This window comes from Amborella trichopoda, chromosome 1 (genome assembly GCF_054954075.1).
Source record: "Amborella trichopoda isolate Santa Cruz 75 chromosome 1, AtrichopodaSantaCruz75HAP2 v2.0, whole genome shotgun sequence".
Classification (NCBI taxonomy): domain Eukaryota; kingdom Viridiplantae; phylum Streptophyta; class Magnoliopsida; order Amborellales; family Amborellaceae; genus Amborella; species Amborella trichopoda.
The window spans coordinates 46089573-46161661 of NC_142336.1; the positions used below are offsets into that span (position 1 = coordinate 46089573).

The 72089-nt window shown below is 36.4% G+C and overlaps 2 protein-coding genes across 22 annotated transcripts; one reads left to right on the forward strand and one right to left on the reverse strand.

Moving 5' to 3' along the window:
• The first annotated feature begins 7787 nt into the window (after positions 1-7787).
• LOC18442259 (ras-related protein RABA1f) lies at positions 7788-14639 on the forward strand. Its single transcript, XM_011627980.3, has 3 exons — positions 7788-8145; positions 13703-14171; positions 14265-14639. The coding sequence occupies exons 1-2, from the start codon at positions 7928-7930 to the stop codon at positions 14139-14141; spliced, it is 657 nt and encodes a 218-aa protein (XP_011626282.1). The 5' UTR covers positions 7788-7927; the 3' UTR covers positions 14142-14171; positions 14265-14639.
• A 3675-nt stretch (positions 14640-18314) lies between these two features.
• Positions 18315-57566, reverse strand: LOC18442260 (putative E3 ubiquitin-protein ligase ZFP1). Of its 21 annotated transcripts, none has more exons than XM_088868180.1 (11): positions 57465-57566; positions 56761-56875; positions 49885-50017; positions 33213-33326; positions 32983-33111; positions 32080-32164; positions 26176-27062; positions 24837-25231; positions 23950-24051; positions 22557-22724; positions 18315-18679 (listed from the first exon to the last, which is right to left on the reverse strand). In XM_088868180.1, exons 7-11 carry the CDS (start codon positions 27047-27049, stop codon positions 18518-18520), a joined length of 1701 nt encoding a protein of 566 aa, XP_088724306.1. In that variant the 5' UTR covers positions 27050-27062; positions 32080-32164; positions 32983-33111; positions 33213-33326; positions 49885-50017; positions 56761-56875; positions 57465-57566; the 3' UTR covers positions 18315-18517. The 21 variants fall into 21 exon arrangements, with proteins under 21 accessions (XP_088724306.1, XP_088724326.1, XP_088724376.1 ...); XM_088868200.1 differs by adding an exon at positions 30342-30636 and having other exon boundaries at positions 32983-33326; XM_088868250.1 differs by lacking the exon at positions 49885-50017.
• Positions 57567-72089: the final 14523 nt, after the last annotated feature.

A 72089-nucleotide genomic window follows, 5' to 3' on the forward strand; every position in this document is an offset into this window, starting at 1 on the left:
ACTCTGGATCTCCTCCATTGATGGTGAATGCGATCACGATCCTTGACCTTATCTCACAACAAGAAAAGCATCGATAGACCCTACTCAAAATATGAGAGCATAAGATAATATGAGATAGACCCTACTCAAGGGCTAGGGCGTACCAACCCTCTCTATGGCTTGGGCGCAGACCCCTTTTCATTTTATCTTATTTTTATTAACCCTAAAGAGAGAGGATGAGAGAAAAGAGAAAGTAAAGAGAGAGGCATGCTAGGGTAGAAGACTAGAAGTGGGGGAGAGAGAGAGGTAGATCAAGGGTGCCTTAGCCCACCCCCATAAGGAGTATTTATAATAAAAAATTTGGTTTTGGGGGTCTAGGGTCGCTATCACTATGGAGACCAAATCTTGACCATCGATCTTGGAGACCTGTAGCATGAAGAGATCTTCACTTTACATTTATCAGATCAGCCATATAATTAAAAGGAATATGTTAGAACCTCATTCCCTGGTTTTCTTAACCTTATTCCCATCAAATTTTGATTTAAAAAATAGAGTAATATGTGATATGCTTTCAATCAATCCAAATATTTCTTTTTTGAAATTACTATACCTTCTCTTAAACTATTCCATAATTCAAAATAGTTTCTGGAACACTCGTGGAACAAGTCAAAGAGAGTGAGAAAGAGAAGGATGTGGGTTCCATGTGATGGGCATCCATCATTAATGGCTCCCCACACCCCCTAGCAAAATTTATAAATTTATAAATCAATATTTAGAGCCCATTTAATATTTTTAAAATTGCTCTGTATTTATAAAATCTAGATAATTCAATTTTGGTTAGTTTAAAATCTTTTTGCCAAAAGAAAATGTATACAGTACTTTAAATTTTTATTTTAATATTTAAAAATTTAAATAAAACATATTTTAACATATTAAATGGATTCAATGGGAATTGGATCCAATGTGTCAAGGATAACGCAAATATATTGAGGCACTTCATCTTTTTTAGAAAACATGTTCTATTGTCATCTTCTTAAACTGACCTAACATAACTCATGACCTACAACCAATCGCAAGGGATCATGATTAGTCCATCAAATCCAGTCAATAAATGAAAGAAACTCGATCGTAGTCTATAGATTATAGGTTCGTCCTTGAAGAAAAATCCAAGTCATATTTAACATGTTATCTCAAAGGTCCTTCCACACAATATCCAGTTGTGCTGGGAGACATTTCTTCCATTCATGTACAGAACATGCCCTAATAGGCTGCTTTCGGGATGGCTATCTAGTGTATATGCCATGTTATGGAAATGATGAGGATTTTGGCCTTTAGCCTCTCAAGTCAACCACTACATACATGGCTCACACAATCTCCTAGGCATCTCTCAGACCTCATCAAGGGAAGACCTTACAAACCCTGATCGGCTACGCTAAATGCCCAAGGCTAAGGGTTTTTTACATCAACCTGAGCCTAGTCTGTCGCAACTCAGGTGGTTCGCAACATCATAAATGCTACACTTTCCATCCGGACCACAGTCTCACTGGAGCTATCACAGCGCTATATAAAAATGTCATTACATGCTCTTATAATGCCTTTAAATGACCATATAACCCCAATAACTTTTGTTATGGCATTTTACCTTTAAGACATGGTAAGAACTTCTTTAAAACACGATCATCTTTCTTGTTTTCTAGGTGGCTGGAAGGTTCTAATCTTAGGTATCCCTAGATCACCCTTGCCCCTAAGTTGATATCCAACATCTTTTTCATGGTGGTTACCAAATTTTCTTTGAACTTTTTCCTTTGAATTGCCCACTTAGACCTTGAATTTTCAAACTTCACTTTTTGTTTCCTATTCCTCTAATCTTACGCTTGGGTTGACTAAGGTCATTTGGTTTTCTTCGTTAATATGATGATTTTATTTTTTTCTTTTTCTTTTTCATCTTACATAAGACCCCTTAGGCATTAATGCCCTTGAGTAAGGTGCATAAGCAATATGTGAATGTCCCACTTGGCTATTAAAAAGGGTGAGCCAGTGATTATCCTACTCCTTTCCGATAGTCATTTTCAATTGAGACTTCATATTTTTCTTCAAAAGTTAATTCCATATTAGGTTGGCTCTCGATACTTGGATCTCGGTGAGATTCGATTATCCCCATTATGTTTCCAATTTTGGGTGTCATTTCCCGATTGATGGCACTTTAGTGACTAAAGGCCCTGCTTGATATCTTTTTGGGACTAGGCGCAGATGGGCTCTGGCACCCTTGACCTTAGGGGTTTCTATGGCAACCATACATACGTGATCCCTCTCACTTGATCCTTGACTTGTTGGTTATTGGGGTTAAAATGATGAGAACGCGACCGACCATAGGGGTTAACCTGGTTCGGGTCGACTGACCTCAAGGTTTCAGGGATTTGCATGTTTAACTTGCCTTGTCCACACCGACCAAATTTAAAACAAATCCCTATGTCTTGGAGAATTGCGCCTAGTTTAACCCCTTAGTCCAAGGTTCCTAAATGATATTCTTGAGGCCTGCTAGCTTAGAGACCAGGATTGTTAGATAGGGTTCCACATGTATTGAAACTAGACTCACCTGCATAAGTACCATAGGTTGGAAGAGTACCTTTGTGGTGCCTCTCAAGCTACTGACCTAGTGTCTTAGAACCTAGGCTGGCTTGAAGTCATCAGGAGGAATCCAATATTTAGGAAATTCAACAATTTTTTGCTTAATGGGAATGAATTCTCTACAAATAGTACCCTAAGTTCTCCTTGTGTAGAAATTAAAAGAAAGACCTATGTGATCTTTTGTCGGGGAAATACATTTTTAAAAAAATAATAATAATCACCCCTTATAATTTTGGCAACAAGATCACTCACAGATGGTCTTATTACAAAGAATAAAAATTCCAAAAAAATAAATCTCAACTACTTGATGTCTCATACAACCTAATACTGTACTTGAGAATATAAAATAAAGAACTTAACAAATAAAAGAAAAGATGCCGGAGATTACCTCAACCGGGTTTTTTACATCCCTCACCGAGTCGCCACATCCAATGGCCCAGGATCTATGGTCTAGTTTTAATCTCGAACCGGGCTAGCTGATTTCGGCAAAACTAGATAATCACTCCTTAAAAACTCTACTAAAACTTTAATCCTCCAAAATTAACTTAGATCTAGAGAGGAGAGAGAGTACCACCTAACATTCGAAGAGAGCAAAATAGAGAGAGAAAGATGGAGGAGAGAGTGGGGCGTGCCCCTCTAGGGGAGAGAGAGGTTATGGGAGACAGAGAGGTTGTGGGAGAGATTGGGAGGAGCACCCCTATTTATAGTGAATATTTAGGTTTAGGGTTTCTTTAGGGTTTTCCCATAGTTTGTTTTTTTCATGAAATTGAATCTAGAATATTGATCAAGGTGACTTGTGGGGTGAAAGATCTGAACGATCCATTCCATAGATGGGTCATCAATATTACGTAAGGTGCTTGGACCATTATCCCCCTTTTGTTAAACCATTTTTCCATCAATATATTTTAAATAAAATAAATATCATGCATTTTATAAAATTGCACGATCCATGTCACATATTCCATAAGAATATGTCAAATAATATCAATTAGATAAATACTACCAAATATAAATAAGATAAAATCCATATCAATTCAAATTGACTATATCTCTTTAAAACAAACTTGCTACAAAATAGATAAAGCCATGGTCAATATATCCCTTCCAAGATTTGACCACATGCCACAAATCAAACTAACCTTATCTTAAAAGCAAACAAGAGAATCCAAACAGGGTGGGCCATGCCACTCTTTTGTGACACATGTAGGCCCCCACCTACATGCCACATGGTGGGCCCATGTGCACTATAGTCCCCCATGGAATTTTATAAAAAAAATATTATTTTTTAAATTTGAATAAAATAATTTGAAATATATATTTGAATTTTGATAACTTTGTAAGCACAATAACTGTATTTTTATAAGTCCAAAAATCACAAATAAAATATTGAGAGATTCATAAAAATTCAAATAATAAAACTCAAATTATTTCAATAATAAAATGAACATAATTAAATTAATATGATGGAAAAAGGATCCATATGGTTTTAGAAATCTAATATGTAATAATGGGGTACTCCACCTTCAACTGTGGACTACAGACCACACTAGCTTTATCGAACCGACCTAGCGTTTCCCATGACCCACAGTCTATGCAGGGGCTCATTAGTGGGTCACCAAAGTCAGGTCGATGAATCAAGGGGTGCAATCCCAGTCTGTAGATTACAGGTCCTCCCCTAAAGATGAGTCAAGGTCATCACGACCTGATGCGACCACAACTCTATCGCGCATAGGGGTATCTCTCGCACATGCATAAGCTTTACCCAAAGGTGGATATCTAGCTTTTCCGAACGATCTATCAATATGCATGCTGTGTGATGAAACATGGATGAGATCTTGGCCACTGTCTCAGTAGGCCTACCATCACACACAAGGGTCACACAGTCCCTCGGCTCACTCATCTAGGCATATGCTTTGACCTCATCAAGAGCTAACCCAAAACCCTCCTCAGTTAAAACCTTGGGTTTTCCAACCGTATGGCCTAGATCGATAAGCACAATCTGGTATAAGCAAAAGTCATTTGCTTAATATGGTCCTCGAGGGACCACACTCCCACTGAGTTTATGTTTCACTATAAAAGTATTTCAATACACACTCATAAGACCTTTAAAGGCCACATAAACCCAACATAAATGAGCTCTATCTGTCTCCCGTGGTTGTTTCAAAGACGATTTAAGCTTGGGTTAAGTTTTTGGTTCATGGACTATGACTTTGTTAATGTTACTGCCTGATCAACCTCTTGATTTGATGTGGCCAGTGGCTAATCTTTAATGGAATTAGCCTTAACCATTGCCCTCTCATAGCGTGAGGAGTAAGGGCTAGTGCCTTTTGCTGCAAAAGAGTTTGTGTTCAGGTAATGCACCTTTTATGGCCATCCTAATCGTGGATGATTCAGAACTCATGCATTCAACAACTTTTGTTTCCGCTTCTCTGAACCAAGTGGTGAAATCGGTGAATGATTCTCCTAGGTTCTACCTCATAGCAGCTAACTCATCAAGGGTCATAGGCAAGGCTTAACCCCGTGATACTGCGTGATGAAGCATCTAAACTATTTGTTAGGGATCTGATTAAAAAGGTTGTTCTTCACCTCGTCATTCCAGGTCAATGGTTCTCCCAACATAGTGTGTTGGAACATAGCATTGAGCCATAGTGGCTTATCCTTTAGAGATGTTAGGAACAGAAGATAAGTGGTTACATGGCTTTTCGGGTCATCCTTTCTACCGAACTTGTTTTTTAATTCGGAAATGATGAATTCAGTGAGAGACTTTCTACATCCCCTAAAGTAGCCTTGACATAAGATTTTGGAGGCAAAATATCGGGAACTCCCGTCTTAGCCACGGTATCTTGAAAGCTTTTCAAATGCCTTTTAGGTCATCTAACTCGGTTGATTGTGCATTGTGGTTACACCAAACAATCAGTTGCCTGATTGGTTAAAATGGGTTGGTGGCATAGGCAAGATAGACTAGACTAGGTAAATTTGGACGGGTGGGGGTTTGAAAGTGATAACGTTGGGTTGACAATCAAAGTTGGCTTAATCAGGGCTAAGATACATTAGGGAGGGACTCGACCACTGGATAATAAGTCAAGACCTATGGGTCACACCTCGATCTCGGCTCTCGGCCAAAGACTTGGTTTATGGGGCTTAGCCCGATATCGCTCCCTTGAAAAACCGCATGTGTGTGTATACACGTTGTGCGGATAATTGCCACTAGTGAGAGAGATTTTGGTGGCGAGGGAGTCAAACACCTACCTCTCGTAATTGGGTTTGTGGACCGACCCAGGCTCGACTAGCCCTCATAGATCAGCGCGAAAGTCCACTGGCCTTCTCGACACGGTCTGGGTCTCGTTTCATTTCTCTAATCACACTATACTTGATTCTTTCATGCCTTTGATATGAAATTCGAGGTTGATAGCTCTTGATTCATTCCGGTTAATGATGGTTTTGGGGTAATGGGCTTAAGTAGGCTAAGCTTGGATCTTGAATGGGGTGTAAGAGGGTGTAGATAAGAAGAAAAATCAAAGACAAAGAAGAAGAAAAAGAAGGGAGGAAGAGGTTCACTCTTCAATTGATCACTTTCCTAATTTGGATGGTCCTCAAAAAATGGGATTTTGACAACCGGAAAGTGTGCCTTCTTTCGAACCTTAATAGGATACCTTTCCTACCTCCATTTTGAGCAAATAAGTATTCAAAACGAAGCCCTTTGAGTCACGATAGCAACGTACCTAGCCTTAAGATTATAGGAGTCCAAAATCTTGTGATACAGTTGCTGGAGCAACACCATACAATGCTGAATTTTTCTGCAAGTTCATGGTTTTCGGAAACCTTCTCTTTTCTCCCTATTCGTGGGTCCCTATAGTGTGTTCCACTTGTCAAATCGTAGATTTTGATAAAAGGAACAACATACTAGAATTTGGGGTAGATCCTCTTCAAGACCAGAGGGAAATAAGCTTCACAAGTTGCCATGTTTTTGGAAAACACAGTTACTATAAAATAATTATTCAAATAGGTTCAAGTAAATAGTAAAAATCTTGTCATTCATGTAAAGTACGACCTAGAAGTCGGATTAATCTGAAATTCAGTAAGGTGGCTATTCGCGACCTTTTGAATCCATTGGTGGTAGTCCCATAGTCACTAGAGGTTTCTAGAGTAGAGTTATAGCTAAAGTGCATTATAGTCATGTTAGTGACCTGGGCCAAAAATTGATTTTGTACCTGTTTTCTCTATTCATGCCCTAATTGGACAAAACTTTGAGGGCATCCTTGGATTTTCATATGATACTCATATGCTTGATTTGGGGCCAAGATAACCTCTCTATTATGGCTCTTCAAAATAAGGCTTATTTGTACGGGGCTTTTATAGTCTATAAATGTGACTGACACCTATAAGCTTGAATCGCAACCACCTCCACTATTATTCTCATCGAAGAATTCGTGCATCAAAAATACGCACCAACACTTATGGCATAGCCTGAACTGACTGAGTAGGCAGTTGGTAAGTCTAGATTGTTGGCATAGGCTAGACTAGCTAGCGAAGGGGTAAGTTTAGATTGGCAGCATATCCTGGACTAGCTAAGTCGAAGGTTATAGACTTGATCCTGTGGTACAACCAGGTTAGGCTACACCAAAGACTAGTAGGTTTGTGGTGATGGGACATCCAGAGCCAAATGAGTTCTCAGATGGTGTTATTGAGCAAGTGGGGCTAGTTGCATCTGCGTATGATAAGCTTGAGCCGGTTGGACTAACTAAGCTTGTCGTGTCCATTCATTTCAAGGTCAAGATAATCAATGGGAGGATTCTCCTATGTCGGAACATTCTCCATTGTATGATTTTTAAGATGCACCTTTCCTCCTTAGTATAAGGTTGCAACCTTATACAAACTTTTTCCCTCAAATATTGGGTCCTTAAAGTGTTCCTAGATTAGGTATGAGGAGTAATTAACGGTATGCACTCTCGAGAGCATAAAATATTTTGCAATAACACTAAATTACTAAAAGGCCATTGCCACGGCAACCTATACTTAGTATACAGTATGCTCCAGCCGGAACATGCTATCCGCGCTCACAAGCAAATACATCCCCCAAATTCGTCCGATCCACGTGCGAGGAACTTGCACAGTGACAGAGCCAGGAGGCAGAAATAACAGAAATGGGTTTCAAAATCAAGGCCTACTTTCATTGCAAAGAAAAGCAGAGAGAAAATAAAAGATCTCACCTCTCTTCTAGGTTTTCTTTGGTATCCTCTATCCTTTTGATCCACTCTTAAAGAGAGAGAAGGAGAAATTTTAGAGAGAGTAACAGAGAGGAAGAGAGGAAGAGAGAGAAATGGCCTACAGAGCAGACGAGGATTATGATTACCTGTTTAAGGTGGTTTTGATTGGGGATTCAGGCGTGGGTAAATCAAACCTTTTGTCCAGATTCACGAGAAATGAGTTCAGTTTGGAGTCCAAATCGACAATTGGGGTTGAGTTCGCGACAAGAAGCATTCACGTAGACGATAAGGTCGTCAAAGCTCAGATTTGGGACACAGCTGGCCAAGAAAGGTAACTTCTATCAATATTCAATAATCATTTGTTTGTGAGATCAGATTGTGCTTGATCTATTCTTTGTTTTGTTATTGCTTGATATCAGGGGTTTCACTGTGTTTTTTGGCGGAATCAATGAATTATGGCTGAGATCTTGTTCCTGAAACGAATTCTTGGTTTTTTTTTTCTTTTTAAATTTCCCTGTGAAGAAAATCAGTAAAATGCATGCCTGTTGTGTGGTCTTGTATATCGTTTCTGTCTGTTACTTATCTTTGAACCTTTCAGTTTTGGATTTGATGGATTAAAATTCAGATCTATGTAGGTTAGGTTGTAAATGCTGTGATTTTATGATCCGGATTAATATTTTTTTCTGATTTCATCATGGAGAAGTTCATGTAAAGTTGCAACCTTACTTGTAGAAGTAATTTACACCATCCATTTTATTTGTATGGTGTAGATTTGGTGCTATCTTAAAAGGCATGTCACTTTTTGGCACTGTATCAAAAGATATGTCAAATCTACACGGTTCAACTAAAATGGATGGTATAGAACATGCCTAAATACCCACATTTCTTTCAGTATTGGTAGCTATTATAAGCAGATCTCTCCTCTCTTTTTTTGTTTGTGAAATGTAGCATGTTGAGGAACTAGCTTGCGTTGAGGAACTGGCCTACAAGCAATACGCCAAAATTCCTTAGATTTTCACTTCCCATTTTGATTTGACCCCCTTCCCGATAAAATGCTATGCTTGTGCAGTAGGATGAGAACCATCTTATCTATCCCAGCGTTGTTCCATCATCTTATGATCTTTCCAGTTTAAAATCGATTAGTGAGCTTCCTTGTGATTGCTGTATCGAACTTATATACGTTGTCTAGATGAGGTCTTTTACATGAATTCTTTTATATTGTGCCGTATTATCTAAATATGCATCTGGTTTCATGCCTTAGATGGGTCACTAACGAATTATTATATTGTTACTATATTGAAATCTTTTCACCTGTAGGAGGTGCTGATTAAAATCATTTCAAACTATATGGATTTCCTTGTATAAGTTAACCTGAAAATTCCCGTTGATAATTTTTGTTAGATAACTGTCTGTCCATCTTCTTATGTTGGGTAGATGTGAATCTCTCTAATTTCAATAGATGAGTCATCTGTCAACCTGTTAATCCATGCTTCTGTGCAAGTTGTAAAGCTGGGCAGCTTTTCATATCTGCAGATTTTGGTATCGAGTAGAAAACATGTCCTTTCTCTTTTTAACAACCGGGTATAGGGAACAATCAAAAGAAACTTTTGATTATTTTGTGAAAACTTGTTTAAAATGTGATACATGGCTGTTTTACATGATGATGTAGTTTCACTAAGGCTGCAGCCCTACTTATTTTAGTAGGGCTGAAACCATTTGCACCATCCATTTTTTTGGACGGTGGTGCAGATTCGGCACCTAAATCGATGAGAAATCCAAGGCTTTCCTGTGCCTGAGTTTTCTACTCTTAACATTCTCCCTTTTTCTCATTCTCTCTCTATTCTTTTCCTTTTTCTCTCCTCTCTGCATCAAATGATCTCTCTCTCCTCTCTTCCGTTTCGATGGTGGGGCTGTCCAAAATCTTTTGAATGGCCATTGGAGAGCAGATCTAAAACTTGATATGCTATCAAAGTTGTTCACAAAAATTTTGGTGTCTCGCTCATTAGATGGGCTCCATTATTTTTCTTAGACAGAAATTGAGCGCCATCCATGCAAAAAGGAACCTCGTACATTGGAAATGGACTGTGTAGGCTTAGAAGAGTTCCATTAATTGAGTTTATGAAGTAGCAGAAAAAAACTGACATGAAAAGTAAAAGTAAACCAAAGAAAATAGAACTATAAGAAAAGGGATTGTATACAATGAGACCATTTAACTGTTGTATAGGGAGGTCACAATTACTTACAACCATCCGATGTGAAATCTAATAACTTGGGTGTGTCATAAAGTTCGAGAAAATTTCTTTTGAACTTTGAGCTTGGTCAATGAAATAAATGGAGCCACCCAAATTCACTTCCAATGGTCAAGATTAATTGTGACCACCTTGTACCAAAGGTAAATGGTCTCATCATATACTTTCCCATAAGAAAAGGGGTGAAAATCCATGGCAAAAGTCATTGTGAAAAAAACAATTCATCTCCTACATTCCACACCAACCCAAATTTAGAGTAAAAACTGTCAAAACATCACTCAAACGCAACTTTAGACTTCATAGAGAGAGAAACCCACCAAACATCAACTTCACAAGTCTTAGATAGAAACCAACTTTAAAGAGAGAGAGAAACCCACAAGGAAAACACCCCATAGTCTTCCATGTCATCCTAGAGAGAGAGCCCCACCAAAAAACAACTTCAAAAGTCCTAGAGAGAAACCCACAAGAAAAACACCCTATAGTTTTCCATCAAAAGAAGGAGAAAAAGAGAGGGACACACAGGGGGGGGGGGGGGGGGGGGGAGAGGGGGGGAGGGATCCAAAGCTTGATGCAGGAAATTGAGGCGCCCTGAGAAGTCCCCTGCTTGAAAGCACACCCATAAAATCATCAACCCATATCACCACATGGATCACTATCAACTTCAATCTTTTTCAAATACAACGAATCAACTTTCATCTTCTTCAAAAAGAACCCAGTGGCTAGATCAGGTTGACTCTTTGCTAAAGATTGGAGAGAGAGATGACAATAGTTTGAAAGCATAAAGCTTCAAGAGGAAAACTATGCTGAAACCCATATTTACTAAAAATGTCTTCCTACAAGAAATGTCTCTCTCCTTCATAGATGGTTATTTTTTAAGTTATAATGGATTTGATTCCCTGCTGTTTTACTCTAGATCTTCAAAGATTCCCAGAACTTTATCTGCCTTTCTTCTTGTGGATTTTGGTAGATGATGAATGGGAGGTTTTGAAAGATTTGAAGTGGCCAGAGAACCATGGTGTCTTTTCTTTCTATTTTTCTTTTTTTTGGGTGCTGGGAAAGGGTCTGGTTGAGGGTCTGTAGAGAGACAAACCAATCTGGTGGAGTGAGAAGGGAGAGAGGGGTGGATGAGATTTGGTGGGAAAACATAAGAGAAGAAATACCGGGGCTTCCAGTGCCTCAGTTTCCTCACAGATTGTTGAGCCAAAATCCGCAATCAAAATATTCTGGATGATGAAGGGGCTGCAGCCCCACCTATTGTAGTAGGGATGCAGCCCTACGTAAACATTTTCCTCTACATAATGTGGGTGGTTGGGTTTTAATCCACATGTCAGCTGGAAGGCTCACACTGTTGCAAACTTAAGCTTGTGAATTTGATCTTACCTATCAAACAAATGAAATGTGTTGGCATTGTAGATCATGCTATCAGAGTTGAGCACACATCAAAGAGAATGAACTTTGGGCATTCAGCTTTAGAGAGATTTGGTTCTCTTTCAATTTGATAATTAAAAAATACATGAATTGTTTCCACTCGAGATTCAAATGAACCATCATGTTGCATGGTTTCTTGGAGTTCTTGCTGATTAGTCTTGTGACATTGCATATAAAACTTAGAGAATTAGGGTTTCCTGTTTTGGCATGCTTATCTCCATTATGCTAATGGCTAAGAATTAAGTTGCATGACTTCCGGGTATACTATGTTATGAATTTTAGAATTTATGAGAAAAAAAAGTCATGCTCTAGCTGCAATTAAATAAAGGGTGCAGTTGGCATACGGATGCCTCCGTAGGTGTATAGGTACGGTGCCCTTCAAATTTTATCATGGTATATAAATTTGATGTAAAATGTTTTTAGGATTATCTCAAAATCTATTTTTGTATCTAATTATAAAATTTTAAATTTCAAAAAATGGCTAAAATCAAGTAGATCTATAAACATATGAAAATCTTGAAAATGGACGGTGTAGATAATATGTTGTAAAATGCACTATTTCTGAGATTTAAAATCTTTTTATTTTTCATAGTCATACATCTCGATGTCGAGATGATCAATCAAAGGGTTTTTCAACATTAAAACTACTTTTTCGGATGGATTTTTGAGGGGCGTAGTTCTACATTATAAGGTAGCATCCTTGTATAAACTTTTTCCTTAAAGAAAAGGTTCTGCCTTCATAGTACTGTCTCTCGACAAATCCTGTGGAGGTATGGTTAAAGTTATCCACTATCTGATGAGAGTTGGTCACTATCTATCCAGCATACACGATAATATCCAAGGACATGTTTTCGTGCCTTCTGATCTGCCATTGACATGAGTGATTTTTTCCTGTTCTCTTTGACCTGATAGTTTCTTTTTCCCCTATTAATTGTGTTCTTAGATAGTTTCTTTCAGTTACATATGTATTAAGGATTTAATGATGAGTATTTTTCGTTGTTCAAGTATTCAAATCTACAGGGGGATAGAATCATATTGAAGTTTTCATAAATCAAAATCTTTCTATAGTCTGCAATGCATGCCACTAATTTCATTTGAGAAGGAAATCTATTTTTAGTGATCAATCTTGTTGCAGAAGGTTTCTCTTCTTTGATTAAAAGAATAAGTACTGCCCTGAATGTATTCTATAGTTCTGGGACATGTGGCTACCCTCCTTGTGAACTTTGATTTCCATCGGAATCCTAGCCAAGCTATGACCTAGGCTTGCTAGTCCTACAGTAGGTATTCTCCAGCATGATAATTTTATGATTGTTGATATTAAGTCAAGGTTTTAAAGCTTTCTCAGTTATCAAGATGCATTTCCTTCTTGTATCAGTTAGAATGTACATCAACATACCCCGTTAAAATAGTCAGAACATATGTCAAACCAAATGAAATTTTTTATGCATTTACAATTCTTTGAACTGCTGAAATAATTAAAAAATGGTGGTTGCATGCAGTTCTATGAAGGTCGACTATCCTTGGGTCATATGACAAATTGGTGACAATGGGCAGTTTTCTATATTTACCCAAAAAAACCGTCACTTTTCTATGTCTCTTTATAGAGTTTGCTTCAGAACACTATGAATAATAGAATGGTAAATTTGGAATAACTTGCTGTTTGATTGATCTGACATTCACACAATTAAATATAAATATTTGATAACATTGAACATTAAAAAAGTATTAGCAATAACAAAGAACTATAGACAGTGACCATTCTTCAGCAAATCATGTGGAGAAGCTGACTCTTGTCCAGACAAGGCAGTCATATCTCATTCACCTTGCATGAGAGCATAGCCTAGAAAGATCGTACTACTCTGTTATATTTACCTTGTGAGTTTGTTGAAGTCTTCATGGTTAATTTGCAATTGCATATCTAGGGGTGCCATATTGGTGATTCATATTTAATTACAACAAGCTGTAGCATGAAGTTTTTCAAGGAGTGAATGAGGTCCTTGAAGTATATATATTGATTAAATATCATCCTTCCAAGCAAAGAATTGAAAGGTCCCCTCTTTTCAAATCTTACTTTGAGATTACCAATCAATAAATAAAATGGAATCCCATGATCCTAAAGTTTTAACTGCCCCATGGTGTGACTTTCTTGCACGATCAATCAAATGACAGTCTCAATAATTATCGTCATAATCATATTTTTTGGGATGGCAGATACCGTGCAATCACGAGCGCCTATTACCGTGGAGCAGTAGGCGCGCTTCTTGTGTATGACGTGACACGCCACGTGACATTCGAGAACGTGGAGCGGTGGCTAAAGGAGCTTCGCGACCACACCGACTCCAACATTGTCATAATGCTTGTTGGCAACAAAGCTGACCTCCGCCACCTAAGGGCCGTCTCCACTGAAGATGCCAAGGCCTTTGCAGAGAGAGAGAACAATTTCTTCATGGAGACCTCTGCCCTCGAATCAATGAATGTTGAGAATGCATTCACTGAAGTCCTCACCCAAATATACCGAGTCGTTAGCCGAAAAGCCCTTGACATAGGTGAAGACCCAGCCGCTGCCCCTCCCTCTAAAGGTCAGACTATCAATGTGGGTTCCAAGGATGATGTTTCAGCGGTCAAGAAGGTTGGCTGTTGCTCTGCCTAGAGGAGAGATACAGAGATTGATGCCTACAATGTGAGTTGAGCGTGAGGTAACTTAATTTTGATGCCACTCTTTCTTTTTATTCTTCTGACTCTTCTTTTGTCTTCTGTGTTCGCTTCCTGCCAGGGTATATAGAGAGAGAGAGAAATCGAGTAGAAGGTATTTGTACGGCATTTTTTTGGTGCCCCACCATGTGAATGCATGCTTAATTTTTTTTCTCTGGCGAGCGTGTTACGCTCTCCCTGCATGGAGGTTTTCAACCGAGCAGGTGGGGTAGTTAGAGACAAGAAGAAGAGGAGAAGAAAGGTGTTGTAAAAGTTTTTTGGTTGTTTTGTGTGTCACGATTTAGAATTGGTTTTAACAGACTCTTAGAGTAGATATTATTTGATTTGGTTCATTGACCCCCAAAGGATTTATGGTTTATTGATTTGGTCGAATTGGATTCTGATACATTCATCAGCTTCTTTTAATTCTATCAAAGTGAAGATTGTTTCCGTGGTCTGAACTTTTGCCTACTAAAATCTTACATATGGTCACTAGATACAGTAAATGTGTTTCGAACTGAACTAAATTGTCATTAATGCAAATAGTGTTTGAAAACACAGACCGATGGGTTGAACTGGTGACTCATGCGCTCCTATCCGATCCAATGAGCTGGCTCAGTCGACTCGAGCATCCAGAAATGAAAGAGAAAATATAATAGAACTGATGACAAATCCGAAGTAAGCCAAAAAAAATGATGATAAAAAACGTAATACCAAGAAAAACCAGAAAACCTCAACTCGGCCATTTTGGGGCTGGAATTGAATATACCTGTATTTTTCAAATCCAGCCAAAAAAATGGTGGATCAAGGTGGCATATCTACCCAAAATTGACAATAAACAACCTTTAGCCCAAAATTGACAATAAAAACTTTTTTCTTGAACGAACAGAAGGCCTTCTTTTATAGAAACTTGGGTTTTAAAGCTAATCTGTTATTTTTGGGTTGGGTTGGATGTTAAGACATCTGGCTCATGTTATTTTTGGGTTCGCCTTTGTTTTGTTTGAAAGAATTTGAGAGGAAGAAGGGTACACCCTTGCCGTGCCCAGTGTACATCATGTGGCTTGATTTGCAGTTTTATACAAGGACTCCACTATGGTCAGTGAATAAATGTCCATGACATAAAGGACGGATTTTCCAGTGCCGTCTTCTTCCAAAAATCACCTCAAAAAGATTTTGGATCAAAAATTTGTGGGGCTGATAATCTCAACCACCACAGTCATGGTCATGAATATTAAAAGGTATAGGTTTAAACTTGTAGAAATAAATTATGGGATTTTAGACAAGGGTGTGGTTTCTATAGAACCTAGGCTCTAAACAATCAAATTAGAGTGTACCTTCAAATAGTGTCAAAAAATGTGGTTTCAATACTATAAATTTTGTGATAGCTTTAAAATATATTTTTCATCTTTATTTATAAAGTTTAAAGCTTCAAAACTAATGTAGATAACCAGATCTATAAAAACTTGAAAATCTTGAAAATTGACAGTCCAAAAAAGCGTTATAAAATATGCTATTTTCAAAACTTGAAATCCATTTTTTTCTCATGTTCGTGCATCTTGATGTCGAAATTATCAATTTGAGGATATTTCAGCATCAAAACATCTTCTAGTGAAATTTTTGAGGGAGGCTCTTGATTGATTGTTTAGAGCCTTGGCTTTATATAAACTTTTCCCTTTAGACAATGAGACTATTTACTTTTCATACAAGGTGGTCACAATTACTTATCCGATATGAAATTTGATAGCTTGGATGTGTCACAAAGTTTGAAAAAATTTCTTTTGAAGTTTGAGCTTGGTCGATGAAATAATTGCAGACATCCAATTTCATATTCAGTATCGAAAATCTTTATGATAGCTTGAAAATATATTTTGATATCTAATTATAAAATCTAAAGCTCCAAAAATAGTGTAAGATCAATCAGAGCTATGAACACTTGAAAATCATAAAAATTGATAGTCTAGACAATACATTACAATATGCACTATTTCCAAGACTAGAAGTATTTTCTTCTTTTAACATCCATATATCTCAAGGTCAAGATGATCGGATTTTGAGGGTTTTTCTGCATCAAAACGACTTCTTCTAGTGAATTTTGAGCTGCACCTTAGTTTGATTGTTTAGTGCCTCAGCCTTGTATAAACTTTTTCCTTTAAGTAAATAAAATTGGGTAAACTTTCCATGTTTATCCATTACACATTTCGCCAAGAGTAATGTTGTTGTCCCCCATGGCCACCCCACCGGTGCTGGCGTTGGCGGCTTTCCAATCTCCATCTTTGTGGGGCGGTTAGTTCAAATTGCGCAATCTTCTCAGGGGTTTGCTAGAGTGCCATTCCGTTGTTTAGTTGGCCTTCGAATTTCTGCCATGGTGAAAACAAGGTGTAGCTAGTGCTTTACATTACATCCTTCATCCAATGTTGATGGGAGGGATCAACACTTTTGAGGTGCCTCACTGATGATGAATGGTGTAGCATCTGCTTCACCATACTGAATCTCTTTATAATTTTGTTATTTCCTTGTCAAACAATTTAAGAGTATCGCCGAACCCACCCATTTAAGACAACCGAATGATTCTGTCTTACAAACACAACACATTAGAATGGTTAATGCGACAACCAAAATCCCTGATTTAAGACAATCCGATACTTTCTAACTCGAATCTTCTGTGATCCGAAAAGCATTAAAATCAAATCCATACGAAAACATGGATGGCAGAGTGGTCAAAAGCTAGAATCCGTGTGAAACGAGCTACAGGGAAAGTTTAGCATACATGGGTCCAGTATGATATACCATAAATATCGTGCCATCGGCCATCAGTTGTCATCAGTGGACAGCAATGGTGGACTATGGTTCTGGTGATTTGGAACTACTACAGAGTAACATGCACATGACATGGAGATCAGGAACCTTGACAGCTTTAAAGACCAAAAAATGTTCTGACATTAATTCGATCTTGGTCCTCAAGCATTGTATGTATTGATCAACTTATTTTCCTTTTGCTTAATTTTAGATTGATTTATGGGAGATCGGAGAAGGCCTTGTAGAAAGCATAAAATACTCAATTAAAATACATTGAGACTTCAATTTCATAATTTCATTTGTGAGTTATGCATGAACCGAATGGCCTTTCTCACCAGTTTTAAGACTCTCCACAACGAATAAAGCATTGGAGTTCGTAGCAAGGCTGGAGCCCCGCTTGGGTCTTTTTAAGGGTCCAGACCCAGTCTGCGCAAGGCTAGGCCTAATAGATCAAGAAAAATAACGGAAACACAGGAATGGGCCGGTCCGGCCATGGTGGCTCAGCCAGGGCCCAACCCTCAGGGCAGGTCATATTCTGTTGCCCATGCCCTAATTTTTCAAGGCCAGGGCCTCCCTAGACCACCCAGCCCAGTCCCACCCTACACTGGAGTGGGTCATACATGAACTAAATTCCTTCTTCAACAGTTTTCCTTCTACAAATTGATAATGCTGATAAAACAAGTAATAGACCTTGTACCCTCTTGGGGAGCACAATGAAAACGGGTCGAAAAAATGTTAAGTCAGCTTGTGGGGGCTCTGAGGGAAGAAGGTCGAGTTCCAGGGAAAAAACATGTAAGATTTCTGGGAAAGTAAGTACGTGAGAGGCACAACGACGATTATGAGACACTTGCATGCCTGGAAAGTTCTTTCAAAACCTTCCGAGAAATGATAAAAGCAGACTGAATTAATATTAGCTTTGGTTAAAGGAAAACAAAAAGAGTTTTTTTTCTTTTTAAACAAAAGTCGCACCATTCTAGAAATCTTCTAAGAAAAAACTGAGCTCCTTTGAAGAAAAGTCGTCCAAATATAACTATGTTAACTAGGGAAGAACTAAAACAATTGGCAGAGGGATATCAACCATCAACTTGCAATATTAGTAGTAATCTAGTCACGCACACTGCTGCATTCGAGGAAACCACTGAATAACAGACAGAATCATCAAATATTGATACCCATATACATACAAGCATACAAACAGTCACACAAACAGACATGTTGACGCACACTTTATTTTTTAACCAATTTGCTTCGTTACTGCAGTTTCTAAATGTAAAATCTCGAAGGGGCTTTATATTTTAAAAACTCTTTTTTAGTGTTCTTTAAACAAAAAATCAGCTGCCAAAAGAATTCCAGACATTGAAAAATGAGATTATAACTCTATACACAGTTGAAATTCCAACAGTTACCCTCTGCAATTTCTGAGGGTGTGAATAATAAACAAATGATGACCACAGTCTATATGTACAAAGCTAACACAATCTACTGCATCCAGCATAGAGAGATTTATTGGAAACGAAATCTAGTAAAGAGTGCTTCGCCTCACACGACCAGCTTATCCTTGGCTGGTGCATCACCATCCATGGCATGGGATTTGCAGATGGGGCAGACATTTTTTAGCATTAGCCAGTGTTTGATACAGTCCGCATGATAATCGTGGCCACACTCTAGTGTCCCCACCTCATCCTTTTCCCTGTACTCTTCCTGTCAGACCAAATCAACACATAATATCAAGTCAAAGAATCATGCATTTCATGTTTTCTTTAACAAACACACACCACGTAGGTGTACATGCACATTACATATATTTAGGAAAAAATTCTACAAGCCAATGGGCTTATAGCTACAGTATCCAAAATGCATAGCTAGATGAATGTTTTTGGGCTGAAACATTGCAAATCAACTTTTATTTGAAAAATAAACAATCTCTTAAAAAAATGAATTCGAGTTCTCGAAGGCCTCGATCCACCAAACTAATGGACAGCCAGCGTACACCAAAAATATCAAACTCATTATGCCCTTCTTTTTGAGATTAACATGTGTGCAAAATTTGTGGTCCAACAGACCAACACTTTGAACTCCTAGGCTATAACATAAGCCCGTAGGCATGTTAATACATACATACATACACACATACATATATATAGGGAGTTATTTCATGTGACTGTCTTATAGTAATACCATAAAACACACCTTCAAAAAACACGTTTGGAGTACTTTTTTACTCCAATTTTCATATATACACTCAATTCACTATGATAAAAAATTTGAAAACGCACCATAGGAATTACATTTTTTAACCCAATGAACACAGGTCATCCATTTGATGAGATGATTAGATCTAGGCCATGGAGGGAGTCTCTTTTAATTCCAATTTTTGTAGATGGCCTCGTCAATATTAGATGAACAATTCCAAAAAACAAAAAATTGATTTTAAGTTCTTAATGTCCACCAAATGGACAATCTAGATTCATTGTTGAAGAGTGACTCATTTCGACCTTTTCTAAGGTGCAAATTCAATTTTGTTTCTTTTTCGTATTGATTGTTGGGGTGAAAGAGTACCAAGTGCTTAGAAGAGGTTTCTTTATAATATAATATAATGATAACATATATCTATATATATATATATATATATATATATACCATCATCATCATGTTGGGGTTTTGTGGCCATTTAAAGGCATTATGGAAGCATGTATTGAAAATATATAATGAATTATTGATTCTAGTGGGAGTGTAGTCCAACTTGGACTGTAGGCCATTGATAATGCCTTAGCAGTGTTGGCAAAATCGAACCGGAACGGTAACCGGACATGGGCCTGGAAGCGGTTTAACTGGCCTAACCAGTAAACCGGCCAGTTAAACCGGCCGATTCAACCACTCTAACCGGGTAAGTCCTGAGCAGTCAAAAAAGCATTGAAAAAAATAAAAATATATAAAAAAAATCTACTAAAATATGAAAAGCATATAAAGAATCATTAAAGCAAAACACATTCAAATGAATTTGAAAATTAATGAAAAAAATGGATTTTAATTAAATGGATTTTAACCCATTTTATATTTTCCAAGGGCAATTTTTAAAATTTTCTAAAAAAGATGGGAAAATATAAAAGTGAGTATTAATGACCAAAACCATTTTTAATTGTTACCATAATGTAAAGAATATTTAAAATGCATTACAAATCAAAAATCCTTATTTTTAAGAATTTATATACATTTTTTTGAATTTTTTTTTTAAAAAGACCGGTTGATCACCCTAACCACCCAAAACCGGAACCGGCCACTGGCCGGTTCCGTTCTAATCGGGCGGTTAGCGGTTAGATCCTGACGATTTCGCAAACAATGTGCCTTAGACTCACATGAGTATTTACTAGCTATGACTCAATGTAAAGTCCAGAACCCGTAGTCCTGGGCATTGTGTAAGCAAAACCGATAAGGGTTTTGATGTGAGGTTATCCCTAGATGAGGTCGGAGATGTGCCCAGGACAGCTGACCAGGGAACATGGATTTGACCCTTGTGTATGATGGATGGCCTGAGAGGACAAGGGCCTGAATCCCTATCATTATCATCACATGGCATGTATACTAGATAGCCGTCTGGGAAGCGACCCTCATGGATGAGGGTGTGTGACATGCACATGTGCGAAAGAGATGACTCCCTACAACACTGGACTATGTTGGAAGGACCCATGGAGCATACTGCTGAAATGGGCCCTGGACTTGTCCTCAGGGAGAAACCTGTAATCTGTAGCCTAGGATCGTATCTTCCCACTTATTAGCTGACTTTGATGGTCCAATCATGAACCCTTACAATAGGTTATAGGTCATGGGATCGGTTGAGTCAGTTTGAAAAGGTGCAGTGAGATGCAGTCTCTAAAAATGATGGAGTCCTTAGTTGTCAAAATCCTAACTCTATAGATCCAAATCCCATCAAACTTTCTTATATACGTTTTAATTATTTTTTTGACAGTTAAAATGAATTTTTAGACCTCTCTAAGTATTTTATTTTATTGAAATATATTTTTAAATAGAGAAAAATCAATTTTCTACATTTATTTTAATCAAAAACAAAAATAAAATATTTAGAGGTTTTATTTATTATCTGAAAATTATGTTTAAGGTATGGGGGTCCCATTGGGTTCAATGGGCCCACCATATTATGGGGGTAGTGAGGCCCACAAGGCCACCCACCTCCTCCATACCTTCCTAAATTGAAAGATGGCAATTATGCCATATGTTGACTTGATAGTTTAGGAAACTTTTTTTTTTTTAGAGATTTTGATTGATTTCAAATAAGAAGCTGTAAAAAAATAATTGTGATTGATTTCAAAATAGGAAGCTGTAAAAAATTAATTGTGATTGATTTCAAAATAAGATGGTGCAAGAAATTGATTGTGATTGATTTCAAATTAGAAATGTGTAAGAAGTTAATTTTGGTTGATTGATTACTTTCTCTACACAAAATATTTGATCATGATGGCTGATTTAGGAAATGAATGGTTGTGATCTCTTCACCCCATAGGTCTCCAAGATCAAATGTCAAGATTAAACCTCATGATGATGGCAAAACCCTAACCGCAGAAACCCTAGCCTCTTGTCTATAAATACTAGCTATGGGGTTTTTATTTCAAATCTCTCTCTCTCTCTCTCTCTCTCTCTCTCTCTCTCTCTCTCTCTCTCTCTAAGCAACCAAAGAGGGCACACCCCACTCAAGCCTTCTTTCTCTTCTTCTCTCATCCAAATTAGGGTTTAGGAAAGGGTTAACCCTAAGGGGTGGCACATCCAAGCCACATAAGCCTTGCCCTAGGTCCTTACCTCATGCTCATGTGTTGAGCCTTGGTCAAGGAATTCCCATGTGATGCTCTGCAAGGGTTTTGCCTAGGCTTCCCTAATTGTGAGGTGTGTTCTTGAACCAAGATCACGTGTGCCATCGGTGGAGGAGAACCGGTTTGGGGTGTACGAAGTCCTTGGGGGTAACTTGAGACAACATAAGCAGTATTTCACATTTCATGTTTCTATTGCTTCCTTATGTAGTTTTCAGTTCTACATGATGAATGTATTTAATGGCATGCAAGTGAGAGGTCTTGGCTATTTCATTAAGTCCAAGTTGTATTTTGGACACTTGTAAGTGATCCGGGTGGCAATACGTATAAAAGAGTAGAAAAATTTTAATCGGTATTAACTTGCCCGATCACCTAGTCCACCTTTCATATCATAGCTTTTTCCCAATTATTTCGGGTCGGCTACACGAATCCTGGTCTGCCAGTCTATTCTATTAAATGTCATACCCTCAATAAGGCCATAAGTCCCCATATCCTTTTGGGCTACTTCCAACCACATCCTTTTGGGCTTACCCCTTGCCCTTTCAATCCTTCCACTTAAACTAACTCACACCTTCTAACAAGTGTTGTACTAGGTCGGCATCATACATGGCCAGCCCACCGAAATCTACTCTCTCTCATCTTATCGCTGATTGGTGTCACACCTAAATCATTGAAACCATAAAGAGAATTTAATAAGGCAAAGCAAACTTGTTTGATGCACTAAACTAACACTAGTAGGTTGAAGAACAAAGGCATGCCTGGCATATAATGCAAGTTTCATACTCCTGGGCTACTGTTTCAGGCTTGTGTGCAGTAAAAACTTGTGTGAAGGAATTGAAGATTCTCATCTTCAAACACTTAGAAATGGATTCTTCCGATAACCCAGTGTTCACATCTCCAATACGCTCTTCAAGGGCAAGCAGTTCCTGCATTACATAATAAGAAAATCAAAAGGGCATCTTGCAAGAAACACATCCAAACAAAAGAAAAAACAGACTACAAAAATCTCCCAAGTGAATGTGCTTAAAACGCCACCTATATTGCAATGAACAGAGTACTAAACTTTGTTAAAAGTGTCAGTCTTTTTGAAAGGCTTCCAAAACAATGTTCCTGCTTTCATAATATGATAAAATTGATAACAATGGTCATTTTCAAGCTAAAGAAAAGAAATATATATATATATATATATATATATATATATATAGGGAAATGGGGAAATGCTATCATGTCACCATGCCATTATAATATGGGATTGTTTACAAAAAGACCATTTATCTTTTGTACATGGAGATCACAATCATTTCCACTCATTCGATGTCAAATGGGATGGCTTGGGATGAGTTATAAAATCCGAGAATTTGGTTTTTGGAACTCTGTGTTCATTCAATGACACTCTTACAACCACTCATTTTGAAATTTAAGGGACAAGAATGATTGTGACCTCCAAGTACAAAAGATAAATGGTCTCTTTGTAGACAATCCCTTATGATATAATGAAACCACACTCTTAGAAAACAATGTTTGTGGTATTTGTATAAACCAAAATTTTGCACACACATTCTCTTCATCTCAATAATCAATCTAAAAAAAAATTAATTTACACCCTATAAATGTCCAAAATGAGTCCCCTCCAACAATGAATCTAGACCATCCATTAGGTGATTTTCAAGATCTAGGCCTTAATGAATTCAAAATCAATTTGTTCTTTTTTAATGTTGTTAATCTAATGATAATAAAGTTATCTAAAAAATTTTGAAAGAAAAGAGGCCCTTTTAAAGCCTAGATTTAAGTATCTCACCAAAATGGACGGCTTATGTTAACTAGGTTAAAATACAATTCTACGTTGTGTTTTCAAATTTTTCGTTTTTTGTGATTGTTTATTATAATCAAAAGAATGTATATTTTAAATTTTGGGTCAAACAATAGGCCCTAACATAGTTTTCGAAGATCGTTTATATAGGGAATGTCTATAAAGAGACTATTTACCTTTTATACAATGTCACAACTATTCGCACTCATTAGATGTCAAATTGGATAGCTTTGGGTGAATCAAGAAGTCTGAGAATTTTATGTTTGGAACTTTGTGTCTAATCAATTACACTTTTACAACCACCCATTTTGAATTCTAAGTGAGGCTGCTAAATTTATTACCTCATAAGACATGTCATCAATATCCAATCTCATATCCCTATGCTGATCATTCAAGCTTCCCAAGCCGCCATAGAATGCAGAGCGATCCACCATCATAACATCCTGTGTGCCCCAAATGAACCAAATATTATCAAATCTTACACTGAAGACCATAGTCACATGTTTTCTCTCAGCAATTACTCAGAAGGTGAAGAACTCAGACCCATCCAAGTTAGCAATAAAAAGAAACAACTACTGGTAGAAACTCAAGAACTACCTATTCAAAATATCACAAAAGAATAAAAAATATGATTAGAATCTATTTTAATCCCAAGAAACCATATAACACATGGATAAGTTAAACAAAATTTAGTCGAGATTACCAAGTTTTTTTCCGTAAAGGAAACTCAATGCCCCAATACATACTTTACTTATATAACATTAACAGACGTATCTTGTCATTTTATGCATTTCTTTGAATTTGCTAAAAGTGGCATGCACTTAGCAGTTAAAATTGGCAAAACTTCAAAAATAGAAATCGGAAAGATTTCTGCAAAGAGAGCACGAAATCCCTAAAAATAGGATACAAAACCATAAAAAGCTAAGCTCTTAAATGTAGCATTCAATTCCCAAAACACACCAAGATAATCTCAGTATTTCCAAGTAAATAGAATTTTACCCATTTCGGAATTTACTCATGAGAAGTAAGCAGGTTTTACAATAACTGTAAAACTTGCCGAGTCTTGTGACATCTCTCAAGATAGATGCATCCGTTTTTCTACAAACACTAATATCAAAGGAACAAAAAAGGACAGAAGGCTCACCGGCAGCTACTAAAGAAAGAATGTGAAAATGGGGAAAAATGCTCAGCTACTCATTTTAAAGAACGAGAGAAAAAAGAGCCTCACCTCAGAGATCATCCTTGCACGTCCATCAGCATGAGGCAGTTGCAATGGTCTCTGAAAAGACAAGGTAGCAAGAGGTCTAGCCAACCTCTCAGTGAACGATCTAGTATATCTCCATCCATCCCGATAAGAGTTTGAAAGGTGTGGATGAAATTGGATATGGTGGTTGTTTGGGTTCATAGTATGCGTATTGGCTGGTGCAAAGAAGCTGTTATGGCCTCCTCTCATGGCCTGCAAAGGTGGAGGTTGGTGATGGTGGAGATGGGGGTTCAATGGTGGAGAATGGCAGAAGTTTCCAATAGGCATGGCCTCACCACCTGCCATCTCTGTTGGACCAGCACTTGGGATGCTTCTTCCTGCCACAAACCAGTTGGGTTCCTGATTCAGGTTTCTGCTTTCTGCACACAAATTTTAGTTTCTAAGCGTTAGAAATGGATAGGGATTTTGATGTAGGCAAGGGGCAAAGTGAGTGCAGGATTGCCACCTGAACTTCCCTTGTTTTGCTTTTTTTGGTGGGATTTTGTGGGAGGGTAGGCATGTGTACGTGTGTGTGATAGAGAAAGAGAGAGAGAGCAATGGGTGGCCGAATAACCACTTGTGCTATATTTTTAGCTTTTATTTTTTCCTAAGCAGAAGGGATAAGAATCAGCAGTTCCTACCTCTCCATGTTCCGGAATTGAGTCTAACTACCAAGGTGGAATAATTAAATTTGAAGAGTTGGTTCTATTTTTTATGTTTCTTCAATCTCCAAAACCTCCAGAAAAAGCATCTTGGGCAAATGCACAAATGCATGCATATTGAAATCTTATATGCAAAGGAAAACCAAAAGCTTTCCTCCAAAATAAAGGTTTGCTTGATAGGGTAATAGAATACTACGTTACAAACAGCCAGTCCTCGACATCTCCTAGCAAACTCAATGCATTTTTCAAAAGCCAGGTCATGTTTACAGTTTCCAATGGGCGGAATATTTTTAACAGAAATATTTTCTAGAAGAAAAGCTAGTGAACCATCACTGTGAGGTCTAACAACACTTCAAACCAGTAGAATTTCAACCTTGTAACCTCAAACAGGCTCACCTGAAGAAACATAGGTGATTTTGAAAGCAACATTGTGTTGGTTTTTAGAAGAAAAGATAGTGTACCATGGCTGTAAGGTCTAAGAAAACTTCAAACAAGCAGAATTTCAACCTTGCAACCTCAATAGGCTCGCCTGGAGAAACAACAGTAATTTTGAAAGCAACACTGTTTTGGGTTTTAGAAGAAAAGATAATGTACTATAGCTGTAAGATCTAACAAATCTTTAAAGAAGCAGAATTGCAATCTTTTAGCCTCAATTGACTCACCTGAAGAAACAGAGCCCCAGATTCTCCTGTGCAAACCAGGTAGCACTGGTAAATTACTCCAACTAGAACCTGTTCCATCACCACTCCTCAGGGGCTCCACCCAAGGGTCGCTCCCAGAAGAGACAGAATGACCATAACTTCCTTGGAAACGATCAGAAGTCAAAGCTGTCTCAGGATAAAGATTGATGCCAGTAGATCTGCTCCTGACGCTTCTCTCCGATCCTTCTACGATAGAAAGGGCAGCACTTCCCCTGTAATCAAGAGACATACCCGTTCTAGACCCTAATGCTTCTTCCCATTGTCTCATTCCATTTACAGTGCCAGATGAAGAGCTTGAAGCACCATGATGCATGCCTGAGTTGCTGCTACTCCCTTCACAAACAAATGAGCCCATTGGCCCGGGATAAGAGTAGTCACCACCCATGCCTTCTACACTCTTTCTTTTGCATGACCCTCTTCCATTGTCCATAAAATTATCTGCTCTATTGAACTCCTCTGCCCCAATTCCAGTAGTGTTCCTGTGATTCAAAGCATGATTTGGTGGAATTGGACAGAAGGGCCCAGCAGCTGAATGAATTATGTATGGATTGTAGGGCAATTCAGAAGGAGCAATTCCCAAATTTGGAGGAGTAATAGGGTGATGGTATTCGTTTTGATTAAAATAACTGCTTGGGTGTCTTTGTGGATTGCTCAAATCAATGTTTCCCGGAGCTGATATTCCTGGATGGTTGCTAGAGCTTGGAATATCCATAAGTGCACCCAAGAAAATGCAGGGTTCAGGGCGCAGATTGCTCTGTCCTGGTTCCATTTCTACATCAAACATTTGAGCCGAGCACAGCACATTTCTTTGTCCTGCATTCATTGGATGTTGCATTGCTCAAGAGTACCTATTGAGAAAGAAAAAACCAGCGTTTACTCTCTAGAAAATACAAACTACATAACAAAAGAGAATAAATATCACAAGCGAAAAAATGGAAGCTCCATTGTGTTACCAAAGAGAAAAACCAACTTGCTATTGCAAAGAAAGATCATATTATCAAAAAATCCACTTTCAAAAGAAAAGCTAGCACATATACAAACAATATTTACTAGCCTTATCATATTGCCCTTTACAAAAAAAAAGAAAAACAAAAGGGATAATATATGAATCATTCCCAATGTTCATGGCTCTAGTTGACACTAGGAAATGGCTCTAGTTGACACTAGGAAAACCAAGGTAAAGTACCTTTATTTTATAATGTAAGTAAGATTCTTCAACAGAAAGGTTGCAACGTCTATGATAAATCCTTCTTAGAATAAGATTCAAAATGGTAGTGCTTTTTTATTTAAGAGGAATCAGTGTGATGCCTAGACAACACACTTAACTTAATTATTTGGAGTTGCTAAAACTGAAAGGCTTTGTAAGACGCAAAAAGTAATGTATACATTGTTTGCTTATCTGTTATTGCCTAGTCAACATCTAATGGAACTTTCTTTGTGAATAGTTAAAACAATAAGCAAACTACCCTAAATGTCACCTGAACTACCAACAATAACAAAGAAGCACTCCAAGACCCCGAGCAGTACATCCTATATTTCCTATTAATTCAAAATTTCCATTCTGGAGTGCAATACATCTCCAGATTCTGTCAGAAATAATCTTTTCCGATTTTGATGAATCAACACCTATTCCACCCTTGCACATGATGAGTGCATCGAAATGAGCGTCCGTCTTAAATTTCATATATTATTTTTATTGCAGAGACAGGCAAACTTGCTGGGTATGGATCAGTTACTATATGATTACCGACGAGTGGAATAAAGCGGGAACAATATGCTGACCTACTTGGGCAGGATTAGGGCCGGAGTGATGTTTGCCAGACCTGATACGTAAGCTAAAAGCATCAGTCCCGATCTGGGAGAATCCAACATCCAACACACAAAACGTGTGCTGTTCTGACAAGACATGCATACAGACATGGGACATCCATGTCAACATGTGTCTAGAAATTTGTGGTTTACAGATGCCGAGATATAGCGTGTCTGCCATGGGGACACGTGATTCCACAAATTGGACAAAGAAAACATGCATGATTGTTTTGTACGACACGTGTGTCCACATAATTGGGTGCATGTGTCTGTGATTTGGGATTTAGATTCACATGCTTTAGTTTAACCAAATTTTATTATTAAAGTCCCAAAAAATTTTATATATAAATATATATAGACACGTATAGGTAGGTGAGTTGCATTCTTTGAATCCAAGTCAGATACAGATACTGGTATGCATGTGTAACATAGGCCCAAAGCCAGCCCAGAGCTTAAAGTATTTGAACCCAAGTCTGGAATGTAAGGTATAAGATTCAACCCAATACAACCCCAGCCTGATGACTGTAAATGCATAGGGTTTCTTCAAGGAAGGGAATGGTACTATGAATGCAGAGTAGAGCTAACCTATGCAAAAGAAATTCTCATTATTTGCTTACAAAACATTTCCATCCTATAAGTCTACCTTCTTTGGTAAATTCCAGAATAAGAAACTTCTTATTTATCTTCCAATGGAATAGGAAAATTTCCTAAACAGTAGGGGACATCTCCAATACTTCTCAAATTTTAATTACCCTCCTATTAAAAGAAATCATAGCATTTTCCTTACCACTAGTTAAGGAGTTATTCAACCATAATTTGATTTCTGCAATAGGAAGGGAACTCCCGAATCACCATCTTATTAAAATAGGGAACTTCCCTTTTAGTAACAAACACAGCACTCTGTGATCTCATAAACATTTTAAACCCATGGACGTATTCACAAAAGCCAACCACTACTTTAAAACTTCAATTTAAACAATTTACATTTCTTTAAATGAGTTCAGCATATTCATTGATACAAAACTCCTCTCACAAGTCACAATGAAGATGCACATATAAATGTAGGTGTAGGAACAGATAGGCTGAGCCACCAAGTCAGGCCCTAGCAACCTAGCCCAGACAGTGCAATGGACCTCAACATGCAGTCCAAACCCAAACACTCGCAGGCCCTGCCTACTGGGCCTGCTGGGCAATCCTAGACCACTTTCAGCCATAGAGATGGACAAACATTTTATATTAAGAAAATAAAAACTAGACCAGTCATGTACACCTCGAAAAAATTAACTCATATAACTTACGCCAATTCAAACCCCATACGATATCTCTTCAGGATTGACCAACTACTACCTATTTCAAGATCAAACGAACTCTCTGTGCCCCACAAGTTATTGGGAGGGATAAATGTAGTAATAACAGGCCGATCCATTACATAAGCAACATCTTAACTCATATCTGGACGAAGTAACTCTGGTCTTTGAATTTAACTATAAAATAAGTATAATTACAAGAACATAATCTTACTTTGGAAACTGAAGTTGTAAAACTAAAAATAAACAAGAAAAACCAAAGGTGGAAGATCACATGCGAATATTTCTATACACCTCAGCTGACCTATGGGTTGTCCTTGAGACATACCTGACAAGAGAAAAACCAAAGGTGGAAGATCACCTGAGAAGAGAAAAACCAAAGGTGGAAGATCACATGAGAATCAAGTGTCCTATGGGTTGTCCTTGAGACAAACCTGAGAAGAGAATGCTTCTAACAATTGACAACATGGCCTCCAAGAGAGTAGGCACCATCAAGACCTCTAAAGCATTCAAACTTATATAAGTCTCTTCTCAGGCGAAAATCAGTTCTAGATGATGGTATATAAGTCTCTAGTCAGGCAAAAATCAGTTTCAGATGATGGATCTTGAACATTTAAATACTTTATAGGTCTTGATGATGTTGTCTACTCTCTTAGAGGCCATGTTGTCAATTGTTAGAAGTGTTCTCTTCTCAGGTATGTCTCAAGGACAACTGATAGGAAAGTTGATTCTCTGCTTGAGGTGTATGGAAATATTCGCACGTGATCTTCCACCTTTGGTTTTTCTTGTTTATTTTTAGTTTTACAACTTCAGTTTCCAAAGTAAGATTAAGTTCTTGTAATTATGTTTATTTTTTAGTTAACTTTAAAGACCAGCATCAAATGTCACAAGAACTCTAGTTGGATCATGGTTGCAACACTGCATGAACTAAAATTTTGAATCCAGCAAGATAACTTGTTATGACACAATAAATGGGGGATTAGAGTCAACACTTTTAGGAGATGTAAGCACCTCATACACATCCCTCAGAAGAAGTGTATTCCATATATAGATCTGGAATGATGGCAAAGATTGTGCAGCAGAGAACTATAAACCAAAAGGCAAAACCATCCTCTTTTCCCACTGGAAGAAAGTTTTCATAGTCAATACCACGATCGATAAAACCTTGAGTAATCAACAAGCTTTATGCTAGACAATGGATATACATATATATCCATTCCCAAATCCCAATATTCCAACGAATGGACCAAATGCCACATGTCAGTCACTTTGGTCCAGAATATGGTAATACCTCTTGCATGACCTCCTGCCAAAATTGGAGAATTACCCATTGTTTGAAATTGGCTCAGCAAATATAAGGAAGCTAAAAGAGTACATTAATTTGGTAAGAGATTCTTAAAAATGATATTTGCACGGAGAAATATATAGATAGATCAAAAAACTCTTTGGAGCAGCTTAATCCATCAATGATTTGATTTAGATGAGGATGCAAGCGAGTTTAAGCATGGATAAATGATAGTGCAACACAACACACTTTCTTCTTTGTATTGGTGATACCTGACACCTACCCGTGTAAAGTTATGGTCAAGTTTTCTGCTAATGCTAACAGAATAAAAGATGGCACGCCTGGAGGATGATTGGATAGACCAATAACATATTATGTTCACAATAAAGGTAAAAAATCCATTGGTTGAAGGGAAAAAAAAAAGGACGAAGAGTCTAAAAATCAGAAAAACTTGGGAGAAATTCCAAAAAAGCCCATCAGTAGAGTCCTTTCAAGGAAGAAAAAAAAATTTAATATGGCACATGATAAGACATGAATACAGTGCGCAGGGGATCATAATTATCAATTTGTCATCATATGAATGATGTGTCAAAACAAAACCATTATCTAATTCATGAAGAGGAAACACAACAATGCATACAAAATATAGCCAAATTGTTATTTTTAACAAGTGACTAGAATCATATTGTTGGTGATATACTCTTTCCATAACACTTTGTAGAATAATGACAAGATCTTCAATGTATGATGCTTCACTTTCAATGAGAGATTAAATGTTGACAACATGAAACCTACCTCCAAATCTGAATGTCTGCATGTAGGAACTTTTACTTTATCTAGGATAGAGTTTGACTATATGCACAAATGTTTAAAAACCAGTAAACGACATATTTAATCAGAATTGAAAAAAGAAAAAAAAAATCTTTTGATGCATTCAATTATTTATAGAAAAAACCATGTTTTAGATACCAAGCATGCCAACACGCATGCATCATAATGGAACAAAGCAGATATTCGTAACTTTTGAGGATAGAAAGTTCTTTTCTTCAGGAAAAACAAGTACCTAAATAACTGAGGTTAATGTTGTCAGTTTATAATATATGGGGTGCCATTTTATCGATAGAGACAGGCTGGCTAATATGAGGAAGGTGAGGGGAAGATTGGGTCTATGCCTATTGCGCTTCCTTAATGGGTATTGCTTCAGTAACAAATCATCCTTAAGGGCTGAGGGCTCTCTTCAGTGACATTCTTTGCTAATGAATAGTTTACAATATAAGAGAGATTTGTAGCTCGTGCAATTAATACCATCCAAAATATTTTCGATTTGGAGGTGAGCAAAAGAAGAAATACCAAGATAGCGACGGTTGAATTCCATAAAATCAACAGTTCCAAAATCTAATATTGGATAGCTTTTAAATAAATTTAAGTGCATTTCCAGATAAAAAAGAAGGAAAAAACACATACCAGAGGGGGTGCCACCATGAAAAACCAGATAAAAGAGATGCAGCACCTTATATCTTTTTACAATCAACTTTCCGGTCACAAAATCCTGCACAAGAAAATCACATTAAGGGAAGGTAAATCCATTTCTTTGGAATAAGTTTTTCTTGGAGATGAGGTTCGTAGCTAGTTTAGTAACACAAGATTCCAGGTAAGTCAAACAAGAAGTAACAGAAGAAACCAATCAATGGTAAGCAACTATTTTGTCTTGTCAGTAATCGGTAAGAGCACCTTGATAAATATGAATGTCCTTCATAAGTATAAGGAAGATAAATCCAAGACTGGCTACATGGAAATAAGGGTGTTCTCAATGGATAAGCAATCTAGAGCAGGCTGTCCACTACCAAGAAAAAGCTTTTAATAATAAGATCTCTTGGCCACTTCATATGTTGGTCGATGTTGACAAATTTGAAGGGAAAAATTTTTGGAGGCTAGGCCAACATGGTATTTTTTTCATGGATATAACAACGTGATGTTAACTAAGGTTCCTAGGTCACTTGTGCCAATTAGCAATATATATGTATATTACTTAACAATACTAGCATTAAATCTCAAGTAATTTCATACATTGGAAAACAGTAATTTCATACATTGGAAAACACAGAATGAGGAATGAAAGACAGGAAGCATTCAGCGGTAACTACAGCAAGAACTGAAACGTCAAATGTTTCATTGGCTTTCAGGAAACCAAGAGCGCCATGTATGACTATTGACAGTACCTATTCCCATAATACTTTTGCAGAGGCATCAACATGGAATCAATGGATGGCATTTAACTAACATGTAAATGGAACCATGTAATCAAAAAGGGCATTTCACCATGTGAGCAAATGGAACTATTTTGATTGTAGAACTGCAGAAACTTACCAGGGACTCCTTTGAAAAAAGCTGACAACATCATACCTCTTGGAGCTGAATAAAATACTCAAGCAAATTGATCACCTTGAGATAAGTAATGTCAAGAAGATTCAAGAACATGATTTATTTGGTGACCTTCTGCAGAAACTTTGAAAGGTAAACTCAGAACAGACCCCATATCAATCAATATGATTGAATATGTCAGGATCATAAAATTCCTACTATCCACAAGTGCTTACTTTGAAAAGTAAGCATGTTCAGTTTCACTCTCAGCTACCGCATCATCGATATGGCCATAAAATTCTTTTTCAACACGACACTTTTCCAAACGAAAAGACCAGCATGCAAAATGCCTGCAACCAGACATGAGGAAAATGGCTTCTGATCACCCCACCAACCATAGAAAACAACAAATGATTTGGTGACAACTTTATTGCTCCTAAAAGATAGGATCTACGTTCTAAGAAGTGTTATTTCTCAATCTTCAAACTCCAAGTCTAATTACCTACTCAAAAAGGGGAAAAAAAAAGACTTCAAGTCTCTAGTAAGGTCCTATTCTAATATGAAAAATGTCATTTTCTTGGAAAGTTAGAAATAGAAAATACGGCAAAGCCACTTTCTGAAAAGTTAGAAAATAGAGCAAAGCAACCTGATCCATTCTAAAGTGTATATATATACATATATGTATATATATATATATATATATATATATATATATATATATATATATGGGAATCCCTAAAGTGCACCCACTAGCTTTCTTCTACAATAAACGCTCAAGGGCCCAGATTTGGCCTGTTTGATGGTCATGATTGTATTTCGTATTTGTATTTTAATATTTTTTCTACAAATCTAAATTAGTTGAAATTTGGAGAGTCCACTCTTCTCATTAAGGTGCATCTAAGAAAAATATTTGAAAAACAATTTACAAAAAACAAATTTTTCAGGGGTATTTTGGTCAATTTGTGAATTATTTTTTAATATTTTTATTAGGAGCGCCTATTTTTCAAGAGTATAAGCAGAAATTTCAACTAATTTGGATTTATGAAAAATTAAAATTAAAATTCTAATATGAAACACGATTTGTGACCATCGAATTGGCCCAGATTCAATCTGAGCTATAGGGATTATACAATTGCATCAGCCATGGGCTGACAGAATCTTTTTCTTAAATAAGGACAGAGGTAATTTCAGACATTATAATCATGTTTAGGACTATAATGGCCATTTTGACACTTTGATAAATCTAAAATAAGGAGCATACCACTGTGGCCATTTCAAAATTTAAGGCTTAACTTGAGCCTTTCAAGGAAAAAGTAAGAAGGGGAACATGGTTCATTACTGAAGATTCAGTGAGACCCTGCTTGATTTTATGGAAAAAAAAAAAGGTATCGAAACACAGTGTAGTCATTTCTAACATTCACGAGTGACCTCATTAATAGTTGACAAAAAAAACCATGAAGACATATCAGTGAAAATGAAGATTAAATGAATTTTTTTATTGTTGTGGGTAAGGCTTTAAGAATAAAAGCCTGTCCAAAGTGGAAACTAGGAAATCCAGTATTAGTTTGCTAGTGTCATGATTTCAGGTTGATGTGTTCATAAATCAACCACGACCTGACCTCCCCAGACCCACTTACAGCACCCAGTCAAGTGGCTCCAAGAAATCAGTCATCTGGAAATAAAATTTGAACATATAATAACCCTTTACATCTACAAGTATAAATGTCAGATACAGAAAGAATCACAATGAAACATCTAAAGTCCAACTTTTACAACACTCATCTAATATCATGACCCTCAAAAGGATATGAAAAAAGGCTTGATTATATGACCCTGAAGAAAGCTCCAGAGAAAGAAACAGTACTACATTATCACATCACAACATGAGGTGCGATAAGAAGAGACCACGATCGGAGAATAATCCATTAATGAAATCTCCAGTGTCAACATAGGCATACTATCCAAGACTTTTCATAAAGGGCAGTAAGGTTAGTGATATAACTAAAGCCAACTAGAGAATTGATTAATGCTAAAGTCTGAATTGCCTTATTCAACAGAATTTGCATGAAGAAGAAATTAAAATCAACTCAACAAATTAAATTACTCCAAGATATTTTCCAAAACCTCAGGGACATAAAAAGTGAACTACAATACAAGAAAATAATATTTGATATACAGTATGAATCAAAAAAAATTGTGTCAATTTCCAAAATAATAGATTATTCAAAAAATGACTGAGAAAGATGATTTCTATAAGAATAAGATAAGAACAATATTCACCTTCATACTTATATCTCAAGTATAATCATGCATGTCAAAGTTACCTAGAAATGATCGTTCCACAACATAGCAGAACATGCAAGACTTGCAAGTCAGATTTCCACCAGTGAAATAAATCATGTGTGAATTGTTACACGTGCATTGAAATGATTATGCCAGTTGTACAAGTCCCTTATCGCAAGATTTGAAACCCACGGAGTTAGAGAAGTCATGAATGATAAAAAGCTTGGCATGGAGAGAAAGAGCGAGAGTACAAGGGAGAGAGAGAGAGAGAGAAGTGTGTGATAAATAAGAGGGGGTGGCACGCCAAACCCTAATCTAGGGTTTTATTGTTTGGAGAGAGGTACGCCCAGCCTAAGATGCCCTAATTTGATCCTAAGGGGTTCCTACAAACCCTAGTTACGTTTTAATGCTCTCTGTAACCCTAATTTAAGAGGTATAGCATATGAAAGCTTCACGCCTCTAAAACTCCGGCAAGATCAATGGGATAAAAAGTGCATCATGGGATACGAAATTGGGTGCGGGGCGCACCAAGTCTTATGGGGTATCCCTAGGCACAATCAAGTAAGTCTTCCCGGCTACTTTTATTTTTTAGTCATATTTCCATTTTACTGTGATTTTTAGGGAACATATTTTGTACTTAAATTGATAGTAGAAGGTTGAATTTTGTTCATGGATTGTGTTTATTTGTTTTGGCAATAAAAGGAAAGATCTTAGGTTGCATTTAGAGTTTTATTTCTGTTTACAGCTGTGTATTGTGGCACTTGTAACTGGAATTCAGTTTCATTAATAAAGAAAAGAAGATTTTTTTTAAATTATTATTATTATCTTGAATTCCTCACAGCCACTCCTTTCAATTCGTGCACATTTCGAGTGGCTTGTGGAATTCAAGATCGATAAGGATATGACGCTACCTAATGGCCATCGAAAGAGATGAAAATTTGCAATTTTTGCAGCCCATGCCATAGAGTCAAAGAAATGGTTAGTATAATAAAAAACGGCACAATGACCAGAACATTTGAAGAAGCATACTATGATAATTATTATACTAGCAAATCCATAAGCCAGAAGATCCATGGATGAATCCGATTGAGGATTTTTGGGCCATGGAAGGATAGGAACAAACATATTATTCAGGAACTACTAATCCACAATGCCAATAAGTGGGTACACCATCAAAAGAATAATCATTAGGACACTTGAAAGATTCATTGTGAAGAATATCCACTAATAAATTTTAAAGATTTGAGGTTGTTTTGATTTTAAAGATTTTTGGCGAAAAACCAAGCTTTGTGCTAGAGTGATTCCAAGAGAAACAGTTTCCTAATTAATAATTCTAATGCTTAACACGTGTTCTCAAATTGTACATCGTGTTTGAACATGTACAATTTGTCTTTTAGAAAATGATGCCGTTCAATTGTGAATCTTTTGGTAAAGATATCAACAATTTGATTATTTGTCCTAATGTGTTCTATTTGAATCAGTGTTGTTAAATTCACTTCACGTCAGCTGAAGAGGCCAAAGCCTTCGGATTTTAGGCCTAGACCACAGCAAAGCGAAGCCTCGTGCTGCCGCTTCGGTCAAATTCAGGCCGCTTTGGTCAAATTCGGGTAGATTCGACCGAAGTTTTGGCCTCTTCGGCCCAAGCAAGGAAATATCTATATAAAAATATTTTTTGACTTTTTTGAAATTTTATTTTCGATTTTTTCATTACTTTTGGTGTTGTCGCTTCGATTAGATTAGGGCGTGCTTTAGGCAAATTCGGCCAAAGCTTCGACCTCTTCACCCAAGCAAAAAAATATATGTTTAAAAGTATTTTTTTATTTTTTTTGAAATTTTTATGTTAAATTTTTCATTATTTTTTGTATATTTTTATATATAAATCTCTAATTTATTTATATTAAATTAAAAAATATCTGAAGTCTTCTCCCGAATTGGCCGCAGCACCGAATTGCTTCATTTTTCTCACCAAATCGAAGAAGACCGCGAGGCAAATCTGACAACATTGATTTGAATTGCCTCTTCTTCTATCTTCTCGAGCACAAAATGATAATTGATGTCGATGTATTTAGTTGGATCATGAAATATAGGATTAGCTGCGATAGCTAGTGCACTTCGATTATCACAAAACTTTGTTGAGCATTGTACCTTATGCCCGAGTGATATAATCATGTTTAGTATCCAAGAAATATCTGCTACAACACTAGCTAATGCTCTGCATTTAATCTTCTTTGCTCGATCTTGCCACAAATTATTGCTTCTTGCTCCTCTAGAATACCAAGGGGCTGTTTGGATTCCTGGAAAAATATTTCCAATTTCCGTCGTTTCGATAAAAAAATCTCGAGCAGAAATTCTTTTTCAACCAAAATTGTTTTTCTTCCCATTATCATCATCAAAACCTTTCCCCAACTAATTGGGATCGGCCACACAAACCATGGTTTGTCATTCTGCTCCATTAAGGATCATACCTTCAATGAGGCCATAAGTCCCCATATCTTTTCTCATTACGCCCAACCATGTCCTTTTGAGCTTACCCCTGGCCTTTTCTAGCCTTCCACTTGAACTAACATGCACCTCCAAATAGGTGTCGTACTGGATCTGCGTTGCACATGGCCAGCCCACCTAAGTCTACTTTCTCTTATCTTATCGTTTATTAGTGCCACGCCTAAATTCTCCCGAATGTATTCATTTCAAAGTATTCATTTCAAATTCTATTTCTTCTTGTCTTCCCACTCATCCATCTCAACATCATCATAATACATTCATCCTATGGATATGTTGCTTCTTGACCGCCCAACATTCTTCCTCATAAAGCAAAGTTGGTCTCATAGTTGTCCTATAGAACTTGCCCTTTAGCTTCATTGGTATGCGGCGATCACATAAAACACCAAATGCACATCTGCACTTCGCCTATCCAGCTCTAATTTTATGTGCGACATCTTCCTCAATATCTCTATTTCTTTGATTATCGACTCAAGATATCAAAAGTGCATTCTTTTGGTATTTCTTGACCGTCAATCTTAACTACTTCCTCGTCTCTACTCCTATTATTACTAAACTGACATTCCATATACTCTGCCTTAGTCCAGCTAATTTAAAACCTTTAGATTCTAGAGCATTCCTCCAAAGTTCTAACTTTGTGTTGACATCGTTTTGGGTCTCTTCGATCAAAACTATGTCATCCGCGAACAACATACACCACGGTATCTCATCTTGTAGGTGCTTAGTTAAGTTGTCCATAACTAAGACAAAGAAGTATGGGATCAATGTTGATCTCTGATGTAGACCTACTATCACTGAAAATTCACTCGTCTCTCCACTAATTGTCCACACACTAGTTAGCACTCCCTTATACATATCTCTCACAACCTATGAAGAAACATATAAAGGTAGAAAAATTAATTACCTCGCCAAATTTCCTTATGGAACCGAAAAAAAAAAGTTTTAAAATGAGCATATAGCTCATTAAGGCCCGAACAGAAAAGGGCAATCTCTTTCCCGCCTTTTATTTCCCAGGTTTTCCCTACCCATCTCCAGCTCTTCTCATTCACAAAAATCATTACATCTTTCTTTCTCACATCTCACTCTCTCCCCATTCATAGACATCTCTTTCTACTTCCATATTGCTCTAACCATTTCCTTTTGTCTCTATCATAGTTTGTTCTCTAAGGATTCCTTGCATTGAGTTCAGGTTGCATCTGGATGCTATCCAAACAGCAAAGAACACATTCTACAGGAAATATTTTTCGCATGAAGAGTATTTCTTGGGAAATAGATTTTCCAGACAATTTTTTCCAAGGAACCAAATGGGGTCCAAATTTCTTCCTAAATAAACATAATATCACCAAAAAAGGCATGCATCCTCTAATTAAAATCTAAGGGGTTTTCACAGATAAAATTTTGATAGTCATTTGTAAGGCCTCAATATCCATCGGTCAACAGGGCAATGTACACAGGCAGACCTTCAAATGTTTTGACTTGCTGCAATATCCCTATTACAATCTTCGTTTCTCCCCAATTTGTCACTCACATTACAATGTTGCCCTTCTTGTATATGCGTAGAACCAGCCTGCTCATCTTTGTTGCATCTTCAATAAACAATCAGCTCCTTGGGAGAACATCAGCTTGTTGCTTAGATGGAGGTTCCTCATCACAAAGATATTCAAAATCTTCTCCAGGGTGATGACGAACATCCTCATCAACAATGTTTGGCTAACAAGTGTCATTGGGAGTGCATCCAAGTAGAACAACTTCATTTCGCATTATGGAATTCATTTTGCATTATGGAATCCTGTTTATTATCTCAAACTATGCTCTTGCTTGAATCATTTTCTTCTTTTTGTAAAATGGTTTTAGGTGCATTGCACATCCTCATTTCATCAAAAGGCAGCATTTCTTAAAATTAGAAACTATAACAATGACAGCCTTTCTAACCATCTCTATATCCGACAAAAATCCACACTTCCAATTTAGGTGAAAATTTCTTCCTTTGACCATAAATCTCTATGAAAATAAGTGTGACATCCAAAAGATCGAAGAAATGAATAATTAGAATGCTTCCCATAAATTATATCAAGGAGTTTGGCCATTCAAAGCATTAGTGGAAATTCCATTTATAACATAAACAGTCATGTGAAAAGCTTCAGCCCATAGGTATTTTGTAACCCCACTCATGAACATCTAGGAAAGGGCAACCTCTCCAATGTGGCGGTGCTTTCATTCAACTCCCTATTTGTTATAGAGTATGTGGAGATGAAATTTGTTGCTCTATCCCATTATTCTTTAAGTATTTCTTAAAGGAAAAAGTTTATATAAGGTTGCAACCTTATACGTAGAACTATGGATGCACCTCAAAAATCCATCGGAAAAGGTAGTTTTAATGTTGAAAACCCTTTGATTGATCATCTCGACATCGAGATGTATGACCAAGAAAAATAAAAATATTTTAAGTATCAAAAATAGTGCATTTCACAACATATTATCTACACTGTCCATTTTCGAGATTTTCATATGTTTATAGATCTACTTGATTTTAACCATTTTTTAAACTTAAAATTTTATAATTAGATATAAAAATAGATTTTGAGATAATCCTAAAAACATTTTGCATCAAAATTATATACCGTGATAAAATTTGAAGGTGCACCATACCTCTACAGCTACAGATGCATCCGTATGCTAACTGCACCCTTTCTTAAATGCATGAGATGAGAACCCAACTATCCCATTATATCAAAAGAGCAAATTTGGTTTATGAAAATGGTTCTAAAAAAAAAAAATTAACTGCTTAAACATTTCAAATAGTAGAGAACTTTTCTTAAAAATATAAACCCAAGTATACCGAGAAAAATCATCCACAAAGATCACATTGTGTTTGATATGAGAAGAAGAAGCCATTGGTTTAGGTCTCCACACATAAGAATGAATTAATTCAAGAGGCAAAGAAACTCTTTTATTAGATTTTGCAAAGGAATTTGGGAATGTTTACCTGACTGAAAAGCATAACAAAAGGAGAAATTATGACTCTTAGATGACAGAATTAAATCCTCTTTACATAGCCTAGTAAGTCACTCATAACTGCAATGACCTAAGACGGTGATGCTCATTGAATTCTCGCTTATTTTGAATGAAGAGACTAACAATGGGAGCTTCCTCAATTCATCATTCAAGACATATGGATGCCCTTGTTGGATCCCCTCAGCAAATGTTATCCTGGACAACGGATCCTATAAAAATATCAGGGATAGTGTAAAAATAAAGTTTGACTTATTTTCTTGAGTCAATTTGAGAAATAGAAATGAGACTAGGCTTGATTTTAAGGGCTAAAAACACATTATTCAAAAGAACGGGACCTTTGGAATAGTTTACAAGAACATTTTCAACATGTGTGATAAGGAGTAAGGAACCATCTCCAGTTATTGCAGAACCACTACCGAATAAAGGTCAAGAGGGCAGAACTTACTAGGATAACCTGTAACACGATTAGCTGCCCACTATCAACAATCCATGCTTGGCCATTCAATAAAGACAATGTCTTGGCTTCCATTTAAGTGTTTAGGGCAGCAAATTGTTTTTATTTTAACTCTGTCACTTCTGATTATGGTGATATTAATAGTCCACTGCGGCATATTTTGGGAACCATAAATTTGACATGCCATCCCATTATACGTTGGATTTGCATTTTGAGGATAGTAATTACATATGGGAAGAAGGCCACACCCTTGGTTAGGTGGAAATGAACAGAATCTGCCAGCTCTTGCATGGCCCCTACGGCCACGAACTCATCCACATCCACCATTAAATGTTGTAAGGTTGCTGGCCTTGACCAATACATCATGAGAATCTTTATTTTGGGTGATTTTCAATGTGGGTTGGCTATGGAAGAGGGACTCATGTTGAAGTAGTGATGGGCACAGCTATGAAAAATGTGGCAAATGGAGGCTTAGCAGTGACTAAGGTGATGAACATTCTGTATTCATCCCACATGCCAACAAGGACATAGATTACTTTCTCTTTATCACTGACAAGTCGTTGGACATGGCAAACTGATCATAAAGCTCTTTAATTATGTCATAACATTCGGTGATCATCATCTTTTATTGCTTCCATTGCGGAAGTGCAAGCTTCAAGTACATCACACGTACCTTTAACTCTTGTGGGAAGAATTCAATAAAAAGCCTGCCATAATTCAGCAGCTGTGAGCATTCCAACAACTTCTACAAGGATTTCTTCCGAGAAAATTGCACGGATCCATCCAACTTATTCTTCATGTCCGAGGTTTGTGAAGGAGACTTCCTTCGTCTTATCAATCTCACTTTTGTTAATTGAGAAGGAGGTTTAAAGAACCATCTAAATGGCTCATTGGCACGAATGAATGGTCCAATGGTATCCTTTCAAGTTAAGAAATTGGATGAAGTCAACCTTTTAGTAACCAAAGAAAATGGTTTACAAGGACACTTTTTGTTGGGCTATAAGTTGAGAAGAAAGAGAAAAATGTTGCTAGAATACAAGCTGGGGGATGCCCTCTAGAAAGAAAAGTAAGCACGTGGTGCCCTAGGAGAAGAAAACTAGGCAAATGATGCCTTAGAGAGAGTATCGAAAGGGCTTCGAAGAGGAAGAAAAGGAAATATTTTGATATTTTGGTGCAATGTTTTGATAGAGTATAAGAATATGTATGAAAAAGACTATGAAACCCCAAAAGAGAAGAGAAATAGGGTTTAAAGAAGAAAATTAGAGAGAGAGAGCGGGAAAAAATGAGTAGAGAGAAAATTAGAGTTTTGAGAGAAAAGAACTACGGTTTTGAAAAGGAAATTAGCAAAATGCAATAAATAAGTGTCAAAGAGAAAATTAGGATTTTAAGAAAGTAAGGAACAAAAAGATATTGCACGTTGTGTTAGGTTTTGTGAGAAGGGTGGCTGCTATTTTCTTAGAGAGTGAAGAAAATAGAAAGTGAAGAAAATGGTTGTTGTTTGCTAAAAAGAAGATTGAAGAAGACGCCATGGGAAGATCCTTGAAGAGTTATGAAGATCTAGGTTTTTCAAACCAGCTCTAATACTATTATAGAAAACCTTGGCATGAAGAGAGAGAGAGAGAGAGAGAGAGAGAGAACAAGGAGAGAGAGAGAAGTGTGTGAAAACCCCTTAGACTTTAACTAGGGGGTACATGCCTCTTTCATTGAATATAAATATTTTATTTTACAAGTATGCGCAGGACTACTCTTGACTATAATAATTTTGAGATCATGATGCAAAACAGAATATAAAATGACTTCAGCATACATTCAGTGCATATTCTTAATAAAAGATAAGGGTCAAAAGTTGAATCATACATCAGGTATGATACTAAAAGACGTTATGGTTGCACAATTATAAGCAACCAAGTTTCTACAGGGGAGATACATCTGGATACACCTTAGTAAAGTTATGAAATTCCTCTGACAAACTACAATTAATTTCTCATTGTCGTATATTCCTTATTGGTAAAACACACTGAAATATAAACATGAAAATCCTATTACCACTAAGTGTGGTAGGAAACTGTCAGTTATGAATGAATAGCCAAAATTTCCTTGAAAGAAGTTAATTGTGCCCGCAGTCTCTATGTCATAAACAGTAAAACTTCAAGGGCATGGATAGTTCAAAAGGAAAAGGGAGATCATCCAATTGAATCCATCTGCAGAGTCCATCTACAATCACTGGCATCAAGTTGGCAAAGTGCCCTCTAAACATTCAGAAGATTCCATTGCCCATGTTAGTTGAATTTATTTGGCACTCCTCAAGAACTCGCAATAGAAGAGAAAGCAATCGAGTTCATGGTCAAATCATCAAAGTCACGACCCTGTAATCCCCAACCGTGACAAGAACCAGTAAGGCAGACAAAAGGAGCAATCAGAAGCCCATATAGCAATTTTCCTAGATCACCAGAAGGTAGTGATCCTTAGATTCCTTCCCAAGAAAATACTCTTTAAGAACTCCTTTAAAGGTTTAGCCATCCACTAGTGTTTGATAAGGAAGATTAAGATGCCCATCATGGCATGCAAGCTACAATTTTTGACAAACAAAGAATTTATTTATGTAAAAAGAAAAATGCAGAGGTTTCAAAAGACAGGAACATAATAAGCTACTGAAGCGAGGAGCACTTTACTCTTCAAGCTTAACAGTTTGAAATAGAAAATCCTTGGACCTTGAACTAAATTTTAATTAAGAATTTTTCATATATCTCCTAAAAAACCTCAAGATAAACAGCAGTGATCTGAAACTGGGACTTCTACCTCGAATGCATTGAGCATGAAATATGACCATGAACAAGAAAGAAATATACAGGTCAAGTTCAAATTACCACAGGAAAGGGCCACAGCCATATCAAAAGTGCAAATCCACTAAGACAACTTTATTTTTCTTTTTTCTTCTTTTTTTTTGGTTTTCTTGCTCCACAGCCAAAGGAGATTTTCAACCGACCAATAAGCATTCGATATAAGCATTTTGCAAATCAAGTTGTCATGATATCCTTCACCTTGAAGATAAGACAGATTTTACACCATCATAATCTCATATGAAGTGACATAGGCATGCACCTAGAGACCTTCTTATAATTTCCATATGCAAATTAAAAATATACATCTAGTTAGGTAGGGTTTCCATCTGCGAAGCTATACAATCAGAATGATTGTGGCAAACTTCAGACATAAACCTATTTTTTATTTTGTTAACAGTTGTTGATAGTGTACATCTAGTTGCGCAAAGTGCAGACTAAGATTGAAACTCAGTCATCATCAACATCACCATCATCAGAGCATTATCCCAACTTTTTGGGGTCAGCTACATGAATCATGTTCTGTCATTCTGCTCTATCAAGGGTCATTACCCCCAGCAAGACCATAAGTCACCTATTTTTTCTCACTACTTCCATCTATGTCCTTTTAGGCCTTCTCATTGCCCTTCTAGAGCCTTCCACTTGAACCAAATCACACCTCCTAACCAGTATTGTAATAGTTCTACGCTGCACATGGCCCGCCCACCTAAGTTTACTTTCCCTCATCTTATCGCTTATTGAAGCCACACCTAAGTTATGTCGAATGTATCCATTTGAAATTCTATCCTTTCTTGTCTCGCTACCCATCCATCTCAACATCTCATCTCAGCTACAGTCATCCAATTGGTATGTTGTTTCTTGACCGCCCAACATTCTATTCTATAAAGCAAAGCAGGTCTCACAGTCGTCTTATAGAACTTCCTCTTCAGTTTTATTGGTATGCGGCAATCACAAAAACTCCAGATGCACATCTCCGCTTCACCCACCCAGCCCTAATTCTATATTCGACATCTTCCTCAATCTCTCTATTTTTATGGATTATCGACCCGTGATATTGAAAATGCTCTCTTTTAGGCATTTCTTGGCCATCAACCTTAATTACTTCCTTGCATCTACTCCAATTATTACTAAATTTGCATTCCAGATATTATCTTAGTCCAGTTAATTTAAAATTTTTAGATTCTATAGCATCCCTCCAAAGTTCTAACTTTACATTGACGCTATATCATCCATGAACAATATACACCACGGTACCTCATCTTGAAGGTGTCTAATTAACTCGTCCATAATTAAAACAAAGAGATATGGGCTCAACACTGACCCCTGATGTAGACCTATTATCATTGAAATCTCACTTGTCTCTCCCCTAGTTGTCCGCACATTAGTTAGTGTTCCGTCGTACATATCTCTCACCTTGTCAATATAACATTTGGAGATTCCTTTCTTTTCCAACACCCACCAAATTAAATTTCTAGGTACCTTATCGTAAGCTTTTTCTAAATCAATAAGGCTCATATAGAGGTCTTTTCTCTTCTCCCATAACTTCTCAATCAGTTGCCCAAGTAGTAAATGGCCTCAATTATTGAACTCTTTTGCATAAAACCAAATTCATGGTTTGATACACTCGTTTCATGCCTCAATCATGACTCAATCACTCTCTCCCACAGCTTCATAGTGCAGCTCATAAGTTTGATCCGTCAATAGTTTGCACAATTTTATATGTCTCATTTGTTTATGTAAATAGGTACCAAAGTACTTTTCCTCCATTTGTCTAGCACTTTCTTTGTTCCAACACCTTGTTAAACGGCTTGGTCAGCCAGCATATGTAAATCTCCCCTATGCACTTCCAAACCTCTATCAATACACCATCCGATCCTAAAGTCTTTCCTATATTCATCGTCTACGAAACTTCTTTCACTTTAAATATCCTAATACTCCGAATGTACCTATGACCTCCGCCCTCGTTTATGGCAAACGTTCCTCCTAGCGTTGCGTTCCCATTGTGTTCATCATTTAACAATTCTTTAAAATAAACTCTCCACCTTTCATTGACTCTGTCATCCTTCACCAAGACCCTTTGATCCTCACTCTTAACACATTTAATATGGTCTAGATCCCTATACTTCCTGTCTCTTATATTTGCAACTTCGAAGACATCTTTTTCACCTTCTCTTGTTCTTAATTTATTATATAGATTATTATATGCCTTTGAGTTTAGCCATACTATTTTCTTAGCATTTTTATATTCTTCTATGCTTTGATCATTTCTATTACATTGCCAAGTTTTATAACATGATCACTTTTCGCTAATGGCTTCCTGAACATCATCACTCCAACACCAAGTTTCATTCTCGATATGTCTGTCCCTCTGGTTTCTCTTAAAACTTTTTTTTTTTTTCCACTTAATACAATTACCATCTCATTCCACATAACACTATCTTAGTGTTCAGAGTTCCATTTTACTTCTTTTACCGATTTATCCCTAAATAAGTCTATTTTTTCCTTTTTTAAATTCCACCACCTAGTCTTGGACAACTATTAGTTTCACTCCTCTTCCACCTCTTTATGCAAACATCCATAACCACAACCCTGTATCGTGTGGTCAAACTCTCTCTTGGGAACTTTACAGTCTTTACATAACAGTAAATCTACCTTCTTAACTAGGAAGAAATCTATCTGACTTTTATATGATCCACTTTTATAAGCTATAAAATGTCCATCTAACTTTTTAAAGTAGGTGTTTACTATTGCTAGGTCATAAGCCATAGCAAAATCTATCATAGTGTCACTCATCTCAGTTCTTTCTCTGAAACTCTATCTCCCATGTACCCCTTCATATCCCCTACTATCCTTCCCTACATAACCAGTTAAGTCCCCTCCTAAAAAAGTCCTCTCTCTATATGATATATCTTAGATTAGTCCATTCATGTCCTCCCAAAATTGTCTTTTAATTTTGTCCTCTAGTCCTACCTATGGCACATAAGCACTAATTATATTAATTATCTCCTCTCCTAATACAAGTTTAATTAATAGGAACATATTGCCTATTCTCTTGACATTAACTACTTTATACCAAAGTTTATACCCATCAATTTTCTTAGTTTTTTCCCCTCTCCACTTAGTTTACTGTAAGCAAGCTATGTCTACACTCCTTCATCTCATTGTAGCCACCATGTCCATACTCTTAGCTGTTAGTGTTCCCACATTATGTTGTTAAACGAAGCCTTTTCTCTTGAACTAGCTTCTTTATCCGCACGCGTCCAAAAGATCGCAAGAACACTTGCTTAATTTCACCACAACTAGGCAGTACAGTGGCGTGTCACTTATAAGAAATGCCCCAGCTAACACTTGCCCATTTCTTACTATACCTAGATACCAATACAACGCATCACTTACGGGGAACATCCTAGCATTAGTAAATAATGTAGATTCAAGATTCATGAAAAGTTGCGGCAAAGGTTTACGCTGGCTGCCTACCTAACACAACTCTCCTCCTTTACCTGAGCTTGGGACCAGCATGGCACTTGCACATAACTATCATTATCTTACGAAGCTCATTATCCTAAGAAAATAGAAAGATTTCTCCAAGAGAAATGTCATAGTCCACTGAATAGGGAACTTAGACATAAGTATCAAGATACAGAGCACCATAATATATGAAAACAGTAAACACGAACCAGTACAGCTAAAACCTAGAAAACTTGGTCATTTCCTTCTATAATAGAAAGTCTTCTTGTTCTCAACTGCCAAAACAATTATTTCTTTTCTCCTGGTGGCGCAAAAGCCATATTAAGGGCATGTTTGATAACTAGGATTTATTGGTTTGGAAACAATGTTTTCATTTTCTACAACAATTTCGTGTTTGTTAATTTGAAGTACTACAGTAATTACTATCATTGGAACTTCCCTTAACCTCAAATAAGGATACCGCTAGTTCCAACCCCCAACATGGAAGATAAAATTTTGGAAACAACCCGTGAATGTTGACAGGCAAGGCTGAATAAGGCCCTGATAAAAATCTCAAATCACTTTCACCCACCCTCTTTTCCCACGCTGTGCTCTCTTTCACCTACCTCTCTTTGCCATCGCCATTGAGAACCAAAGCTCAAACTAGGGCATCGATTGTCAGGTGTGGATCTCTCTCTCTCTCTCTCTCTCTCTCTCTCTCAGCTCCCCTCTTGATTAAAGCCCCACTCTCTATTTCGCTCTTTTCTTGATTAAAGGCCCCTCTCTCTCCCTCTATTTCAGCACTTTATTTGAATTAAAATAGGATTTTTCCTTTTTTCTTGCCAGTTTTCTCTTTAAATAAATTCCATCTGATCTCTCCTTTTTCTTTATTTTTTATTGTTTGGAATTTTAATTTCCTATAGACTGTGAAAGTAGCGATTCTTTCTATGTATTAGATGCAAATAACTGTTGAATTTTGGGTCTTCTATATATTTTGGATTGCAGCCATACTTTGACAATGATTCCTGAGAATATATAGGGTTTAATTCTTTGCATTAGGTTGAATTGATTTTAGGAACTATCGTCTGTTATTTTTGTTGTTTGTCCCCAAATTTGGTGCATCAGAATGGGGAAGTAACTAAACTATGTTGGTTTTTCACTTTGATGATGCTTTATTAGAGTAACCTAGAGGGAGAATCTCTAAAGGCCAAAATCACATTGATGCTTTAATGTGTTGCTGCTAAGCTAAATCACAGTGTTGTACATTTGCAGAAGAGAAATAATGGCCAACAGGATATAGATTTGGGGCTATGGGTGTTAGTCTCTTCGTGATACCTACCTTCATGCAACCAATTCAACTAATCCTTTTTCTTTTTTGGTGGGTAAGACGGGTTTGATCCTACAACCACAAGGCTGCAGCAAAAGCGAGAGCCATGGGTTTGAACCCACCTGCTCAAGTAGTCTAACGGGCCCCTTTGCGCTCTTTAATTAGTGACTGCTCTCTTTCTACTCCTTACTCTTGTCCGACATTAGAAGCTAGCTCCTTTCCAAAAGAAAAGAAAATTAATCCTAGCAACTGTTCATTCCTAAACGAGAGAATGACCCAATAAGACACTTATCAAGAAAATTGAGATGTAAATAATATCATTTGTAAATTATGCGTTTGATGATGATGAAAACATAGAAACATAACCACAAACAAAAGAAAAAAAAGTAGCGCTCAGCCTAATTATTTCTTCACATCAAAATGTTTCTTTTGTGTGCTTGCAAAATTGAATGATTAAATATATGTCCAGTGATTGTTTATGAATTTTATTGGACCCACTTAAGTATGGCCTTCTTGAGCTTTTTTTCTATAGGAATGGAATCTCAACAATTTTCCACGCCTCAACCTTCATCTGACACCACAAAAGTAGAAGCTAGGAGAAACACCCAATGGACTCCAACAAAGGAGAAGTCCTTTATTGGAATCATGTTAGAAGAATTAAAAAATAATGAGGGTGTCAAAGGGGGTTTCAAAGAGCCACATGGATCAGAATGGTTGAAAAAATGAAAGCCAAGCATGGTGATTTATTTGATAAAGAGAGAGTAAGGAGTAAGCAAAAAAATCTTCGGACTTTGTATTGGGATGTCAATAAGCTCATTGAGGTCTCTGGATTTGGATGGGACAAAACGAGATGTTTGGTGACCGCTGAGACAAGCGTTTGGGATGACTTCATAACAGTAAGACAATAACCTTATTCCCTTTCTATCTCAATTTTTTATTAGTCAGGTTATCTAGTAAAATAGTATGTTTGCTAATGACAACTGCATACTCATGCATGTGCAAGGAAATAAATGGGCTTAAGAAGTATCATAACAAATCCTTACCAGATATTGATAGTCGTGGACAGATATTTGGTGGAACAATCGCAGAGGGGAGAGATAGTGTGTCTGGGGTGGAACTGTTCGACCTTCAGTGCCAGTTAGCACTGGCCCACCAGTTGATGCAAACGATTCTTCACTGCAAGGTGAAATTGACGAGGAGGGTGAGGAGTCTTCTAAGAGGTCTCAATCCCAAACTCCCAATTCACGATCAAAGAAGAAGAAGAGCTCCCCATGTGAAGTAATTGCAGAAGCTATGGCAATAGTGGCAGAAAGCATGAGGAACTATGCAAACACCCAAGCTAAAGCATCCACAGCTCTTAAAAAGAAGTGCATGGAACTTGTGAGTGACCTATGTCTGAATGGGGAGATAGGAAAGGATGAAATCATAAAGGCTTCCCAACTATTCCAGAATAGTGCTAAGGCTGAAATGTTTATGATTCTGGAACCTGAATACCGGACCCAGTATTTGTGGGCAGAGTTGGAGGTTGAGAGAGGTGGTTGATTAGTACTTTTCTCTTTTTTGTAGACTGCAGATAGTTCATAAATCTTGTTTTATGAATACTAGACCCTGTATTTGAGGGCAGAGTTGGAGGTTGAGGAGTGGTTGATTAGTTGGAAAACAAATTGCTTTTGGGTTGCACTTTTCTCTTTTTGTAGACCGCAGATAGTTTATGAATCTTGTTTTATAAATGTTGATGGGTTTTATGATCTCCAACTTCTTGGGATTCATATGCGTGTATGGCTTCATTTGGTGTTATTATTACTTCTGAGTAATGTTTTCGATATTTGATGTGGATTTCAATAGGGTTCGCATTTGGGTTCTATAAGTGCCTTTCAGTGTTCGCAAAATCAAACCGGAACGGTTAACCGGACATTGGCCCGGAAGCGATTTAACCCGCCTAACCGATAAACCGGCCGATTCAACCGCTCTAACCGGGCAAGTTCCGAACGATAAAAAAAATGTTGAAAGCCATAAAAAAGATACAAAAAAAATCTACTAAAATATAAAAAGCATATAAAGAATGTGATTAAAACAAAACACACTCCAATGAAGTTGAAAATTAATAAAAAAAATGGATTTTAACGAATCGATTTGTGCCTAGAGGTATTTTGAAATTTTTTTTGAAAAAGATGGGAAAATATAAAAGTGAGTATCAATGACCAATTTTTTTTTTAATATTTACTATAATGTAAAGAATATTAAAATAGTGTTAAAAAATTTGACTTGACCAACTCTTTTTTTAAAAGAAAATGAAGAAAAAATCAAGTTATATATAATATAGGCGCTTTTTTTTATCAACTTAGTAGTAAATGGCGTATTGGTTAGTGGGGTCTGATAATAAAGGACTTCTTTAAGAGAGGATTCTAGTTCGATTCCATTGGGCAAGTAATTTTTTGAACCAATGAAATGAATTCTTTTTTGGAAAAAGTTTATATAAGGTTGCAACTTTAAAATGTAGAATTACATATGCACCTCAAAAATCCATCGGAAAAAGTTGTTTTAATGTTGAAAAACCCTCTAACTGATCATCTCAACATCGAAATGCATGAATATGAAAAAAAAAAAGATTTTGAGTCTCAAAAACAGTGCATCGTGCAACACATTATCTAGACCGTCCAATTTCAAGATTTTCATATATTTATAGATCTACTTGATTTTAATCATTTTTTTAGTTTAAAATTTTATAATTAGATATAAAAATAGATTTTTAAATAATCCTAATAATTTTTTACACCAAAATTGCACGTTATGATAAAATTTGGAGGTACGCCTTAATTGGATTGTTTAAAGTTGCAAACTTATAGAAACCACAACCTTCTTTTTTTGAACCAACGAAATGAATTCTTAAAAGAGAATTCACGCCGGCGACGGGATTCGAACCATGATTCATATACAACTTAACCATCAAAGCTAACCAATAAACCATTCTAATGTATTTGAAATAAATTTGAAGTAGTATTTCATTTAAAGCTTAAAATATCGGTTGATCACCAAAACAGCCCAAAACTGGAACCAGTCAGTGGCCGGTTCCGATCTAACCGGCCAGTTAGTGGTTAGATCGGCCGGTTTTGCGAACACTGGTGCCTTTGATTGAAATAGAAATTAAGTATAGATCCCATTGAGCACAACACTTTCAACATGATGTTATATGCTGCAATTGTTATGTGTTGTGTGGCATATTGGTACCACAATACTTATATGCAAAGGAAGTAAGTCCATACTATAGAACAAACAAGGGCTAAGTATGTTGAGTACTTAACGAAATCGCATAAGCGCAACTGTTTTGATTTACTTCGCATGGAGACACACACTTTTCTTAGGCTATGTGAACTATTGAGATCGAGATCCCTACTGGAAAATACAAGGCATTTAATGGTTGAGGAACAAGTAGCAATATTTCTTAACACTATTACTCATGATGTGCGCAATAGGGTCATTCAAAATCACTTTCAGCATTCGGGCCAGACTATTAGTTTCTATTTCAACAGGGTTTTGAATGCAATTATTGAATTGGCACCACTATTCCTACAACCTCCCAGCAGCGAAACACCTACCCACATCAGGGATGATGAAAAGTTCGACCCATATTTTAAGGTAACTATTCTTCATTCAATTTAGATTGCATATGCGATTTGAATTCGAACTGGGCGATAATTGGACATGGCATTTCAACAGGATTGTGTTTTGGCAATAGATGGAACCCACATCCCAACACGGGTCATAGCCATATGCATATACGCTTTCGCAATAGGAAGGGTGGATTATCTCAAAATATTATGGCTGCAGTGGGCTTCGACATGCGATTCCACTACATACTAGCAGGATGGGAAGGATCTGCTTCGGATTCAAAGGTCTTATACAATGCAATTGGTAGAGAGTCTAACCGATTAACATTATCTAAAGGTAACATCATTTGATATTTCATATACCTTATTACTTGCTTGATGAATAGTAGTGCTTTTCACTGACTTGCTCAAACAAATTGATTCAGGGAAATATTACCTCGTGGATGGAGGCTACCCAACAATGCGAGGTTTCAGTGCACCTTATCATGGCATAAGATATCACTTGAAGGACTTTGGGACAGGTTATCAGGCTCCTCAAGATGAGATGGAATTATTCAATCTTCGGCATTCATCATTGAGGAATGTCGTTGAGAGGACGTTTGCGATATGGAAAGCACGATTTCCTATTATAAGGAACCAAATGCAATATCCCTACAAATCACAAGTCTCTATAGTCATTGCAACTGGTATTATGATAATGAGCGTAGCTAACAGGGGTGTGAGTTGCGATTTCAAGAAAGAGTGTTTAGAGAGCATGCAAACAAGGGGGATAATGCAGTATAGCTTTTACCCAAGATTCTCAGGATCAAAGTGAAAGTGTCAAATCGCGAGATGCAATTGCAGCACAAATGTGGCATAACTATCCACATAGATTGCTATGTTGAAGTTTTGTTTGCCTTTGCTTCTTGGTTATATAACTATTCAGTATTCCGTAATAGGTCTCCCTTATTAGGCTTCTTCTTTACTACCCTCTCACATTCTCTCTTTTCCACTCTGTCGTGGATTATTGTTTTCTTTTGATTTTATATTTCGATCAATATTTGAAGAACTTATATATGGTGGATTTCTAAATTTATATGGGAGTAGTGAATTTTATGTGATTGTGTCAATGTAGGTAGATACGTGGCTACCGTCGTCATGCATTACTAAACGTTATTTTTGCTTGTGTTGGGGATTAAATATCTAATTTTCTTTATTTTCAAATAAAGAGAAAAACTTGCACTAATATGATATGGTCATGATAATAATAAATAAATAAATAAAGAAGAAGAAAGATTCCAAATAAAATAAATTATATAATTTAAATAACAAATTTAAACTTTTTAGCTTTATTTTTCATGATCTAAACTACACCTTTTTTTAACACATGGTGGATGCTAGTTGATTTTAAGATCTCTGCCACTTTAAACAAATATCATTATGCTATGAAGAAATCTTTAATGAACGGTTAGAACTGGCTCATTTCAGGTCTCCCAGTTTTCCAATTCCCATGATCAATCAAACACAGGTTCCCAGACTTCCTAGAATTCCAAGCAGGTTATCAAACACAGTCTTTATTGTTTCCAGACAACACAATATCCAACTTCAGGATTCCAGAAAACCCAATTTCCAGAGAATTTTCAATTTCCAGTTATCAAACATGCCCTAATTCTTTGTCAGCCCTGGATACCCCCATATTCCAAAAATATGAGCTCCTAATACCAAATGTATCTTCAAGAAACCTCAACATGAAGACAGAAGAACAGATCCATTTATGTCACTCATTTAGCATTAGTGCAAATAATGACAATTGAGAGAATTGAGCCATTTGAAGGTACATGGGGAATCACATGGCATCAATTTCAACAAAAAATGTGGCTTAAAGACCAATTAATGAATTACGTGCTGAACAAAGTACATTGATATCATTCACTTCCCATCTAGCCTGACATTAGAAGAAATCAAGTAACTCCTTCAACAAACCCCACCAACATTTGTCAATAGCTATATAGTATGATGACTGGAAAAAGAATCAAAATTTTGAAGCACTTGCATTGAACAGCTTAGATTAAATATTCCATCTATTAATAGAGAAGAAAAAGCCGGAAGGCAAGAGAACAATGGCATTGTAACTGCATAATTCATGCAAAAACATGACTAACTCTGTTTTCTGACACATGATAAGAATATGAACAACCAATATAATGGCTGGTCATCAGATGAAGGTTATAATAGAAGTTAATTTTTCACTAGTAATTGGGTTGAGGGAAGCCTTCCCCTCCCCCCCCAAAACAAAAACAAACAAATAATGGCCATTTTAAGGATCGAAATTATGAGGGATTCCAAGATATTACTAACAGAAACAAATAATGGCATAAAATGACAGAGATGACTCATACAGAACCACTGGGGGAACCAGAGATATGTATGAAGATCCACAAAACCATCTTTATGTAAAACAAAATGTTTATACTTCCATGCATATCTATCGGACAAAATGAAGTAATATCTATAGTAACAAAGTCATCAAATTCAGACTTCTTCAAGTAAAACAAAAAACTATCCCCTATGACTTGCTGGAATCAAAATTGACTTCAGAAGACAGAACGCTAAAACAGCAGTGATAAGACAAATATATATATAAGCAGTATACAATTGTGCTCTCATATGCAGGTATTAGTAGTAGTTGAAAATATTGAGTCAAAAATAAGATAAGCACAATCCACCCTCAAATATAACACAGTAGCACAAAAAGAATATGAGGCAATTGAAAAGAATGCTAACTTCTGGATCATATAGAAGAAATTCAAATACGATTCAATCTACTCCCATACCCAACTTCAACACTTATATATTGCAGAAAACTATGGGAAGCATGGTGAACTAAGACCTCATTTTTATTGAAGCATAGTTAACTACAATTAGGAAAAAAAAAGAGTTGAGACATAATTTGTTAATTAATGTTAATTAAATGCATCAAAGATTGATAGATCAATATAGATTGCTAAAAAGTATAACCAACATGAATTTTCGCAGTTATGTGACTTCCCCAGATTTCCACAGAAATATAGTCTCAGAGTCTTTTGGAATTGATCTAGATAACACCATGTTCTGGCTCCGCTACCCTGACCACCTACGGCCAATTCGTTAGCTAAGGATATTTTTCTCTTTCCATTTGGAACCTGGATAAGGATAAATCGTGTTCCTGATTATCCTAAGGATTCTCTGTTAAATAGTTCACAAAAGCACTTGATAAGACCCTCGAATGTCTCCGGAACAAAAGATGCCATAAGATACACTCAAAGACATTTTCATTCATATATAAAGTGACAAACACATACAACACAACTAGAGACCACAAAATGAAAGAAGAAATTCATACTTCTTGTATTTTCTCATCCCCATTATATCCTTCACAAGAAACATTCAGACTTCTGCTCACGGCTCACCAAAATTGAATCCAGTGATATAACACATTATCAACCACAAGAGACAAACACATTCATAAGAGGTCATACTACAATATCTACCCACACGCCACAGCCAATATCCAAATGTTCCTTAAAGAAATCCCACCGAATGCATTTCTTGAATATAATAAAATCTAACTCGTGCTTATTTTCACAAATAATTCAACATCGAATGCAATATGTAGACTAAAAACAATGTGTAAGGGCATAGAGAAAAAATATTTGTGGCAAAAAATGTGTCGTAACTCTAACAAAACTGGATTTATACTGGCGAATGTTAACCTATCAATCACTATATTCACCTAATTTGGAAAGAGACTGAAACTCAACATACAAAAGACTGGACAACTGATCCTTAATTCTAATTAATTGAGACTTTGGATACACAGAGACAATTGGGCATACACGATCATGACAAGATTACAATTTTCAATGCAAGACAATGTACAATGTTCAATGCAAAACAGCATTTTCCCATATAATTCGTAGGGCTGAGACAAGTGAATAAGGTAGAATAGGCAAATTCCATTGAAATTGCCCAGAAAACAAACATTGTTACACCACTATTCCCAAAGGGAAAGCAAGAAGGCCCAAAATTACAACGCCCTATGTAATTACTTACTAAAGTGTAAGTACCTCATAAACAAAGACAAGAAAAACAGCCCACTAAACTGTAAATAAAAGCCTCAACTGACAGCAGATATCTTTCTATGACACCAAAATAACCAGTCTTATTATGTGCCCATGACAATAGAGAAAAAAACTAGGAATAGTGAGGTTATAAACTTCAAATAGGAGATTCACGGGAGATCCACACCAAATAAGTACGAAGAAGTAAAGTACGAAAAAAACAAGGCATTACCTTTCTATTAATAAGCATCGATAATGTGGTCTCTAGTTGTAGAAGAGGCGGATGCTGACAAAATTGAAGGATAACCAATAATGAAACACTCGCTCTCTCACAAACTCACGGTAATCTGGAAAAAGCAAATCATTAGGGCCTCCTATGAAGCCACAGCCTCGAATTCCCTCAAAAACAAAGCCGAGGATTTTCCTTTTACAGGGTTAGTGTTTATTTGCAAGAATTTTCTGGAAAAACTCCATAATCCTAGCCAGAATAAGACCTAGAATTTATCATGCAAGAAATCCTCTAAACTTTTTTATCCTTCAGATTAAGAGAACATAACAAACAACTATCAAGGGCAACAAGCAACTGATTAAAATTGAACATCGTCCATAGAATCTAGAGAAAAGTAAAGCAAAATGATTCAAATTATAGATAATCAGAGAACAAACAAAGTCTAGCCCCAAAATCCGATTTTGATCAGAAAATTCACAACCGATCCCAAAGCCACTCATTCTCAAATGCGAAATTTACCATCATTTGCTAAATTAAATCAATAATACATGGGCATCAATGGTCTATAAATCAAACAAATTTCTCAGAGAAAACGAACATAAACCAGGAATTTCTACGACTAACTATTCCTTCCTGAGCACAGGATTTTCAACATCCGATCAAAATAACAAAAGAAGAGCCAGAAATTAGATGATCAAGAGACTCACCTGTGAAAAAAATCAAAACCTGGTTCGATTCCAATCCACTAGATCAAAATCACCGAAAAGTGGAGAAATACCATGTCAATATACATATATATAAACAAAACCTTGTTAAGAAAGGGAGGAATTGCGTATAACAGAGGAATGCGTACAACTGTGTATATACGTAGGAGAGAAAGACAAAAACCGTAATTAAAAATAGGATGAGTACTTGTACACATGTAACGAAACTACCCAAAAATCAAAAAGAAGTTTTTACACGGCCTAGGCTTTATAAAAACAAAATAAATACTCACCTCAAATCAGGAAAGCACTTTCAGGCATACGAAGTGTCTACGGTAGCTCTAAAATCAATTTCTCCATTACCGACTTTAAAATTTAAAATTCAAAAAATTTACAGATATTGCTGATCTTTGAACATTTATATTTAGGATGAAATAGATATTCTAGATAATTTATTATTATTCTATTTTTAGATTTGAAATCCCATTATTTTTTTTTAATTATGATGTTAAAGCCCAGATGATCGATGTAAAAAGTTTTCTTATACTTGAATTGCAATTTTCGTTAAATTATGAGATAAAGCTTTATTTATTTTGATAGGGCTGCAGCCCTATCAAATCATTGTCTAGGATAAAACCCGCTCTTAAAAAAAATTAGTAATAAAGAACTGCGCTAATTTGCCCTCCAACTTTAAGCCGTTCACTTAATTGTTTTATATTTTTGTCACCCAAAACAAGGGTGGAATTACCAACTTCCACTCTTGACAGTGCATGTTGTATAAGGCGTTGGGTGCAATATTAAAAACATGAGTGGCCGCATGACATGAAAATCTCTGACGAAATGGAAGGTGGAGCCCATTAGCAGCTCTATTTTTGGTTTCTCCACCTACTCGTATTGATTCTTCCACCCTACACAGTGGTGGCAATACTAAACGCACGAATGAACTGACGGCCGAAGCGTTGGATGGAAGTTCTTAAAAGTGTGGAACAAAATGCGCTGCCAAATTGAATTATCCAATCATAGGCCAAGGCTTGCCAGCGTGGACCAATGGGATTTGGGCATGTAAGGGAAAAGCGTGTCCACATGAAAGAATAATATAGTTTATTTATTGAAAAAAGTTTATATAAAGATGCCACCTTAAAATGTGGAATTACGAATGCACTTCAAAAATTCATTGAAAAAGCTAGTTTTTATGTTGAAAAACCCTTTGATTGGTCATCTCAACATCGAGAGGTATAACCATGAAAAATAAAAAGATTTTAAGTTTCAAAAAATAGTGCATTTTACAACATACTATCCACGCCATCTATTTTCAAGATTTTCATAAGTTTATATATCTACTTGATTTTAACCATTTTTTAAATTTAAAATTTTATAATTAGATATAAAAATAGATTTTGAGATAATCCTAATAACATTTTACATCAAAATTATATACTATAATAAAATTTGAAGGTACACCTTACCTCTACAGTTACGGATGCATCTGTATGCCAACTACACCCTTATTTATTGGATGAGGTTTTGTAAGGGAAAAAGTTTAGTGAAAATATCTTATTATCTCTTATTTTTAACTTTTATATCTCATGAGACTCAAGAATTGAAAATATTACTTGTAAGCAAAAGGACTTCATCTTTTTTATCTTTTAACCCCCTAAACCCTTTTGACCATGTATTATTAACTTCAGCAACTTATGAAACGACTCTATCTCTCTCTCTCTAAAACTTCACCTCTCTCTCACATCATTGTCTCGCTCTCAAAACTCCATCTCTCTCTAAAACCGAAACTCCATCTCTTTCTCACACACACATCATTGTCTCTCTCTCAAAACTTTATATTTCTCCTTAAAACTCAAACTCCATCTCTCTCTAAAACTCTCTCTCTCTAAAACCCAAACTCCATCTCTCTTTAAAACTCTATCTCTCTCTCATACATAAGGTGTGCTCATGTTCGAGCTCAAGTTAAGCCCCTTGGCTGGTAAACTCACTGAGAAGCAAAGAGAGAGACAGATGGAGTTAGAGAAAGGGAGATGGAGTTTAAATAGGGTACCATTTTAGTGTTTGTTTGGATAAAAAATGTATGGTCAAAGGGGTCCAGGGGGTTGTAAGATGTAAAAGATGGGGACATTTTGTTTATAAGTAATATTTTCAATTATTGAGTCTATGAGATATGAAAGTTAAAAATAAGGAATAAAGAGATATTTTCCCAAAAGTTTATACAAAGCCTATGCTCTAACACAATCAAATTAGAGCTTACTTTAAAAACTTCACTATAAAAGGTTGTTTTAGTGCCCAAATATCCTCAAATTGATCATCTCGACATCAAATTGCATTGACATAAGAAAAATAATAAGTTCAAATTGAAAATAGTGCATCTTGTAACGCATTTTTTTACCGTTAATTATCAAGATTTTCAAGTTTACATAGATTTGCTTGATGTACACTATTTTTTGAGCTATAAATTTTATAATTAAAAATGAAAATATTTTTTAAGTCTATCATGACGATTTTTAGTATCGAAACCACATTTCTCAATACTATTTGAAGGTGCAATTTACTTTGATTGTTTAGAGCCTAGGCTCTATAAGGTCTAGGCTCTATGAAAACAAATTGAAGTCTCACCTCAAATCCTCGTCCTGAGAGCGCTTTTGGCATCGGATTACGAAAATCTCCATTATGGCACTAAAATCAATTTATAATACCGACAATGAGATTCGAAACTTAAAAAGGGTACAAATCTTATGGATTTATAAATACTTATTTTTAAGGCGAAATAGATAATCTAAATAATTTATTACAACATATATTATTTTTAGAGCTTGAAATCATTTTTTTATTTTCACCCCAAGATGATTGATGTGAAGGTTTTCTAATACTTGAATTACAATTCTCGATGAGTTATAGAGTAAATTTGGTAATAGTTTGGGAGAGGGTAAATTTGTTGATGGGTTCCAAGCCTCCAACCTATAAAATATTTAGGGCTATAACCCCACGGAAATAAGTCTCACTTTCCAGTCTGACATAAGAAAACCTTCAAATCGATCATCTCCTTCACTATTGTGGTCGTGGAAAAAACAAATTATAGCCCTAAAAGTAGTGTGTATTGTAAGGTATTTTTAGACCATTCATTTCACCTTAAAAATAAATGTTCACATATCCATAAGATTTGTGCCTCTTTTTTTAGCTTTAAAATTTATAGTCATTGTTGAAAATTAATTTTAGAGCCATCTTGGGATTTTTTTATGCTCAAAGATTTGAAATGAGGCTTCATTTTGTTTTCATAAAGCCTAGGCCTTATCAAAACCATATCTTGTTTTTTAAGGTCCCATAAGAAAATTAGGTTTTATTTTATATTTATTACTTATTATTTATAAAAAAAAAATAAGGAAAAAATAAAAGAAAATGGAGGTTTGTTTAGCTCGGAGGACCACCGTAAAGTGAACGTGTACCGGCCCACAAAGGGCCCACCTCCTCCGTCTCCCATGGCTGTAGGTCTCCCACCAGCACCACCCCGTCTTTGGGTAAATTGACTAAAATACCATTTCAATACCTGCCTTTTTTTTTAATAATATGACTGAATTGCCCTTCTCCGTCCACCTAGGGTAAAATGATATTGTTTTTTTTTCGGGGTCATTAGATTGGGAGAGAGCTTTTACTCTTGATAGGAATTGAGTTTAAGATATAACGTTGAAATTGTCAAGCACTAACCAATTAGGATTGGACGTTTTTTTTAAATGTTTAAAGCACTCACAATACTGATTTAGAAGGTGGAATCAGACCCAAAATCGTTAGATATAGATTTTGTCTCACTGAATCAGGCAACTCTAAATTTTGGATTAGGCGATTATCAATTTGGAAGCGGTGTATGGATATGAAAATAAAATTAAAAACTTACAAAAATTAGGAGAATGAACGATGATAGAGTTCCCTAACCAAATTGTGCACCATCCGTTCCAAATTTGATTACGACTCTGAACGAATTTTAAAACCCGCAATTGCAGTAAAAAGGGAATAGGAGACTGATTAGGGAGGTTTTAGGGCAACATTAGGGTTGTTCTGGCCATTCTTAGATATGAATGGGCTATTTTTTCCATTTTGTTGCATGTGAGTCGATGCCCCTATATGGCATCAAATATGCGATTTTACATTATGGACCTCGTTATTATTATTCTCAGACCTGGACAGCCTTCGACATCCATGTCGACTAATAAATTATGTTTTGGTAGTGCGTGATATGCGTTAGCCCCCCATTTTCACAACTTTATGAGAGTAAGAGAGAGAGAGGAGAATAAAATATTTTATGGGAAGCACAAAATTGTGAATCCACTTCTTGTTGAACGAACCATGAAATTAGGGCTGGAGTTGGGCCGGGTGGCCTGCTCTAAAAAAAAATAGGGCTTGGGCTACAAATTATGGCATGAGGGTTGGATTAGGGCTTGGTCCAGCCCGGTTTGGCCAGGCTTGGGCCTCTTTTTTTTTTTTTTTCTTCATTTGTTTTTGCCCAGCCCGGCCCTGGCCTTCTGATGTCGAGCAACACTTGGGTCAGCCCTATGGAGACAAGGGCCGGACCAGAGCTACCCTAGCCCTTTTCGAACCTTTCATGAAATTTATTGTTTGCAAGCTCAAATGTAGTTGTCTTTTTTTAGGTAGTTTGGGATCGAGCTCAAAATATAGCATTATTAATCTCAAATGCTGACCACTCAAGTTCAAGCTCAACGCCCACAGTTGCATCTTAATTAGGCTTATCATCAATGTCCGAGCAAAGATGAATACGATTGTGGTGACCAATGTACAACTTTTTTAAAAAAATAATTTAAACTTTACTTATGAATTTTAGTTTGACTTGTTATGTATGTTGTTGGAGTCATTGTTATTCCCTTGACTAGTATATCAAACGAATTTGCTTATTTATTTTCTATAAAAAATAAAAATAAAAATTTCTCTGGCACATGCAAAAAAATAATTTTTTTTACGAGTTTTCATGCTTTTAAAAATCATTTCAGACTAGTTTTACACATATTTACAAGTATTTAAATGTTTTAAGAGGGCTATATCATCTTTTTCTCCTACTCCTAATTATGGGAGGGAAAAGAGACAATTTATTTATTTTACATGGATGTTACAATCATTCTCATTGGATATTAAATTGGATGGCTTGGTGTGAGCCATGGAGTCCAAAAAAATTTATTTTGGAACTTTGTGTCAATTCAATGACACGTTTACAATTACCCATTTTCAAATTTATGGGACAAGAATGATTGTGACCTCTATGTATGAAAGATAAATAATCTATTTGTAAACAATTCCGAAAAAAAAAAATGAAAGAAAACGAATGAGAAGAGCAACATATAAGGCAAAAAGTAACACCTAAAAATGAAATGCAGAAGCACCAACAGCTTGGACCTGTAGGGCAATTCGTGGCACTAATTGGTTTTATAGCCCAAAAACATTGTGTGACCAGTCACATGGCCTTCTGTAGGTTGTCTAAGAGAGTACAGCCCTATAAATAAATGAAAATGCCCTAGGAGTATTGGACAAAAAGTTGTATCAACAAGAGAACCATTACTAGTGCATAACTAAAACGTTAACCAATAGAAGAAAGAAGTAGGTTGTAGATAAATATGGATACCTACGCTGGAGTATGAGGACCTATCATGCATTTATACTCCACAGTCCACACCTCTCAGAGCTATGTTGGAGTGTGAGGACCTATCATTCAATTGTACTCCACAGTCCACTCCTCTTGGGCGGGTCAAAGACACCGTGTGTAAGTTTTTTTTTTTTTTGGGCAAATCAGTGGGGATGACAAGCCCTTACCCCTTGCACAAACTGAATGTGTGGGAATCGGGAACATCATAGGTATTGGTCTTGGTGTAAGACATGTAGGTGCTCCGATGCCCATAAACATATATAGGTGCTCCGATGCCCATACCTATATAGGTGCTCCGATGCCCATACCTATATCAAAAAGTTTCATCGTTCAGACACCAGTTCAAATGAGGAAATTGAAGTTCTAAAAATTATCAAATTTTGAAAAAGAAGTATGTCCCTGCAAGAAGGCTATGCAACTTGCCACATAATGAACTCTCCTAGAGAATACAGTCTGATTAGACTACACACAGTGATCTAAGCCCCGACACACTCGCCTCAATCTCTATAATTTCCCCAAGGATCACAAGCAGTGTTACCTAGACACTCCAAACAATCATTTGATATCTTGTGTTGACACGTGTCGACATGTCCAGTAGGCACTTTGTCCCCAGGTCTCTAAGCATTTATTGTATCGACACTTCGTAATTCCTTTTATCTATTTAAATAAAGGGCCTTTTTTCGGGTGGGTTGACACTTCGTAATCCCTTTAATCTATTTAAATAAAGGGGCTTTTTTCTGGTGGGTTTTGAACTCCTGACAGACATGTTAAAAAGTTCAACCACCACACCATTACCTTTACATATGTTTATAATAATAAGTCTATTACATTTAGCATAGAGTTATTATGAATCAACTAACTCATATGTGGAGATGCGTCCCCCCTCTTAAAGTTCATATTAAAGATGGATTTCTTATCCAAATTTTCAGGGATTCATGATTTAGCCCAAGATGACCATGAATATTAAAAAAAAAAAAATTTAAAAATGAAGAATATACTTTTTCTGGTATTGTTTTTCTACCATCCATATATATATATATATATATATATATATATATATATATATATATATATATATATATATAGTGGTGCCTTTTATATCTTAAAGATGGACATTCTTGGGTCAGCAAGCTCTTGCAACAGCCGTAGAACTTTTCCTTATATTTATTGGTAAAGGAACATGAAAATCTCCACTGTGGTAGAGGACCTTTCAATGTGGTTCCAAGGGTCACAAGAGGTATTTTATCACTTTTTATAGATAATTACTTATGATATGGCTCTCTCTCTCTCTCTCTCTATATATATATATATATATATATACCTATTGCAATCCAATTCTAAACATTTTTTCGAAGTGCCGGAGTCAAAAAACCAAAGTACTAGAAAATCAAAGTCTTCAAGACCAATAGGGAGGTGAGTATTTCTTCCAACTCTTTTAAGGGGTTCTGTACTGAGCATGGCATCATACACTAGTATACCATGGCATATACTTCTGAACTGAAAAAAGTAGCCTAGAGACAGAATATGACTTTAGGAATGAGGTTACCAAAAGTGGAAGCTGAGGCAATAAGATATAAGACCAAAATGTGCCTTCGTAATGGGCAACTGGATTATAAGGCCAGAATGTACCCCTAACAATGCTAACCAGATTGGCTAGGGTATCCCCAAAGTATGGATGCAAGTGACCTTGCAGTTGATGAAGCGACAAACAATAGTAGTGATATATGAGGGTTGTTCGAGAGGGTCTCTAAGTTCGAGGTTTTTATTAAGCTCGAGTATGTTAAAACTAGCAAAGTGGTACAAATGGTCAGAAAAATAACTGAGAACTCGAAGTATGAGGTGAAGAGAGGGTGAAATCGGCATGAAGATCAAGGCTTTCTCTCAAAGGTTGCTCCCCAAATTGTGTGCAAGAGAGGGGTACCTAGTTGACATGCAATCAAACGTGGCCGTGTTGTAGCTGTGTGTAGACTGTAAAGCCACATGGCATTGCGGCTTGGCACCAACCGCTATGGCCATACATTGGCTGCATGTGGCCGATATACATTACAGGGCCCTCTCGTGGCCATATGCTACTAATCAGGACTGGTGCAGGTGTGTATGGGCTTTCCATACTGTCCGAACAGCCTAGTCAATATGTGTTCTCTGGCAACCGGACGACATTGTTGAGAAGGTTGTTTCTGAATTGGTTCTAAGGGTTACCAAGTTATTTTGCCTAAGGAAACATCAATAGGATTGTACTAAGAGAAATGGTAGTCATATGGTGTTTGGGTAAGCTTCTACAGGTTTGTGAGGTTTTCAAATGTAGCCTAAGATGGGGAATGTTGAGAAGAAGACTGAAAAAAGAGCAAAAAGGAACATGACCTCCGATATGATGAACGGATCCTAACGTCCAAAATGGAGCATAGCTTGGGGAACATAAGTTGGGATTAAACAAGGTTCTCTACCTGCCGCTTGCCTTTCACAGACATTTTTGTCACACATAGTCTCAGTATGGGTCATGATCACCCTTCAGAGGATAAAAACATTCATGGATGTGACCATGAGAGAAGAGAAATATTTGTGGTCACTATTTTGCTGAAGCAAAAAATATCAAGGTATAAGAGCAAGAGATTTAAGATGAATATAAATGCAAAGAAATGAGAGGGAGCCACAAAGATTGAAGACTTCCAACAATGTTATAAAAAAGAAGAGAGGTAGATTGTTTGAGTCACCAATAACTTGCTTGCTTAAGATGTGAATCCATGAATAAAGTTGGATAAGGCAAAGATGTGTACATTGAACAAGCAAAATTCATTCTGATAAAGAGATTTTTTATTTCGAGTTTGGCATTGCAGTCCTTAGTTACCCATGAACACCCAATTTGTTTTACATTTGAACCATCAATATAATGAAACACCTCTATTTAACTAATTACATGCTTGGAATGGAAACAACAAAATACAAAATCACAAAAAGGAAAAAGAGGTTACAATTTCGACAACAGTACATCTAAGATATTTACACTTACACCTTGGCCCTTATATTCATCTTGTACTTTAGATATTTCTTTGCCTTCCAGATACAATGATGTAGCTCCTCCAATTTCCTACTTATATTTTTTTCTTTGTTCCTTGCACATGCTCAAATTGTTTCTTGTCATCGTCTTCTTGTTCTTTTTTTCTTCATCTCAAGAAGCATACATTCATATCTTTTATATAGGCTTCATGTGTAGATCTCTTAGTGGAGACAGTTGATCTAATTGTAAACAGTTATCACTAGAATAGATAGGTAAAATCAATTAACGTGTCGAAAATTGGTTGTGAAGCCACATAAATGTGGGTCAACACTCCAACTTCCTGTAGATCAAGGAAAGTGTCTTGTGAGAAATTGGCATCTAACTCTAGGAGGAGGAAATGGGCTTTATGCTAACCTCTATGTTCTAAAATCATGGTCATTGGTTTTCAAAACCTTATCCATTAGCAGATAATGTGATACACATTACTGTTATCAATTCTCCAATATTTTATTGGCGAATTGTTTACCCAATTCTAGGTGGTTGAGTCACTGGGGCAATATCAGATAGTATGTCCACTCACTCAGAAGCATGGCATGATGACCATGTGGATGGAAAATAATTTACAAGGACTAGGAATCAATTATGAGCATGAGCCATATCAGTTACATGCCTTTGAGACATGATCTTATAAATAAATTATATGAGCACTGAACATTTGAGGCATGAGCATGGTACCAATTTCTTGTTCCTGCAACTTATCTCTTTCAACTGGCATCATTGGTTCAACTACATTGAAGGTAGATATCCAGGTTAGTATTGCAAATGTATGTACACCATATGCCCCACACTATAATCATTAAATTTATTTTTTAAAAGAAATAAAGAAAAAAGTTAATATAGAATCTAAACAATCAAATTAGAGTGCACCTCAAAAATTTCACTAGAAGATGTTGTTTTGATGACTGGATACCCTCAAATGGATCATCTCGACATCAAGATGTATGGACATGAGAAAAAAAATGGATTTCAAGTTTTGAAAATAGTGCATCTTGTAATGCATTTTGGGACAGTCAATTTTCAATATTTTCGTAGATCTGCTCAATCTACACTATTTTTTAAGCTTGTAATTTTATGATTAAAAAATGAAAATATATTTTAAGGCTATCACGAAGATTTCCAGTATTGAAACCACACTTCTCGATATTATTTGAAGGTGCACTTTACTACTCTGCTCGATACAAATCTCACGTAAGAAATTAAGTTTTTTTCTCTCTTAATTCGTCTTTTTTCTCAAAAAAATATTTTCTAAATTATATGATAACCTAAACCTAGCAGTACATGTCAAAATGCGCCCTATACTCCTCGGGAGTTCCTCCAAAGAGTGAAACTCTGAGAGAACTTTAATAAGTGATTCACTTGGCTCAGTTGTATCATCATCGTCGTCAAAGCCTTTTCCCAACTAATTGGGATCGGCTACACGAATCCTGGTATGCTATTCTACTCTATTAAGGGTCATACTCTCAGTGAGGCCATAAGTCCCCATATCTTTTCTCACTACTTCCAACCATCTCCTTTTGGGTCTATCCCTTGTTTTTTTTTAGTATTCCACTTGAACTAACTCGCACCTCCTAACAAATATTTTACTTGGCTCATTTGTATCTTGGGGCTATATTTGTCAAGTCTTGTTTGCATCTTAGGGTAACCAAATTGAGGGCATTGTTACCTTAAAAGAAGCTAATTTGCAATCCTATATATTTTTCTGAAGCACAATCCAAATAGTTTTCCACACCTCTAACTTAAACAAACAGTTCTTGTAGTTTATGTGCTTGCATGTAGTTCAAGAGTAGAAAGGATATGAGTGACTTAGAATAATAATAGGGAATGGCCTCCCACTGTTCTAATTGAGTTGAATCTGGTGCTCCACAGATAGTTCTCATGTATAATTGCTCTTTATGAATTTTCATTGAGTCGTCTTATCGAAGATCTTGAGTTGAAGTCCCAAACATGGATCACTAATAGTTTTCAGTTTTCACTATGATTGAGACCCGACTCACTTCCCTTGCTTCATGTGGCTTTCTTTGGTTCAGACTTGAGTCCACCATTGAAAGCCTACTCCGACTTTGCTTCATTACTCTTTTAGGAGTTTTTAACAAAGTCAAGATGTGATGAAACATAGAGGAGACCGTCTCAGTTGCAGCACTAGATCAAAGATGATAAGGCTTCATACAAGTTGATTGCAGGTTACATTGGCTTCTCTGAAATAATTATGTAGTCCTCATAAAGAGCTCATGTAAACAAGTCTCATCCCTTTTTCCTTGCATTTTTCCCAATAGCTTGGTTGTTTACGACTGAATCTAAGTGCCTTGGGAGTTGGGATGGGATCACAACTTTTGGGGTTGTCATAAATTGTGGTTAGCTTTGGCTTACAAGCACCAACACATATATTGATGTCACTTTATAAATTGTCACTTCATAAAATTTTTGAGTTAAATGTCTTTGTCCACACTCTTAACCATAGGTTTAAGAATTTGTCAAATTGCCAGATCTAATTCGGATTTTTGCGGTTGAGCAATTCCTGATTCAGATTGGATTATAGTCAATAAAAAAATTTAAAAAGCATAATCGATAGAGTCGGGCAATTCTAGGGTTCATCGAATTGGAACCACCCATCTCCCAGTCCTACCCAATCCAGGCGATTCCAAATCGGACCAGCAACTTTCAAATCACTGGTCGTTAAGACAGAGATTCTATCAATAGTTTTGATGCATGGTGTTGTGGCTAGTTTGTGGTTTACCCTTTGAGCAATGCTTGTTTAATGATCTTATGCTATTTTGTTCTTATGGTATTGCCCATATTTGTTGAACTTGTATTAGGCGTTAACAAGATTTGCAGATAATATGCATTTGAAAACAATCATGAATTGAAGAAATGACACGCTTTCTATGATGAGTCCACAGACTCACATGTAGAAATGTGGGCCCCTTAATAATGTATTTTTGAAAAAAAGTTTCATCTTAAGTTTTAGAGAATGTATAATTTTTAACATAGAGATTATTAATCTGTAAAAATAAATAAATTTTAAAAATTAAAAATGATATTTTTTAAAAAAAAATTAAAAATGATATTTTTTGAAAAAAAATTAAAAATAATATTTTTTGGAAGACTATTATTTATGGACCCGGATTTGGTGGATGTCGTATATCCCAAGCCTGCATAGTAACAGTTGCGGGCTTGGCCCCGACCAAACAATTTTCTTTGAAGAAATTCTAGGGAAACTAAAAGGCGCCCTATTGAAAGCCACGTTTGTTCTACTTGCGTAGTATATGATTCCAAGTAGAGAAAACATTGTCATCTTATGGTGGAGAATAAAGTAGAGCTTTATTATTTTCTTGCATAGTATGTCGACATTGACCACCTTTCCAAAGGGAGCAATGACAACCTACAGTACTAGCATTTTGAATTTTTAATTTGCTAAAACTTTAAATTAGTACTTCCAAAAAAGTTTATATGAGGTTGACACCTTAAGTTGTGGAATTAAGGTGCACTTCAAAAACACATTGAAAAACACTTTTTTAATGTTGGAAAACTATCTAATTGATCGACATCACATTATATGGATCTGTAAAAAAAAGAAAGATTTTAGCCTAAAAAATGGTACATCTTGCGACACATTAGTTGAAATGTCTATTTTCAAGATTTTTATGCATTTATAAATCAGCTTGATTTCAACTATTTTTGGAGTTTAAAATAGATTTTCAGTTCATCTTAAAAAAAAAATTTCAACACAAAAAATGACAGAGTTGAAAGTGCGCTTTAATTTAATTGCTTAAGGTTGCAACCTTACCCAAACCTCACCATCCATTGCAAGACCTCAAAAAAAAAATGAAAACTTATTGTGTGCGGGGGGAAGACATACATTCATGGCATCCCCCAGTGACATAAAACATCCGCCCCACGATGGATTCAAATGGGTGGTCCCTCCACAAAAAGTTAAAATTTCTTCATAAATTATCATTTTCAGTTTTCAATATATATATATATTTACATATTCCCATTCTCAATATTATATTTTCTTTAAAAATTAGATCAAAGATCCATTTCAAAAATAGATTTTTTAGAGGGGACTCATTTCTACATTTGAGGCCTAGAGCTCATAGAAACAACGTCCCATAAAATATAATATTGAAAGGGAGCACAAGCGCACACATGTGATCCATTAGACATGGACATGTGTTCATAGCTTTTTTGCATGTGTCAAATCATTAAGGATGCGGCGTTTGTGTATGATATATTAGAAACCTAGGCAACTATTCTTCAGTTTTTTTCTTAAAATCTCACCACAAAAATAATCAATATCACCTAAAATCCCATACCTCTTCTTCTTTTTTATATATATATATATATATATATATATAGGTGTTGTATGTGAAAAGTCAAGTTTAAATTAACATTTCTTATAGCCCTCTTAGACTTTAACATGTATCTATATAAGAACCATCATACATGTTTTTATCACATACGCAACATATGTATTTCAAAGCAAACATAAGCCTCTACATTGGATCGTTTACTCAAAAGATTTAAAACTAACCGATTTCATGAAATGGAATAAATAAGCAAAAAGTAGTTAGAAAGGTGGCCTGTGAAAAGAAAGAAGAATGACCAACTTCCATTTGATTCATAATATGCTTTAGAAAAGGCCACCACCCAAGGCCATAATCCCAACAAGGAGCATTCCATAAGGATTTGTCACTTTTGAAGTTCCTCAAAGTTGAAGGGTATCTTCACAGTTTTCCTTTACATCAACTTTGGTGTATTATTGAAAAGGGTATCAGACCTTTCCTTTTCATACGTAAAAGGGGATAGAGATGAACATATGCGAAATTAAATGTTTGTGAACATTGTCTCAAAAAAACAACAAAAACTACATGTGCCCTTGAGGTCTGTAAATCTGGACAGGAGGCCTCTCTCTCTCTCTCTCTTCCAGGTTGCAAAATGTAGGTTTAATGATAATCGAGGACACGAGGCCAACAAAATATCAAGAGGAAATTATTTCGTTGGCCACGGGGTGGAAGGCTACATGGTTCCCCTGCAATTTTTTTTGGGTCTCAGAAGTATTTGTTTTTATTAAACTTTCCAAACACCTCTTAGCTCCGATGAAGAAACCCATGAAAATAGTTTTTAAAAGATTCTAAAAATAGTTATTTTGGACTTGATAACCTACACTTATCAAGTCAAAAAATAGCACTGTGTATAATACCTGGAGAGAAATAAAATATCTGGAGAGAAATAAATAAGAGGACACTTGAAGCTGCTATATATATTATAAAATCCAATGTTCATTATGTAATCTGAAGGGCCTAAAATTGCTCATTACGCTCAATGGCCACAAGATTGTTGAAGGGGTTTCAAGCTGTTACTGCTTGGGCAAAAGGGGAGACAAAGCCACCATGGAGACTTAGCAACCTTTTTGATTAAATTTATTCTTAGCGAATAATTCTTTTGTGCTACATCATTGTTTTCAAAAGGTTAACTCTGAAGCTGATTCTCTTGCAAATGATAGTGTACACCAATCGTAACACCCTTTAATCTATCATAATGCCTCTATAGTTTCGTTTTTTATGTGAATAAAATTCATAGTAACCGTTTCAAACGAACAAAAACAATTCTATACCACTCTTATAATTTGAAAAGTTGATAAAACTATGGTGTGGATACCTTTGATGATAGCAGTACTTTGGCATCCATGCAAAGAGGGGAATAGAATATCATTTTGTAATTAAAGCAAGGGAGCTGCAACAAGCAAAGCTGGTGAATCTTAGCAAACGTTGGTGACTGGTGTTCCGTTGCAATCTTGTGTGGAGGAATTACCAAGCATGATATGATCTGTAATCTATTAATGGTGTCGAACTCCAAGGCCATCAAACAACCGAGAGCTGAAATCTATAGGGTTGGCAAAAGGCCGTGCCTGGGCATAGCTCTG

Bases quoted from the DNA above. Each gene is read 5' to 3' on its own strand.
- LOC18442260 (XM_020672131.2), bottom strand. From the start codon at position 27,049: ATGCAACATCCAATGAATGCAGGACAAAGAAATGTGCTGTGCTCGGCT. The intron at 24,052-24,836 runs GTGAGGCTCTTT...TGGGGCACACAG, and splicing joins GTGCAAGGATGATCTCTGAG to GATGTTATGATGGTGGATCG. The intron at 22,725-23,949 runs GTAATAAATTTA...TATGTAATGCAG, and splicing joins TTGATGACATGTCTTATGAG to GAACTGCTTGCCCTTGAAGA.
- LOC18442259 (XM_011627980.3), top strand. From the start codon at position 7,928: ATGGCCTACAGAGCAGACGAGGATTATGATTACCTGTTTAAGGTGGTT. The intron at 8,146-13,702 runs GTAACTTCTATC...TTGGGATGGCAG, and splicing joins GACACAGCTGGCCAAGAAAG to ATACCGTGCAATCACGAGCG.